At 41.1% G+C, this 72,089-nt stretch overlaps 2 non-coding genes across 2 annotated transcripts; one reads left to right on the top strand and one right to left on the bottom strand.

Moving 5' to 3' along the window:
• The first annotated feature begins 6,161 nt into the window (after positions 1-6,161).
• Positions 6,162-6,269, top strand: LOC130953179 (small nucleolar RNA R71). Its single transcript, XR_009075351.1, has one exon. It is a non-coding gene; the product is annotated as a small nucleolar RNA R71 (small nucleolar RNA).
• A 33,986-nt stretch (positions 6,270-40,255) lies between these two features.
• Positions 40,256-40,363, bottom strand: LOC130952636 (small nucleolar RNA R71). Its single transcript, XR_009074813.1, has one exon. It is a non-coding gene; the product is annotated as a small nucleolar RNA R71 (small nucleolar RNA).
• Between the last annotated feature and the right edge of the window lie 31,726 nt (positions 40,364-72,089).

Genomic DNA, 72,089 nt, shown 5'->3' with positions numbered 1-72,089 from the left:
TTGTACCTTGTATGATGAGTCGTTTCATGATTTCAAGAACTACTATTTCAAGGTCCGGGCTGCTGGAGATGTCCGACCTTTCTTTCTAGATGAGAGTGGGGAGCCTTCTTTTCCTCTTTGTTGGCAGGAGAATGTAGTGTCGGTTAAGTATACTTTTGAGAGTCTAGATGAGGTGGAGCAGGCTTTTGTGGGTGTGGTGAGCAGTTTATGGGGTCGGGCACCTCACTTGGATACGAAGAAAATGTTGGGAGATCCAAGCCTTCTCCGTTCCGAGTTAGGTAGTTCCCGACCTCTTTGAGATTTCATCTTAGTATTTTGGCTTCGTTTTGGAGGTTTTTCTGTTGTGATAATCCCTTTCTTTTGTTTCTGCAGAGATGTCTTCTCAGGCTGATTCCATGAAGTTCCTTCGTCGGTCGAAGAAGTCTGCGGCTGCTCGGAATATCGAGGCTGAGGCTTCTGCCCGATCTTCTCCGCAGAAGACTACCGTGGGTGTTCAGACTCGGTCGAAGACCATTCCGACTCCTCAGTTCCGAGCTGTAACTCAGGATCCTCCGACCTCCGGACCCGGTCACCTTTCCCCGTCTTCGACCTCGGGTCCTCCCCCCAAGAAACAGAAGACCTCTCAAGAGCTTGCCGGTTTTAATGATAAGGATTTTGACGCTCTTGGTTGGATTGAGCAGCACATTCTCCCCCAGACCTTTATTTCTACTGATGATGCGTCTATGGAGCATCACTTTCAGTATATGGCGCGGAGCTGTGTTCGGATGGCTAGTCTTCATGCCGCTATTGCTCGGGAGTTCAAGAAAGCTCCCCTTGGGGCGACCAGCTCCCGACTTGAGAAGGCACGGTCCGAGCTTGATAAGATTAGTCAACTGAAGGCTGCCAGGATTACTGAGCTGGAGGCCTTGGTGCACGAAATTGTGATCACTACAATTTCGCACAACTAACCAGCAAGTGCACTGGGTCGTCCAAGTAATACCTTACGTGAGTAAGGGTCGATCCCACGGAGATTGGTGGTATGAAGCAAGCTATGGTCATCTTGTAAATCTCAGTCAGGCAGACTCAAATGGGTATAGTGATAAACGAAAATACATAAAGATAAAGATAGAGATACTTATGTATATCATTGGTGTAAGAGCTTCAGACAAGTGTATGAAGATGCCTTCCCTTCCGTCTCTCTGCTTTCCTACTGCCTTCATCCAATCCTTCTTACTCCTTTCCATGGCAAGCTCGTGTAGGGTTTCACTGTTGTCAGCAGCTACCTCCCATCCGCGCAGTGAAAGCTAATGCACACACTCTGTCACAGTGCTGCCAATCACCGGTTTGGTTCCCTCCCCTACCGGAATAGAATAACTCTTTTGCGTCTGTCACTAACGCCCAGTAGGTTACAGGTTTGAAGCACGTCACAGTCATTCAATCATTGAATCCTACTCAGAATACCACAGACAAGGTTTAGACCTTCCGGATTCTCTTGAATGCCGCCATCAGGTCCTGCCTATACCACGAAGATTCCGATTAAAGAATCCAAGAGATATTCACTAAGCCTCAGATGCTTGTAGAACAAGAATGGTTGTCAGCCACCTTGTTCATGGGTGAGAATGGTGATGGGCGTCAATCATCACCTTCATCATGTTGAAGAACAAGTGATATCTTGGTAAAAGAACAAGCGGAATTGAATGGAAGAACAATAGTAATTGCATTAATACTCGAGGTACAGCAGAGCTCCACACCCTTAATCTATGGTGTGTAGAAACTCCACCGTTGAAAATACATAAGAACAGAGTCTAGGCATGGCCGAATGGCCAGCCTCCCAAAAGAGGGTTCAATCATAAAAACATGATCAAAAGATCAAAAACAATCCAAAGATGAAAATACAATAGTAAAAGGTTCTACTTATAGAAAACTAGTAGCCTAAGGTGTACAAAGATGAGTAAATGACATAAAAATCCACTTCCGGGCCCACTTGGTGTGTGCTTGGGCTGAGCAATGAAGTAATTTTCGTGTAGAGACTCTTCTTGGCGTTTAACTCCCGTTTTAGTGCTAGTTTGGGCGTTTAACTCCCATTCTTATGCCAGTTTGGGCGTTTAACGCTGGGAATTCTGAGGGTGACTTTGAACGCCGGTTTGGGCCATCAAATCTTGGGCAAAGTATGGACTATTATATATTGCTGGAAAGCCCAGGATGTCTACTTTCCAACGCCGTTGAGAGCGCGCCAATTGGGCTTCTGTAGCTCCAGCAAATCCACTTCGAGTGCAGGGAGGTCAGAATCCAACAGCATCTGCAGTCCTTTTAAGTCTCTGAATCAGATTTTTGCTCAGGTCCCTCAATTTCAACCAGAAAATACCTGAAATCACAGAAAACACACAAAACTCATAGTAAAGTCCAGAAAAGTGAATTTTAATTAAAAACTAATAAAAATATAATAAAAACTAACTAAAAGATACTAAAAACATACTAAAAACAATGCCAAAAAGCGTACAAATTATCCGCTCATCACAACACCAAACTTAAATTGTTGCTTGTCCTCAAGCAACTGAAAATCAAATAAGATAAAAAGAAGAGAATATACTATAGACTCCAAACTATCAATGAAACATAGCTCCAAATTAGATGAGCGGGACTAGTAGCTTTTTGCCTCCAAACAGTTTTGGCATCTCACTTTATCCTCTGAAATTCAGAATGATTGGCTTCTTTAGGAACTCCGAATCCAGATAGTGTTATTGATTCTCCTAGTTAAGTATGATGATTCTTGAACACAGCTACTTATTGAGTCTTGGCCGTGGCCCAAAGCACTCTGTCTTCCAGTATTACCACCGGATACATACATGCCACAGACACATAATTGGGTGAACCTTTTCAGATTGTGACTCAGCTTTGCTAGAGTCCCCAATTAGAGGTGTCCAGGGTTCTTAAGCACACTCTTATTGCCTTGGATCACAACTTTATTTCTTTCTTTTTCTTCTTTTTTCTTTCTTTTTCTTTTTCGTGTTTTTTTTTTTTTTGTATTCACTGCTTTTTCTTGCTTCAAGAATCATTTTTATGATTTTTCAGATCCTCAGTAACATGTCTCCTTTTTCATCATTCTTTCAAGAGCCAACAATTTTAACATTCATGAACAACAAATTCAAAAGACATATGCACTGTTCAAGCATACATTCAGAAAACAAAAAGTATTGTCACCACATCAAACTAATTAAGCTAGTTTTAAAGATGAATTTGAAATCCTGTACTTCTTGTTCTTTTGTGATAAAAACAGTTTTCATTTAAGAAAGGTGATGGATTCATATTGATAGCTTTAAGGCATAGACACTAAGACACTAATGATCATAAGACACAAACATAGATAAACATAAAGCATAATTTTCGAAAAACAGAAAAGCAAAGAACAAGGAGATTAAAGAACGGGTCCACCTTAGTGATGGCGGCTTGTTCTTCCTCTTGAAGATCCTATGGAGTGCTTGAGCTCCTCAATGTCTCTTCCTTGTCTTTGTTGCTCATCTCTCATGATTCTTTGATCTTCTCTAATTTCATGGAGGAGGATGGCATGTTCTTGGTGCTCCACCCTTAGTTGTCCCATGTTGGAACTCAATTCTCCTAGGGAGGTGTTTAGTTGCTCCCAATAGTCTTGTAGAGGAAAGTGCATCCCTTGAGGTATCTCAGGGATCTCATGATGAGAGGGGTCTCTTGTTTTCTCCATCTTCTTCTTAGTGATGGGCTTGAGGTCATGCCTTCTCAGTTGAACCGGCTTTGGATGCCATAAATGGTTATGGAAAAACAAAAAGCAATGCTTTTACCACACCAAACTTAAAAGGTTTGCTCGTCCTCGAGCAAAAGAAGAGGGAAGAGAGTAGAAGAAGAAAAATGGAGGAGAGGGAGATGGCTTTGTGTTCGGCCATGTATGGGGAGAAGTGGTGGTTTATGAAGGATGGATGTGAGTGGTGAAGAGAAAGAGATGTTGAGGTGATTGGTGAATGGGTGAAGAAGAAGAGAGAGTGGTAGGGTTGTTTGGGGATCCTGTGGGGTCCACAGATCTTGTGGTGTCAAGGAAAAGTCATCCCTGCATCAATTGGCATCAAAAATCACGTTTTGACCCATTTCTGGCGTTAAACGCCGGGCTGATGCCCATTCCTGGCGTTTAACGCCAGGTTCTAGCCCTTTTCTGGCGTTTAACGCCAGTCTGGTGCCCCTTTCTGGCGTTAAACGCCCAGAATGGTGCCAGACTGGGCGTTAAACGCCCAACTGCTAGGCTTACTGGCGTTTAAACGCCAGCAGCTTCTTCCTCCAGGGTGTGCTGTTTTTCTTCCTGTTTTTCATTCTGTTTTTGCTTTTTCAATGGATTTTGTGACTTCTCATGATCATCAACCTACAAAATAAAGTAAAATAACAAAAGAAAATAATTAATTATAAAACATTGGGTTGCCTCCCAACAAGCGCTTCTTTACTGTCATTAGCTTGACAGAGGACTCCCATGGAGCCTCAGAAATACTCAGAACCGTGTTGGACCCTCCCAACACCAAACTTAGAGTTTGAATGTGAGGGTTCAACACCAAACTTAGAGTTTGGTTGTGGCCTCCCAACACCAAACTTAGAGTTTGACTGTGGGGCTCTGTTTGGCTCTGTTTTGAGAGAAGCTCTTCATGCTTCCTCTCCATGATGATAGAGGGATATCCTTGGGCCTTAAACACCAAGGATTCTTCATTCACTTGAATGATCAACTCTCCTTTATCAACATCAATCACAGTCTTTGCTGTGGCTAGGAAGGGTCTGCCAAGGATGATGGATTCATCCATGCACTTCCCAGTCTCTAGGACTATGAAATCAGTAGGAATGTAATGGTCTTCAACCTTAACCAGAACATCCTCTACAAGTCCATAGGCTTGTTTTCTTGAATTGTCTGCCATCTCTAGTGAGATTTTTGCAGCTTGCACCTCAAAGATCCCTAATTTCTCCATTACAGAGAGGGGCATGAGGTTCAAACTTGACCCTAAGTCACACAAGGCCTTCTTGAAGGTCATGGTGCCTATGGTACAAGGTATAGAAAACTTCCCAGGATCCTGCCTCTTTTGAGGCAATTGTTGCCTAGACAAGTTATCCAGTTCTTTGGTGAGCAAAGGGGGTTCATCCTCCCAAGTCTCATTTCCAAATAACTTGTCATTTAGCTTCATGATTGCTCCAAGGTATTTAGCAACTTGCTCCTCAGTGACATACTCATCCTCTTCAGAGGAAGAATACTCATCAGAGCTCATGAAAGGCAGTAGTAAGTCCAAGGGAATCTCTATGGTCTCAGTATGAGCCTCAGATTCCCAAGGTTCCTCATTAGGGAACTCATTGGAGGCCAGTGGACGTCCAGTGAGGCCTTCCTCAGTGGCGTTCACTGCCTCTTCTTCCTCCCAGAATTCGGCCATATTTATGGCTTTGCACTCTCCTTTTGGATTTTCTTCAGTGTTACTTGGGAGAGTGCTTGGGGGAAGTTCAGTAATTTTCTTGCTCAGCTGACCCACTTGTCCTTCCAAATTCCTAATGGAGGATCTAGTTTCAGTCATGAAACTTTGAGTGGTCTTTATTAGATCAGAGACCATTGTTGCTAAGTCAGAAGTACTCTGCTTAGAACTCTCTGTCTGTTGCTGAGAAGATGATGGAAAAGGCTTGCTATTGCTAAACCTGTTTCTTCCACCATTATTATTGAAACCTTGTTGAGGTCTCTCTTGATTCTTCCATGAGAGATTTGGGTGATTTCTCCATGAAGAATTATAGGTGTTTCCATAGGGTTCTCCTAGGTAATTCACCTCTTCCATGGAAGGGTTCTCAAGATCATAAGCTTCTTCCTCAGATGAAGCATCCTTAGTACTGTTTGGTGCATTTTGCATTCCAGACAGACTTTGAGAAATTAAATTGACTTGTTGAGTCAATATCTTGTTCTGAGCCAATATGGCATTCAGAGTGTCAATCTCAAGAACTCCTTTCTTCTGACTAGTCCCATTGTTCACAGGATTCCTTTCAGAAGTGTACATGAATTGGTTATTTGCAACCATTTCAATCAATTCTTGAGCTTCTGCAGGCGTCTTCTTCAGATGAAGAGATCCTCCAGCAGAGCTATCCAAGGACATCTTAGATAGTTCAGAGAGACCATCATAGAAAATACCTATGATGCTCCATTCAGAAAGCATGTCTGAGGGACATCTTCTGATTAATTGTTTGTATCTTTCCCAAGCTTCATAGAGGGATTCTCCATCCTTCTGTCTGAAGGTTTGGACTTCCACTCTAAGCTTACTCCATCTTTGTGGTGGAAAGAACTTTGCCAAGAAGGCACTGACTAGCTTTTCCCAAGAGTCCAGGCTTTCTTTAGGTTGAGAATCCAACCATATTCTAGCTCTGTCTCTTACAGCAAAAGGGAATAGCATCAGTCTGTAGACCTCAGGGTTAACCCCATTAGTCTTGACTGTGTCACAGATTTGCAAGAATTCAGCTAAGAACTGATGAGGATCTTCCATTGGAAGTCCATGGAACTTGCAATTCTGTTGCATTAGAGAAACTAATTGAGGCTTAAGCTCAAAGTTGTTTGCTCCAATGGCAGGGATAGAGATGCTTCTCCCATAAAAATCAGGAGTAGGTGCAGTAAAGTCACCCAGCACCTTCCTTGCATTGTTTGCATTATTGTTGTTTTCGGCTGCCATGTCTTCTTCTTCTTTGAAGAATTCGGTCAGGTCCTCTAAAGAGAGTTGTGCTTTGGCTTCTCTTAGCTTTCTCTTTAAGGTCTTCTCGGGTTCAGGGTCAGCTTCAACAAAAATGCTTTTGTCTCTGCTCCTGCTCATATGAAAGAGAAGAGAACAAGAAAATATGGAATCCTCTATGTCACAGTATAGAGATTCCTTGAAGTGTCAGAGGAAGAAAAATGGAAGACAGAGGTAAAAAATTCGAACTTATCAAAGAAGATGAAGTTCGAATTTTGCATTAAGGGATAGTGTTAGTCCAAAAATAGAAGGATGTGAGAAGGAGGAAAGTAATTTTCGAAAATTAAGTAAAAGATTTTGAAAACATTTTGAAAAACACTTAATTGATTTTCGAAAATAAGAGTGGAAAAGAAATCAAGTGATTTTTGAAAAAGATTTTGAAATTAGAAGTTAAAAAGATTTGATTGAAAACTATTTTGAAAAAGATGTGATTAAAAAGATTTGATTGAAAAGTTATGGTTTTAAAAAGATGTGATTGAGAAGATATGATTTGAAAACAATTTTTAAAAGATATGATTTGAAAACAATTTGAAAAGATATGATTTTAAAAATTAATGACTTGCCTAACAAGAAAAGATATGATTCAAACATAAAACCTTCCTAAACAGAAAAGGCAAAAAATGTTCAATCAAATCATTAATTGTTAGTAAGTATCTTTGAAAAAGGAAATAAATTGATTTTGAAAACATTTGATTGAAAAGATATGATTTGAAAAAGATTTGATTTTGAAAAACTTTGAAAACTTGAAAAAAATTGATTTTGAAAACAAAATCTTCCCCCTTTGCCATCCTGGCGTTAAACGCCCAGAATGGTGCACATTCTGGCGTTTAACGCCCAAAACTATACCCTTTGGGCGTTAAACGCCCAGCCAGCACCCTGGCTGGCGTTTAAACGCCAGTCTGTCTTCTTCACTGGGCATTTTTGAATGCCCAGCTTTTTCTGTGTGATTCCTCTGCAGTATGTTCTGAATCTTCAATTCTCTGTATTATTGACTTGAAAAGACACAAATTAAAAATATTTTTGGATTTTTAATAATAAGGAATAATTAAAATGCAACTAAAATCAAATGCATGCAAGACACCAAACTTAGCAGTTTGTATACTACTGACACTAACAAGATGATAATGCACATGAGAAACAACAAAACACTCAAGTCAATAGAATTCAAAGATCAAAACAAGGAAATCATCAAGAACAACTTGAAGATTAATGAAGACACATGCATAAATTCAAAAAAAAAATGCAAGAAAAACATAAACATGCAATTGACACCAAACTTAGAATGAGACTCTATACTCAAACAAGAAATATTTTTGGATTTTATGATTTTGTAAATTTTTTTTTTTTGGTTTTTTCGAAAATTAGGTGAAAAGGAAAATAAAGGTATCAAAATTCTTAATGAGAATTCCAGGAATCATGCAATGTTAGTCTAAAGCTTTAGTCTAAAGGAATTAGACATAGCTAGCTAAGCTTCAGCAAGACATTGCATTCAAGAGCTAAATTGATGATGATCAATCAGCTTTGGTGATGATAAGAACATCACCTTGAAACACTAGAATTCATTCTTAAGAACTCTGAAGAAAAATAATACCTAATCTAAGCAACAAGATGAACCGTCAGTTGTCCATACACAAGAACAATCCCCGGCAACGGCGCCAAAAACTTGGTGCACGAAATTGTGATCACTACAATTTCGCACAACTAACCAGCAAGTGCACTGGGTCGTCCAAGTAATACCTTACGTGAGTAAGGGTCGATCCCACGGAGATTGGTGGTATGAAGCAAGCTATGGTCATCTTGTAAATCTCAGTCAGGCAGACTCAAATGGGTATAGTGATAAACGAAAATACATAAAGATAAAGATAGAGATACTTATGTATATCATTGGTGTAAGAGCTTCAGACAAGTGTATGAAGATGCCTTCCCTTCCGTCTCTCTGCTTTCCTACTGCCTTCATCCAATCCTTCTTACTCCTTTCCATGGCAAGCTCGTGTAGGGTTTCACTGTTGTCAGCAGCTACCTCCCATCCGCGCAGTGAAAGCTAATGCACACACTCTGTCACAGTGCTGCCAATCACCGGTTTGGTTCCCTCCCCTACCGGAATAGAATAACTCTTTTGCGTCTGTCACTAACGCCCAGTAGGTTACAGGTTTGAAGCACGTCACAGTCATTCAATCATTGAATCCTACTCAGAATACCACAGACAAGGTTTAGACCTTCCGGATTCTCTTGAATGCCGCCATCAGGTCCTGCCTATACCACGAAGATTCCGATTAAAGAATCCAAGAGATATTCACTAAGCCTCAGATGCTTGTAGAACAAGAATGGTTGTCAGCCACCTTGTTCATGGGTGAGAATGGTGATGGGCGTCAATCATCACCTTCATCATGTTGAAGAACAAGTGATATCTTGGTAAAAGAACAAGCGGAATTGAATGGAAGAACAATAGTAATTGCATTAATACTCGAGGTACAGCAGAGCTCCACACCCTTAATCTATGGTGTGTAGAAACTCCACCGTTGAAAATACATAAGAACAGAGTCTAGGCATGGCCGAATGGCCAGCCTCCCAAAAGAGGGTTCAATCATAAAAACATGATCAAAAGATCAAAAACAATCCAAAGATGAAAATACAATAGTAAAAGGTTCTACTTATAGAAAACTAGTAGCCTAAGGTGTACAAAGATGAGTAAATGACATAAAAATCCACTTCCGGGCCCACTTGGTGTGTGCTTGGGCTGAGCAATGAAGTAATTTTCGTGTAGAGACTCTTCTTGGCGTTTAACTCCCGTTTTAGTGCTAGTTTGGGCGTTTAACTCCCATTCTTATGCCAGTTTGGGCGTTTAACGCTGGGAATTCTGAGGGTGACTTTGAACGCCGGTTTGGGCCATCAAATCTTGGGCAAAGTATAGACTATTATATATTGCTGGAAAGCCCAGGATGTCTACTTTCCAACGCCGTTGAGAGCGTGCCAATTGGGCTTCTGTAGCTCCAGAAAATCCACTTCGAGTGCAGGGAGGTCAGAATCCAACAGCATCTGCAGTCCTTTTAAGTCTCTGAATCAGATTTTTGCTCAGGTCCCTCAATTTCAGCCAGAAAATACCTGAAATCACAGAAAAACACACAAACTCATAGTAAAGTCCAGAAAAGTGAATTTTAATTAAAAACTAATAAAAATATAATAAAAACTAACTAAAAGATACTAAAAACATACTAAAAACAATGCCAAAAAGAGTACAAATTATCCGCTCATCAGGCCTCTTTGGAGGAAGAGAAAACTAGGGCCACCGCGGCTGTGGCGGCGGCGAAGACATCTGAGGAGATGGCGAGGGTGGCGACGGAGAACTATACTAAGCTGTATGCCGAGCTTGTGGAGACGAAGGAGAAGTTGCAGTCTGCTCGGGATGATTTTTACGAGCTGGAAGATAATGTGGCCAAGGGTATGGATGCTATGTTTGTGAATTTGAGGGATCAGGTCCGGGTTCTTGCTCCCGACCTGGATCTGAGCTTATTCAGTACGAAAAACATTGTTGTGGAGGGAAAGATTGTTCCTGCTCCTGCCGAGGATGAGGTTCCGGTGTCCGAGCACAAGGCTCCGGTGTCCGACCCCGAGGTTCCGGTTGTGAACCCGACTTCACCTTTGGCTGAGGATAGATCTGGTGTGGAGGTTTCAAGCCGGGATGATGGTGCTGTCGATGCAGTCCCGATTTCGATGTTCCCTCCGCAGCCTTCTGTTGATGCGGAGACCGGAAAGAACCTTGATCCTCTGTGATCTTTTTTAGTGGTTTGCCCGGCCTGTGGGCTTTTTGTTGGCTGGCTTTTGTGAACACTTTTGGACACCTTTTGCTTTTATTTAGCCACTTGTGGTGACTTTATTATGCGGTGTTTGTGTTTTGACCTTTGGTTTCTGCCTTCGTGCTTTTTAGTTGTTTCTCGGATAACAACTTTTTAGCTAGCGTTTTGACTTTATGTTTCCGCTTTCGTGCTTTTTAGTTGTTTTTCGGATAACAACTTTTTAGCTAGCGTTTTGACTTTATGTTTCCGCTTTCGTGCTTTTTAGTTGTTTTTCGGATAACAACTTTTTAGCTAGCGTTTTGACTTTATGTTTCCGCTTTCGTGCTTTTTAGTTGTTTTTCGGATAACAACTTTTTAGCTAGCGTTTTGAAACTTCTTTCGATTTCGTTCTTTTCGCTTGTACTTTTTAGTTGCTTTTTGTAAAGCAACTTTTTAGTAAGCGTTTTTCGAAATCCTGGTTCTTGCCGTTTTAAGGCTTCTTTCTTGGGCCGAGCTTTTTCTCGGACATCGGGTGCTCGAGTACCTCCTTTTTGTTAGGTCCGACTTTGTCGTTGGTCGGTTCTTTTGAGTTATTTCCGTAATCTCTTTTATTTGGCTTTTTGAGCCATTTTAGAGTTACTTTATAACTTTTCCCTTTGTTGGGTCCGACTTCGTCGTTTGGTCGGCCTTTTTAAGTTATTTTTGTAACCTCTTTTTTTTTTTGGCTTTTCGAGCCATTTCAGAGTTACTTTATAACTTCTCACATTAATTTGAACCTCGTCGCTTTATCTTTGCCGACCTTGTATGGTCTCTTGGCAAATGATTTTTTGCGTTTTGCCGAGCATAAATTAATGCGCCTTGGTGGGGTACTTTCTAGGATTTGCTTCATCATGAGGAAGAGAAAATAGAGAAATTTGATTAGTATTAAAAAAGAAAGAATATTTACAAAATGTTTACCCTTTAGGTCGGGTATCCTACTTAACCGGGTGTCTCATTAAAAAACCCTTGTAGGGAAAAAGAGTACACCTCGGGTTAAGTCTTTCTAGCTGTAGTACCGTCTTAGATTACAGGCGTGCCAGGTTCTGGGCAGCTCATTGCCTTCTAGGTCGGATATTTTGTAGTAGCCTGTCCCTAAGACTTCTGTTACCTTGTAGGGCCCTTTCCAATTTGCGGCTAGCTTTCCTTCTCCCGACTTTTGTGTTCCGATGTCATTTCGGATTAGAATTAGGTCGTGAATGGAGAAGCTTCGCTTTATTACCTTTTGATTGTATCTGAGGGCCGTTCGCCGTTTTAAGGCTTCTTCTCGGATTCGGGCTCTTTCTCGGACCTCGGGGAGGAGGTCGAGTTCTTCCTTTTGTGCCTGTGGGTTGCCTCTTTCGTTGTAGAAGATGACTCTGGGCGACCCTTCATCTATTTCGATAGGAATCATTGCCTCCATCCCGTAAGCTAGCCGGAATGGGGATTCTCCCGTTGTAGAGTGCGGGGTTGTCCGATATGCCCATAGTACCTGGGGGAGTTCGTCGGCCCACGCCCCTTTGGCCTCTTGGAGTCTTCGCTTTAACCCGGCCAAGATGACTTTATTTGCAGCCTCTGCTTGTCCATTGGCTTGTGGGTGCTCGACCGATGTGAATTGCTGTTTGATTTTTAGATCGGCCACCAAGTTCTGAAAACTTGTGTCCGTGAACTGTGTTCCATTGTCTGTTGTGATGGAGTAGGGGACTCCGAACCTCGTGACGATGTTTTTGTATAGGAATTTACGGCTTTTCTGAGCCGTAATAGTGGCTAAGGGTTCGGCTTCGATCCACTTTGTGAAGTAGTCGACCCCTACTATGAGGTATTTGACTTGCCCCGGTCCTTGTGGAAACGGGCCGAGTAGGTCGAGTCCCCATTTTGCGAAGGGCCATGGCGCAGTGATGCTGATAAGGTCTTCGGGCGGTGCCTTGTGAAAATTGGCGTGTTTTTGGCAGGGGGGGCATATCTTCACAAACTCTATTGCGTCTCTTTGCAAGGTCGGCCAGTAGAACCCGGCCCTGACTACTTTCTTGGATAGTGCCCGAGCTCCGAGATGGTTCCCACACATGCCTTCGTGGACTTCTTCGAGGACGCCCTTTGTTTCTGAGGTCGGAACGCACCTAAGGAGGGGGTTTGAGAATCCTCTTCTGTATAATACGTCATGAATTAGCGTATAATTCTGGGCGTCCTTTGTAAGCCTTTTAGCTTCTTTTCTTTCTATGGGGAGAGTTCCTGACTTCAGGTAGTTGAGTATGGGGGTCATCCATCCTTGCTGTTGGTTGGATATATTTAACGTTTCTTCCTCTCTTAGCACGGAGGGAGATTGTAGGGTTTCTTGGAGAAGACTTCTGTTGTTACCTCCGGGCTTGGTGCTAGCAAGCTTCGAGAGGGCGTCTGCCCGGGCATTTTGTTCCCGAGGTATGTGCTGGATTTGTATTTCCGGGAAGTGTCGTAATTGCGCCTGTGTTTGGTCCAGGTATTTTTTCATAGTAGGGTCTTTGGCCTGGTAACTTCCATTTACTTGTGATGTGACGACCTGGGAGTCGCTGAAGATCGTGATTTTCTGGGCTCCGACCTCTTCGGCTAGCTTTAGTCCCGCTAGTAGGGCCTCGTATTCGGCTTGGTTGTTTGAAGCCTGGAACTCGAATTTTAAGGATAGCTCTATCCGTGTTCCTTGGTCGCTTTCGAGTATAACACCGGCTCCGCTTCCTGTTTTGTTTGAGGACCCGTCGACATACAGATTCCACGAGAGTGGGGTTCCCGGGGTTTCAGTATATTCTGCGATGAAGTCGGCTAGATATTGAGATTTTATGGCGGTCCGGGCTTCATAGTGGAGGTCGAACTCGGACAGTTCCACCGCCCATTGTAGGATTCGTCCTGCCATGTCTGTTTTTTGTAGGATGTGTCTCATGGGTTGGTTCGTCCGGACTTTGATGGTGTGGGCTTGAAAGTAGGGACGGAGCCTCCGAGCCGTGAATACTAGGGCGTAGGCGAATTTCTCTATTTTCTGATAGTTTAATTCGGCCCCTTGTAGTGCCTTGCTTACGAAGTATATGGGGTGTTGTCCTTGGTCATTTTCTCGTATTAATGCTGAAGCAACTGCCCGATGTCCGACCGAGAGGTATAATACGAGCTCTTCCCCTTTTAGAGGTCGGGTTAGGATTGGTGGCTGCCCGAGGAATTCCTTGAATTCTTGGAAGGCTTTTTCGCACTCCGGGGTCCATGAGAAGGGTTTCCCTTTCTTTAGGAGTGAGTAGAGAGGTAGTGATTTTATCGCTGATCCTGCCAAGAATCTTGATAGGGCGGCTAGCCTTCCATTTAGTTGTTGTACTTCTTTGACACACGTTGGGGTCTTCATTTTGAGTATCGCTTGGCATTTGTCCGGGTTTGCTTCGATGCCTCTTTGAGTCAGCATGAAGCCTAAGAACTTTCCGGCTTCTGCGACGAAGGTGCACTTGGTCGGGTTAAGTCTCATGTTGTGTTTCCTGAGGGTGCCGAAGACACTTGTGAGGTCGGGAACTAAGTTCCTGTCTTCTTGTGTCTTTACCAGCATATCGTCGACGTACACTTCTAGCTGTAGCCCGATGTGCTCTGAGAATACTTTGTTCATTAGCCTCTGGTAGGTTGCCCCGGCGTTCTTCAGCCCGAAGGGCATTACTACGTAGCAGTAGTTTGCCCTTGGGGTTATGAACGAGGTCTTTTCTTGGTCGGGTCCGTACATCGGGATTTGATTGTACCCTGAGTATGCATCCATGAAGGAGAGATATCTGTAGCCTGAGGCTGCGTCGACTAAGGCGTCGATGTTTGGTAGTGGATATGGGTCTTTGGGGCAGGCTTTGTTGAGATCCGTGTAATCGACGCACATCCTCCATTTTCCGTTGGGCTTTTTTACCAGGACCACGTTTGCGAGCCATAGGGGATATTTTACTTCCCTAATGAATCCTGCATCTAGCAGTGCTTGTACCTGTTCTTCTATTGCTTGCATGCGCTCGGGTCCGAGCTTCCGGCGTCTCTGTTGGACGGGCCTGGATCCAGGGTATACTGATAGCTTATGGCACATCAGGTCGGGACTTATGCCTGGCATGTCGGAGGCCTTCCAGGCGAAGAGGTCGAAATTCTCCCTTAAGAGGGTTATGAGTTCCTCCTTTAGGCCTGCTTCGAGGTTTGCTCCAATGTTTGTTACTTTTTCAGGTGTGTTCCCGATTTGGATCCTTTCGGTTTCTCCCTCTGGTTGTGGCCGAAGGTCTTCTCGGGTTTGAACTCGCCCGAGTTCTATTGTGTTGACCTCTTTCCCTTTTAGGCTTAGACTTTCGTTGTAGCATCGCCGTGCTAATTTTTGGTCGCCTTTTAGGGTGGCGATTCCCTTTGCGGTAGGGAACTTTATACAGAGGTGTGGGGTTGAGACCACAGCTGCCAGTCTATTTAGGGTTGGTCGCCCGATGAGGGCATTGTATGCTGAGGTAACGTCGACTATAATGTAGTCGATGCTTAACGTTTTAGATTGCTCGCCTCTTCCGAAGGTAGTGTGTAGCGAGATGTATCCTAAGGGGTGGATCGGGGTGTCCCCTAGCCCAAATAGGTCGGAGGGATAGGCCTTTAGCTCTTTTTCTTCAAGTCCGAGCTTGTCGAAGGCCGCTTTGAACAGGATATCTGCTGAGCTTCCTTGGTCAATCAGGGTTCGATGTAAGTTGGCGTTTGCTAGGATAATGGTGATCACCATAGGATCGTCGTGGCCGGGTATTATCCCCTGAGCATCTTCTTGGGTAAATGAGATGGTTGGCAACTCGGGCAGGGGATTGTCTTCTCGGACATGATAGATCTCTTTGAGGTGTCTTTTTCGCGAGGATCTGGATGTTCCTCCGCCTGCAAAACCTCCATTTATCATGTGTATGTGCCTTTCAAGGGTTCGCAGGGTCTGTTCGGCCCGATCCTCGTTATCTCCCCTCCTTCTCTTTTTGGTCTCTTCTCCTTTTTCCGCTATGTATCTGTCGAGTTTTCCTTCTCTGGCTAGCTTTTCTATAACATTCTTCAGGTCGTGGCAGTCATTAGTAGAATGACCGTAGAGCTTGTGGTATTCACAGTATTCGGACCGATCTCTCCCCGCTCTCTTGTGTTTTAAAGGTCGGGGCGGTGGGATTTTTTCGGTGTGGCATACTTCTCTGTAGACGTCTACCAGGGAAACTCGGAGGGGAGTGTAGCTATGGTACTTCCGTGGTTTGTCCGAGTTGGACTCTTCTTTCTTTTTCTGTTCCCGATCTCGGTCTCCGGGTGGGTAGGTTGATTCCTTCCTAGAAGAGTCTCTTAGCTGGGAGGTTTCCTCCATGTTGATATATTTTTCTGCCCGCTCTTGCACCTCGTATAAGGAGGTCGGGTACCGTTTGGATAGGGATTGGCTAAATGGTCCTTCTTTTAGGCCGTTTGCTAGTCCCATGATGGCTGCTTCAGTGGGCAAGTGTTGTATGTCCAGGCAGGCTTTGTTGAATCGCTCCATGTATTCTCGGAGAGTTTCTTGGTTACCCTGTTTGATCCCGAGTAGACTGGGGGCGTGTTTTGCCTTGTCCTTTTGAATAGAGAACCTTGTTAGGAATTTTTTGGTTAGGTCCTCGAAGCTGGAGATTGATCCTGGTGGCAGGTTGTCGAACCACTTCATGGCCGACTTGGTGAGAGTGGTGGGGAAGGCTTTGCACCGAATTGCGTCGAAGGCGTCGACCAGGTACATTCTGCTTCGGAAGTTGCTGAGGTGGTGACTTGGGTCGGTGGTGCCGTCATAGAGATCCATATCAGGTGGTTTGAAGTTTCGCGGTACCTTCTCCTTCATGATCTCTTGCGTGAAAGGATCATGGTTGTTTTCAGGGGTGGTGCTGCGTTCCGTCCGGTCTTTCAACTCAGCCTCTATCTTCCGCAGCTTTTCTTCTAACTCTCTGCGCTTGCGAGCTTCTCTTCTCAAATCTTGTTCAGTTTCTTTCTGCTTTTTTATGTCCTCTTCGAGTTGTTTCAGTCGGTTTTGCTGTGCCCGTACTGCTTCTAGAATTTCTGAGCTCTCTTCTTTTTCGGGATTTTGTGGATTTTTGTTTGGAAGTGATGTCTTTGGGCGATTCTGTTTGTTTCCTCCTGGAGTGCGTGGTGATAGAGGGCTGTCCGGTCGTTCTCCGGTGTCAATTTCCTCTTCTTGTTCTGATGTAGCGTGGTTATTGTTGGGAGGGTCGTCCGCCATGGTAAAGGGATGACTTCCAGGGTCCCCGGCAACGGCGCCAATGTTCCGAGGGTTACCTGAAACGTGTAGCTCGGTCGTCTGGCAAGACCCGAGGTAGGGGTTCCGTGACCCGAGCTTGGTGTGTTGAGCGGCTGGGGGTTGTACCTGCAATGACACTCCGATGCTTAAGTTAGCATGGGTCCAAGCAGATATTGAGTAGAATTAGAGTATGAGTTATACCTGGGTGCTCCAGTGTATTTATAGTGGTTGGTCGTGATCTTCCCTGGATAAGATATTCTTATCTTATCTTATCTTTTGGGAGTCTTATCTCTATCTTTTGTGGAACCGCCTTTCCTAGGCCTTTTTCGGCCTTTAGGTTCTGGGCTTCGTTCCTTTTGATGGGCCTTCTTCTTTATTGGTCCGAGGTCCGACCTCAGGCGTGGGCCTTTGGGACGAGGTCGGACTTTTTGCGAACTTCCCGAGTTTGGAGAGCTCGGTCAGGGTATGAACAATATTCATATTTTAATTATTTCTATTTCTTTAAACTATAAAAATTTAATTTTTTAATTTTTTTAAATAATAATTAATTTGTTGATTAAGTATTCAGTAATTTCACAGGTTTTACATCCTACCCCTAATAAAAATTTTTGCCCTCGAAAATATCGTCTACCACACGAGTACATGAGAGAAATCCTCCTTTTTAACTCAACGTATAATAGTCCTAAGATCTTCTCCATCTTCGCGCTTTCGTTACCACACTCTGGTTCATTTATCTCTAGGAATTTGATCATTTTCCCCACGCCAACCAAAATCTCCTTAAGCTTTACAATGGTCTAACGACAATATCTCACGTGGATCTCTTAAGTTGCTTCTAAGTTGATCACTTTAAACCCAAATTCGTCACTTCCATCTTAAGTATGAATAAACGTAATGTCTCAACATTCAATAACATAATTAAAATCAAGTTAGCAGTTTCACGATTACCTCCACCTCATTGTGACCGACCAGCATCCTGAGTCTCTCTTTGTGGACAATTCCAGGACATATGCCCCGAAATGCCGTAAATATAGCATAAGCCCAAACTAAAACGACATGGCCCATTTGGGTGATAGCTATAACTCGAATCATCTGAAGTAGCCACTCTATATTTTCCTCTACTATTTCCTTAGTGATCCTCATTCGTCCCGAAGTTATTCCATCCTAGGAAAAATTGTTGTGCATATCCACTTCTCGTAAATTCTTGGCATCTTGGTGTGAAGTTGTGATTGTGTTCTCTTCAGTGAAATTCCTGGCTATCTTTCCTTGCCATAGCAGCCTTTTTTGCACATTCCTCTACAATCCTACTCTTATTTACCAAGTCTGAGAAGACTTTGATCTTCGCTCTGGAGTCCTCCTTCCTATTTGACACATTTTCACTCCTCAAAGTCTCCTAGAGCTCCCTGACAAATCTTGGAGAATCAACACAATTTCTCAAACTTGTTTGTGTATTTGGCTATAGACATTTTACCCTACTTCAGTTGCAACAATTCAAGCACTTTAGCTGTCTTGACCGAATTGGGAAAGGTCTTTTTCTAAAACTTAATTTCAAATGTGCCCCATGGTATCGTCGCATCATCTCGCTACAGAAGACGACGGGTTTCCTGCCAATAATACTGAGCTTCACCTACTAATTGATAAGTGGCGAATTCAAATTGCTTATCTTTAGGCACCTACTGTGCTTGCAAGGCTCTTTCCATAGCCTGAAACCAATTATCTACCTCTGTGGGGTTCATTATCCCTCTAAAGATGGGCAGGTTTACCTTCAGAAAGGTCGTTAAGGTTATTAGCATGTTTCCTCCGTTACCGCCATTTCCATTACCAGCTTGATTCCCTAACGCTACAACCGTGGCCTGCATGGCAGCGCCATGTTTTCTAAGGCAGTCATGAAATGGGAGGGATTATTCTCAGTTCATTTTGGGTCCCTCACTACTAGCCCTACTTCTCCCTCAGTCGCATCTGCGTCCACGAGTCGACATCTGGTCCCGGTTCATACCAAATAAGTGATATCAAGGTGATCAGTTTCAATATCTCAAGTCTAGTGTTTTAAAGTCTCGAATACACGCTTACGAATATTCATGCCATATATATAAGTTAGATATCCTAATTAGCACGTACAGACACCCAAAGTATGCTTAGAAGCATAGTCAGTCTGTCCCTCAGGCTCTACAAGAACGAACTGCTCTGATACCATAATGTGACACCCTACCACATAGAGCTTTATGCTTAAGTTTGTAAAACAGGGGTGGTGAGGTATTACGACCTCTAAAATAAAATATATACGTAGATATAATTGAAAGAATTTGTAACTAGGAGCCTTGAAGAAAAGTTTAACCAAAAATCATAAAAAGAAAAGCGCATCATACTCGAGAAACATAACACTCGGTCAATAGAAAATAATAAGACGTGAAAATATACAGAATAGAGTACCAAAGTAACAAAATATCAAACTCCTGACTCGACCTACGGAGCTAAGGCCGGCCAAAGAATATTTACATACATACATATATATATATATATATATATATATATATATATATATATATATATATATATATACATCCCACAACACAACTGACACCTGTTTCTCCAAAGTATTCTCTAAGAGGTACGATATCTAAAATACCTAAAAGAGAGTCTAAATACATATATAACATAGCCTTAAACAAAAGTAGAATCCCCAAAAGAACCCACTCCGCTTGCTCAGGGAATAATATATAAGGTTCTGGGAAAGCCAAAGGCGATCCTAGAACTCCGACACTTGTATTCAAAACTTAAAACTAAAATTGAAAACCATAAGCAAGGTAAGTTATCTAAGGCTCTTAAATTCTAACTTAATCTTAACTTGATCCTTTACTTTTCCCTTTCCTCAAATGCTTCAAAACTCTGGTGGAACTGCCCTCATCACTTCTCTGCCAGACAAAGGGCCTCTTAGTTGCACAGGCAAGGAAAACACAAATAGGTTGCAGTTATAGCAGGTAAAGCATATAGCAAGTAGACATAGTGATTCAAATAGGCGAACTCGGTTAATACAAACTTAAACAAAACAAAAAAATACATATGATGAATGCCTGTCCTAGGGCCGATGAGTCTCATCGATTAATTATAAAGCAAAATTTGACATGTTCGGTCACTAACCTTAGACAAAACACCAAACACAGATCAAGTGGGATAATGCCACAACCCTTGTGTCTTACCCACGTACTCGGAGCAAGGGGACAACTTCACCCTTATCTCCTACCCAGGCGGTGTTATAGTTTGCAACCCGGAGCAAGCAGTGATAGAACTCAACCCTTGTATCTTACCCATAGTCTCGAACTCTTATCTGAAGCAAGTGAATAACACCACTGCATCTTACCCGAAGGCACATTCAAAAATTCATTCTCATTATCATTACAGTTCATTCATATTCATTCAATTTCATAATCAAACTCCGTTCTCATCATTCTTCTTCCTCATCTCTTTTCTGGAGCAAGTGGACAACGCTACTGCCTCTTACCCAGGGTCACATATATCTTATCCAAGTACAAATCATCATTACTTCCATCATCCTCATCAATCTTCTCTCATTCACTGTTATTGTTCATGCATCGGTTCGAGCTATAAAGGACTGGGTTGGCCGACCTCTTAAAAGGTTGGCCCATCACCGACCTCTTAGAAGGTTGGCCTATTACCGACCTCTTGGAAGGTTGGCCCATGACCGACCTCTTCTCAAAGAGCTCGGCCAAATCGCTATAAGAGGCCTAAGCAGGCCCAAACGAAGGGACACAGCCCAAACCTAAAGGCCGCCAAGTCCTAGAAAGATAAAGGCAGTTTCCCTTAAAGATAAGATGACTTCACTCAAAGATAAGATAAGATAACTATCTTGTTTCCAAAAAGATCATTATTCCACACAATTATAAATACATTGGAGCACCTAGGTATAACTGATAAACCATTATTTTATGGTTTATAATGTGTTTGATTGAGTGGTTTTATCAAGCTTTTCACCCACTTATTCATATGATTAGCATGTATTTACAATTCCTTCCCAAATTGTTCTATGATTGAAAACTTGCTTCCTAAAGACCTTTTAGTTGTATATTTTTATTTTCCTTCGTACCATTTGATGCCATGATCTGTGTGTTAAGTGTTTTAGGCTTCATAGGGCAAGGATGGCGTAAGGAATGAAGAGGAAGCGTGCAAAAATGGAAGGAACACAAGAAATTGAGGAGATGACCAGCAAAAAGTCACGCGGTCGCATGGCTTACGCGACCGCGTGAAATGGAAGAAATCAGAGGGACGCGTTAGCGTGCCTGACGCGACCACACGGAATAGAAGCTGCACGAACGACGCGAATGCGTGGACGACGAGCATGCATGGTACGAAAAACGCTGAGTGACGCGATCACGTGAACGACGCGGCCGCGTGTCGTGCACGATCTGCAGAATTACAAAAGTTGCTGGCAGAGATTCTGGGCCGCATTTTAACCCAGTTTTCGGCTCAGAAACACAGATTAAAGTCAGGGAACATGCAGAGAATCAAATCATCACTTCAGATCAGACTCATAATTCACTTTTCATAATTTAGATGTAGTTTTTAGAGAGAGAGGGGTTCTCTCCTCTCTCTTAGGATTAGGACTAGGATTTTTATTAGGATTAGGAATATTTCTTCTTCATCTCAGGTTCAATGTTCTTTTTAGTTATTTTTCTCTTTTATTTGTTTATGAACTTTTCATGTTAGGATTTTCTTAAATAATATAATTTGAGGTATTTCAGACTCATGATTGCTTTTCCTTATTTATAATTTAGATTATTTACTATTGGCTTTGGTTGATTAATTGGTAACTCTTGAGTTTTCAAACTCATCGTGATTGATAATTAATATCTTTGCTGATTTATTTAGATTCCTATAACTCTAGTCTTTCCTCAGGAGTTGACTAGGACTTTAGGCATTAAATTAATTTGTCCACTTAACTGACCTTCATAGTTAGAGGTTGACTTAGTGGTAGTAGAAATATAATTCTCATCACCATTGATAAGGATAACTAGGATAGGACTTCTAATTTTCATACCTTGCCAAGAGTTTTATTAGTTATTAATTTATTAATTCTTGCAATTTATTTCTCTTGTTCAAAACCTTTTCAAAACCCAAAAATATTGTTTTGCATAACCAATAATAATTCATACTTCCCTACAATTCCTTGAGAAGACGACCCAAGGTTTGAATACTTCGGTTTATAAATTTTATTGGGTTTGTTACTTGTGACAACCAAACGTTTGTAAGAAAGGTTGATTGCTTGGTTTAGAAACTATACTTGCAACAAGAATTTATTATAACTTCTAAACCATCGATCTCCAGTTCTTTCAAAATGGCGTCGTTACCGGGGAATTGCAAACGTGTGCCTTATTATTGGTTATTGTAAATATTTTTCAAAAAAAAATTTCAGATTTTTATTTTAAAATTTTATCTTATCTTATCTTATTTCAAAATCAAATTTCAAATTTAAAATCTTTTTAAAAAAAATCATATTTTTTTCAAAATCTTATCTTATCCTTTTTCAAAAAATCATATCTTTTTCAAAATATTTCCTTTTTGTTAGTTTTTATTTTTATTTTCTCCTACTACTATGAACTCTCACCCCTTTGGCTTTGAGTCTGGTTACAATTATGTTGTAGGAAGAGGAGATTACAATAAAAACATTCATCAAGGTTGGAACAATCAAAGATGGGAGGAGCCACAAGGATCTGATCAACCCTCATGGCAACAACCACCTCCAATGGACTATCAACAACCATTATGTGATGCATATCAAGGCAATGGCTATGGTGAACACTTTTTTTATTATCAACAACCACCACCATATGCCTATGAACCCCCTCCTTATGACTTTGGATCACCATACGCGCAAGCCCCTTTCCACCATACACCTCCATATGACCCTAACCCCTATCCACCATACCAACAACCGTATGAGGCACATGAACCATATATAGAACCACCCCCATTCCAACACAATTACTCTTATGAACCACTACCTCAATATACACCATCTCCTTATCATTATCAAGCTGAACCCTCCTATCTATCCCAAACCTCCATGGAGAACACACTTACCTCTCTCAGGGGTCTCACCTCTGAACTCCAAAATCTTATATCCTGCATAGACCAATTTTCTACCACAAATACTCAACCCTCAAGCTCCAGTGCACTTCCATATCAACCACAGCATGATCTCTCCATCCCATCACCACCATCCATGGAAGAGCCCCCACATCCATCAATCCAAGAGCAACATGATCCCAATGATACTATCGACATGGAACAAGAGAGAAGGGATCATCCTCGCGAATCCATACTTCATAAGGAGCTAGAGGAGGCACTAAAGGTGAAGGTAGAAGAGACCTTTGCAGATAAAGGAGCAGTTGAAGGGAGTTGTCATAGGAAAGAAACCATCGTGAAGGAGTACGATTTTATACTTAATTACCTGGATCAAGCGATAAATCGATTACCTTTTCGACGTTCAGACATTCAAGGAACCCCTATGGCTTCATATGGAGAATCTACTGAAGAACGTGGCAGGAAGGAGAAGTTAGACACTCCGGTAGACAGTGAGCAGCACGATTTGATATTGGAACAATTGGAAGAAGCTACGCCTGTCATTGAAGAGGAAGCAGTGGTTGAAGACTTAGGAGATACGGAACCTCCATGGGAAAGTCAAGTTATAGAGTCTCCTTCAAAGACATTTGAAACTGATGTTGAGGAGGGTGTACAACCTCCAAGGCATCTCATGATTGAGGACTTTGAAAGGGATGATCAAGAGATGGATTCGATCATTGATGAATTCTTATCAACATTTGTATCCCCTCCCATTGGACTTGACGTGGAGATGAAAGAAGAGGAAGCACAACCTCCCATGCCCTTGGTGAACAATGAAGAAGAGATTGAATTGGAAGATATCCACCAAGAGGAGGAGGTTGATATTGAAGAAGATTGCAAAGAGGTGGAAGTTGTCAAAGAAGAGCACAAGGGAGTGGAGCTTGCAAGATCATTAGAAACACCTCTCCAGAAGCCATTACCATCCAACACAACATTCAAGTGGGTAAAATTCTTATCCTTGACCTTTACTTTCCCATTTGAATATGAGCTTCTAGAGACGGATGGTCAACTTAGAGCTTTTTGTGGCATTAAAAGCAAGAGGAAGATGGTTAGTGGTAAGAGTTGTCCTGCAAGGTTCAACATGGTTGTGTGCTCAAAATTTAAACGCAAAGGTTGGTGTAAAGCTCAACTGAATGGGTCTACGAAGTTGTTTGGCCACTTTAGTGAGAATTCAGATTACCTGCCACCCGGTTGGAATACTAATGATCAACAAGAAGACGGGTGCAAAAGCAAAGTTTGGGACCCTGAAATTCAATCTAGAAATCAATACTCTTGGGGCCTTGTCACTTGCTTTAGCTTGCTTGAAGGCTTTCTGCACGTAGTTTGGGATCCCGGAGGCTGTGGGAATTCCAAACACTAATGGAGATTCTTGGATGAATACAAGCACAAACCACCATAACAAGGAGCTCACCAGAATGTCTAACTTAAGGACTTTAACTAAAAGTGCTAGGTGGGAGACAACCCACCATGGTATGACCATCCCTTTTTCAGTTTAAATTTTAGTCTGTTTTTAAGTTTTGATTGAACCTGGAATTTTGCATAACATTCAATGCATTCTACATACTGCATCAAAAAAAAATTTCGCACGCAACGCGGCAACGTCGCTGATCTGTCCGCGTCTAATGTGCATTAGGAAGAAAACAAAATTGAACAGAGAGTCACACGAAAGCGCGGCTGAGGGCGTGCCTTTGGCACAAATTGGTCCACGCGACCGCGTCATGTGGAAAAAATGCCTCTCACGCGTCCGCGTCACCCATGTGAACGCGTGCCTCAAAATCGACGTAAAAAGTGTGTATGGCTGAAAGTTAAGCTAGAATTGGGCTGGACTCGTGCTAGAAGCACAAGCCCTGCCATGCGTACGCGTGCCCCACGCGTCCGCGTGCCCCACGCATCCGCGCCTTTTTCAAATTTAGGCCATCCACGCGATCGCATCACCCAAAGATTTGGCAATATGAATTTCAAACAGAGAGTTGCGCGACCGCGAGGCTACCCTCGCGCTAATGGCACAAATCGATCTATGCGACCACGTGGATGACGCGTCCACATCATTTCATAGAAGCGCTATCCGTGCGAATGCGTCACTCACGCATCCGCGTCACAAGCGGCGCATAGCTTATCCAAATCAGCCAAATATCTTATCTTTTTCTTCCCCATATCTTATCTAAATCTTTTCTTTCCCTCTTATTTCTTTCTTCCTCATTTCTTACTTTATTTTTCTTTTCCATTGGTGTTATAATTCTCTTCTTCAACTATTGCATCTTTTCTAGATTTATTCTAGTGCTTCATGACTTGTTTCATTCTGATTGGGTATTATTCTTAAGTCAATACTAATTTTTATAATACTGATATTCTTTTTGCATTGATATGCACTTACACTTTCTTGCATTACCCACACTCTCTTCCCCATTATTGCAACTTTGGCACTATTGATATGCCATTTGCTTTCACTATTTTCTCACTTGCATGTTGTAGCTACCATGTAATTGAGACCTTTATTATTTGGCATTAACACCCATATTTTATTTATGTTCTTATCTTTATTTTTGGGTTACTTTCCTTCCTTTTTCTCTTCTTTCAGGATGGCCACCACGAAGAGAGGGAAAAAGCTTCTTAATGGGGAGACAGGCAAGTCAATCTGCACAATCTATAGAGAGAGGTATCAGTTGGAGTAGCCCGTCCACTTGTACATCTTAGCATGCACCGAGGACGGTGCAACCTTTAAGTGTGGGGAGGTCGATACCGATCTCCATGGGTTAGTTATTCTCTTCTCAACACCAATGTCTTATTTTCTTTGTTTGTTCATTGTTGCATTTGCATATTTGATTGCATGTTTGTTTGATTTTATGCATTTAGTCACTACTTCGTTGAAGTAATATTTTCTTTTTTAAGAAATTTTTATAGTATTTCAGTAATTTAAATTGAAAAATTTGTGTCAAACTTGTTTGGAAGTTGTATTTGGAACATGGTTTTTTGAGCCAAAGAACACACAACCTGTGAGATTTTGAGCTTAATTGCATGGTTACATTATTTAACCATAATATTTTATTCTTGTGTGTTTTCTTCTCTATGATTGTAATCTTTTTTTTTGTTCCAATCTATATGTCCATTGTTTAGTATATTTACATGCTTGCATATGATTGAGGCTATTATTTGTATTTTTGCTCACTTATCCCAAATAAACTTACCTTTATGTCACCCTTGTTAGCCACTTTGAGCCTCTTAATCCCCTTCTGTTCTATAACCACATTACTAGCCTTAAACAGAAAAAAAAAATCCCAAGTTGAATCCTTGGTTAGCTTAAGATAGATATTGTGTATAATTTAAGTGTGGAAAATTTTATGGGAACATGGGATGATAGAAAAAAAGTAGGAAATTAAATTGAATAAGTTATTTGAAAATTTGGGAAGCATGCTCATGTGAAATCAAAATAATTAAATTGCCATGTGCATTGATAATTAAAAAAATTAATTAAGTAATTAAATGAGGGGATACAAAAAAAAAACAAAAAAAAATATTACCCTAAATGCAAAACAAAAAGAATCAATGCACATGGGACAAAATTCAAAAATAAAGTTTGATACATGAGTATGTAATACAAAAGTAAAAAAATATTTTTGGGTAGCTAGGTAAAGAATTTTAAATTATATGAAGTATGCATATGTTAGGTGAGATCTTAGACTAATCAAGGATTCACTTTGTTAGCTCACTTAGCCTTATATATACATCATCACCCTTGCCTTGGCCACATTACAACTTTGAAAAGACCTCACGATGTTTGCATTGGTATACTAAATATTTGTTATTGGTTAGATGAAGAACAAAGTTTAGAAAGCATGATTAGAGAAGAGTAGAGTGATCACCCTATACACTAGAGAGACTAAAGTGATATACACTACCAGTGATGGTTCAATGCTTGATTCTATGTTCCCTGCTTTCATAAGCTATCTTCCTACAAGTTTACTTACTTTTTATTGTATAATTTGAATTAGTGGAATTTGGTTTATGTTTGTCTTGGAGAACTTATTTATTTTTAACCAAGTAGGTAGAATCATTTTAGCATATAGTTGCATTTCACATTCATAGGTTGCATTGCATGAGTCTTGCTTTTTCCTACTCATTTATTTTATCTCCTTGAGCTTAGCATGAGGACATGGTAATGTTTAAGTGTGGGGAGGTTGATAAACCATTATTTTATGGTTTATATTGTGTTTGACTGAGTGGTTTTATCAAGCTTTTCACCCACTTATTCATATGATTAGCATGTATTTACAATTCCTTCCCAAATTGTTCTATGATTGAAAACTTGCTTCCTAAAGACCTTTTAGTTGTATATTTTTATTTTCCTTCATACCATTCGATGTCGTGATCTGTGTGTTAAGTGTTTTAGGCTTCATAGGACAAGGATGGCGTAAGGAACGAAGAGGAAGCGTCTAAAATGGAAGGAACACAAGGAATTAAGGAGATGACCAGCGAGAAGTCACGCGGTCGCATGGCTCACGCGACCGCGCAAAATGGAAGAAATCAGAGTGGCGCGTTTACGTGCCTGACGCGACCGCACGGACTGGAAGCTGCACGAACAGCGCGAATGCATGGACGACGCGAACGCGTGGTACGAAAAACACTGAGTGACGCGATCGCGTGGAGGACATGCCCGCGTGACGTGCGCGATCTACAGAATTACAAAAGTCGCTGGCAGAGATTCTAGGCCGCATTTCAACCCAGTTTTCGGCCCATAAACACAGATTAAAGTCAGGGAACATGCAGAGACTCAAATCATCACTTCAGATCAGACTCATAATTCACTTTTCATAATTTTGATGTAGTTTTTAGAGAGAGAGGTTCTCTCCTCTCTCTCTTAGGATTAGGACTAGGATTTTTATTAGAAATAGGAATATTTTTTCTTCATCTCAGGTTCAATGTTCTTTTTAGTTATTTTTCTCTTTTATTTGTTTATGAACTTTTCATGTTAGGATTTTCTTAAATAATATAATTTGAGGTATTTCAGACTCATGATTGCTTTTCCTTATTTATAATTTAGATTATTTACTATTGGCTTTGGTTGATTAATTGGTAACTCTTGAGTTGCCAAACTCATCGTGATTGATAATTAATATCTTTGCTGATTGATTTAGATTCCTATAACTCTAGTCTTTCCTCAGGAGTTGACTAGGACTTTAGGTATTAAATTAATTTGTCCACTTAACTGACCTTCATAGTTAGAGGTTGACTTAGTGGTAGCAGAAATATAATTCTCATTACCATTGATAAGGATAACTAGGATAGAACTTCCAGTTTTCATACCTTACCAAGAGTTTTATTAGTTATTAATTTATTAATTCTTGCAATTTATTTCTCTTGTTCAAATCTTTTCAAAACCCAAAAACACTGTTTTGCATAACCAATAATAATTCATACTTCTCTGGAATTCCTTGAGAAGACGACCGGAGGTTTAAATACTTTGGTTTATAAATTTTATTGGGTTTGTTACTTGTGACAACCAAATGTTTGTAAGAAAGGTTGATTGCTTGGTTTAGAAACTATACCTGCAACGAGAATTTATTATAACTTCTAAACCATCGATCTCCAGTTCTTTCAATAACTCATACTCTGATTCTACTAAAAACCTGCTTAATACAATTGCTAACTTAAGCATCGGAGTCCCTTGCAGGTACCCCCACCCTCCGGTGACGAAGGATCAGAATAACCACCAAGTCCAACAAGTCGGACACAACCGCGCCGACCAGTACAGAAGATCTCGTCCGAGATCGACCTACAGTTTCAGGTAACCCTCAGAACATTGGCGCCATTTTCGGGGACCTGGAAGTTATCCCATCATCATGGCCGACAATCTTGACAACGACCACAACTCAGATCTAGAGAACAGGACACTGCATAAGAACGCGGACACCCCACCAAAAGATACATCACAACCAAATAAAGAAAAGAATTCACCAAGCACAAAAATTATGGAGGCATTTCAAGCTCAACTGGATCGCCTCAAACAGCTCGAAAAAGAGGCAGAGCATCAACGAGAAGCCGAGAAGGTCCTTCGGAGAGAAACTAGGCGACGCCGAGAGTTAGAGGACAAGCTCCCAAATCTCGAAGCCGACCTCAAAACAAAAACCATCCAGCCTGATCCCGAAGACAGTTCCCACAAAAATCAAGATTTATTCACCAAAGATATCATGAAAGCTAAAGTCCCAAAGGACTTCAAAGCTCTCGACATGACCCCGTATGATGGCACATCGGATCCAAGCTATCACCTCAGCAAATTCAGAAGCAGAATGTATCTCACTGACGCCTCAAATGCCATTCGATGCAAAGCCTTCCCGATTACCCTAACAAAGACAGCAATAAAGTGGTTTGATAGTTTGCCTCCAAGATCTATCACAAGTTTTGACGACCTTGCTAAAAAGTTCCTCACCAGGTTCTCCATCCAGAAGGATAAAGCCAAACACGCTCCAAGCTTTCTAGGGATCAAGCAAGGAGATTGCGAAAGTCTTTGTAACTACATAGAGAGGTTCAACAAAGCATGCATGGACATACAAAGCCTACCAACGGAAGCGGCCATCATGGGACTCATCAATGGCCTTAGAGAAGGACCTTTCAGCCACTCAATATCCAAGAAGTACCCAACATCTCTAATCGAGGTTCAAGAAAGGGCGGAAAAATATATCAAGATGGAGGAAAACTCCCGATTGGGCGACAGCTCAAAAACCGGATTCTCCTAACCCACCTGTTCTGAGGGTTACCTGAAACTGTAGGTCGATCTCGGACAATATCTTCTGTACAGATTGGAGATGACGGATCCGGCTTGTGCGTGGCGGCCGGAGCTGTCGTGTCCGACTTGTTGGACTGGCAATGCTGCTGATCCTTTGTCACCGGAGGGTGGTGGTACCTGCAAGGGACTCCGATGCTTAAGTTAGCAATGATATTAAGCATGTTTTATGTAGAATCAGAGTATGAGTGTTCCGAAGGTAACCTGAAACTGTAGGTCGATCTCGGAAAAGATCTTCTGTACTGGTCGGAGCTGTTGTGTCCGACTTGTTAGACTTGATGGTGGTGCTGATCCTTCGTCTCCGGAGGGTGGGGGTACCTGCAAGGGACTCCGATGCTTAAGTTAGCAAGGGTATTAAACAGGTATTGAGTGGAATCAGAGTATGAGTTATACTTGGGTGCTCCAGCGTATTTATAATGGTGTGAAGTGACCCTTTTAGATAAGATAAGTTAGTTATCTTATCTTATCTTTTATCTTATCTTTGAGCGAGGTCATCTTATCTTCAAGGAAACCGTCCTTATCTCTATAGGCTTGGACTGCCTTAGGATTTGGGTCGTCTTCCTCTGTTGGGCCCTTTTTGGGCTCTTCCTGGTGATTTGGCCGAGCTCTTTGAGAAGAGGTCGGATAGTCTGACCCGAAGAGGTCTGTCGTTTTATCGCCAAACATCCCGGGTCGGACAGCTTGACCAGGGATATGAACAATGCCCCTACTCGAGCTCGGTCTTTGTCCTGGAGGTCGAGTCTCAGTTTTAGGACTTCGAACCTTCTCGGGTGAAGCCGAACTCGGGCATTTTGTCGATTTTATCTTTGTAGAGTTCCTTTTTGAATGCGGAACGTTTCTTCTTTCGTTTCCTCTGAAAGCGCGCGCTTTTGTATTAGCGTCTTAGCCTTGGGAATGCGTGAGGGTTTTAATGCGCTCATTAATTTGGTTTTTAATGCCCCGTTTCTCTTGCTTTTATTTTGAACTTTACACACAGAAATGGTTTTTCCTCTTCTCTGTAACTTAGCTGTAACTTCCCCTTTTCTTTCTCCCTTTCTGTTTTTGTCTGAAATTTGCATTTTTTCGTTTCTCTTGTGATGTCTTTTGGTAATTGATGAGCAGATAATTTATACACTTTTTGGCATTGTTTTTAGTATGTTTTTAGTATGTTTTAGTTAGTTTTTATTTTATTTTTATTAGTTTTTAGTTAAAATTCACTTTTCTGGACTTTACTATGAGTTTGTGTATTTTTCTGTGATTTCAGGTATTTTCTGGCTGAAATTGAGGGATCTGAGCAAAAATCTGATTCAGAGGCTGAAAAGGACTGCAGATGTTGTTGGATTCTGACCTCCCTGCACTCGAAGTGGATTTTATGGAGCTATAGAAGTCCAATTTGCGCGCTCTCAACTGCGTTGGAAAGTAGACATCCTGGGCTTTCCAGCAATGTATAATAGTTTATACTTTGCTCGAGATTTGATGGCCCAAACCGGCGTTCCAAATCAGCTCAAAACTTCCCGGCGTTTAACGCCGGAACTGGCACAAGAATGAGAGTTAAACGCCCAAACTGGCACAAAAGCTGGTGTTTAACTCCAAGAAAATTCTCTACACATGAAAGCTTCAATGCTCAGCCCAAGCACACACCAAGTGGGCCCAGAAGTGGATTTTTATGTCATTACTCATTTTTGTAAACCCTAGGCTACTAGTTCTCTACAAATAGGACCTTTTGCTATTGTATTTTCATCTTTGGATCTTTGATCATCTTTAGATCTTTGAATCTTTTGATCACATTTTGGGGGCTGGCCTCACGGTCATGCCTAGACCTTGTTCTTATGTATTTTCAACGGTGGAGTTTCTACACACCATAGATTAAGGTGTGGAGCTCTGCTGTATCTCGAGTATTAATGCAATTACAATTGTTCTTCTATTCAATTCGGCTTATTCTTGTTCTAAGATATCACTTGTTCTTCAACTTGATGAATGTGATGATCCGTGACACTCATCGTCATTCTCACCTATGAACGCGTGCCTGACAAACACCTCCGTTCTACCTTCAATTGAGTGGATATCTCTTGGATCCCTTAATCGAAATCTTCGTGGTATAAGCTAGAATTGATGGCGGCATTCAAGAGAATCCGGAAGGTCTAAACCTTGTCTGTGGTATTCTGAGTAGGATTCAAGGATTGAATGACTGTGACGAGCTTCAAACTCCTGAAGGCTGGGCGTTAGTGACAGACGCAAAAGAATCAATGGATTCTATTCCAACCTGATTGAGAACCGACAGATGATTAGCCGTGCTGTGACAGAGTGCGTTGAACATTTTCACTGAGAGGACGGGACTGTAGCCACTGACAACGGTGATGCCCAACATACATCTTGCCATGGAAAGGAGTAAGAAGGATTGGATGAAGATAGTAAGAAAGCAGAGAGACGGAAGGGACAAAGCATCTCCATACGCTTATCTGAAATTATCACCAATGAATTACATAAGTATCTCTATCTTTATTTTATGCTTTATTCATAAATCATCCATAACCATTTGAATCTGCCTGACTGAGATTTACAAGGTGACCATAGCTTGCTTCATACCAACAATCTCTGTGGGATCGACCCTTACTCGCGTAAGGATTATTACTTGGACGACCCAGTGCACTTGCTGGTTAGTTGTGCGAAGTTGTGTTAAAGAGTTAAGATTGAAATTGAGCGTACCATGTTGATGGCGCCATTGATGATCACAATTTTGTGCACCAAGTTTTTGGCACCGTTGCCAGGGATTGTTTGAGTTTGGACAACTGACGTTTCGTCTTGTTGCTTAGATTAGGTATTCTTCAGAGTTCTTAAGAATGAATTCTAGTGTTTCAAGGTGATGTTCTTATCATCACCAAAGCTGATTGATTCTCATTAATTTAGCTCTTGAATGTAATGTCCTGCTGAAGCTTGGCTAGCCATGTCTAATTTCTTTAGACTGAAGCTTTAGACTAACATTGCATGATTCCTGAAATTCTCATTAAGAATTTTGATATCCTTATTTTCTTTTTCACTCAATTTTCGAAAAAACCAAAAAAAAATTACAAAATCATAAAAACCAAAAATATTTTATGTTTCTTGTTGAGTTTAGTGTCTCATTTTAAGTTTGGTGTCAATTACATGTTTCTGTTCTTCTTGCATTTTGTTTAACGCCAGGATGGCACAAGAGGGAAGATTTTGTTTTTAATTCAAATTTTTTTTTCAAGTTTTCAAAATTTTTCAAAATCAAATCTTTTTCAAATCATATCTTTTCAATCAAATCTTTTTCAAAATCAATTTCTTTCCATTTTCAAAAATACTTGCTAACAATTAATGATTTGATTCAACAGTTCAAGTATGTTGCCTTTTCTGTTGAGAAAGGTTTAATGTCTGAATCATATCTTTCTTGTTAGGCAGGTCATTAATTTTTAAAATCAAATCTTTTTAAATTGTTTTTCAAATCATATCTTTTCAATCATATCTTCTTAATCACATCTTTTTCAAAATAGTTTTCAATCATATCTTTTTGATTTCTAATTTCAAAATCTTTTTCAAAAATCACTTTATTTCTTTTCCACTCTTAGTTTTCGAAAATCAATTAGTATTTTTCAAAATGTTTTTAAAATCTTTTTAATTTATTTTGGAAAAATTTCTTCCCCTCTTCTCACATCCTTCTATTTATGGACTAACACTCCTCCTCAATGCAAAATTCGAACTCTATCTCTCTTGATAAGTTTCGAATTCTTCTACCTCTTCCTTCTATTTTTCTTTTCCTCTGACACCTCAAGGAATCTCTATACCGTGACATAGAGGATTCCATATTTTCTTGTTCTCTTCTCTTTCATATGAGCAGGAGCAAAGACAAAAGCATTCTTGTTGAGGCTGACCCTGAACCTGAAAGGACCTTGAAGCGAAAGCTAAGAGAAGCAAAAGCACAACTCTCTGTAGAGGACCTAACAGAAATCTTCAAAGAAGAAGAACCCATGGTAGCCGAAAACAACAACAATGCCAACAATGCAAGGAAGGTGCTGGGTGACTTTACTGCACCTACTCCCGACTTCTATGGGAGAAGCATCTCTATCCCTGCCATTGGAGGAAACAACTTTGAGCTTAAGCCTCAATTAGTTTCTCTAATGCAACAGAATTGCAAGTTCCATGGACTTCCATTGGAAGATCCTCATCAGTTTTTAGCTGAATTCTTGCAAATCTGTGACACTGTCAAGACTAATGGGGTTGACCCTGAGGCCTACAGACTTATGCTATTCCCTTTTGCTGTAAGAGACAGAGCTAGGATATGGTTGGACTCACAACCTAAAGAAAGCCTAAACTCTTAAGAAAAGCTAGTCAATGCTTTCTTGGCAAAGTTCTTTCCACCTCGAAAATTGAGAAAGCTTAGAGTGGAAGCCCAAACCTTTAGACAGAAGAAAGGTGAATCCCTCTATGAAGCTTGGGAAAGATACAAACAATTGATCAGAAAGTGTCCTTCTGACATGTTTTCTGAATGGAGCATCATATGTATCTTCTATGATGGTTTGTCTGAACTGTCCAAGATGTCATTGGACAGCTCTGCTGGAGGATCTCTTTATCTGAAGAAGATGCCTGAAGAAGCTCAAGAACTCATTGAAATGGTTGCAAATAACCAATTCATGTACACTTCTGAAAGGAATCCTGTAAACAATGGGACGAATCAAAAGAAAGGAGTTCTTGAGATTGATACTCTGAATGCCATATTGGCTCAGAACAAAATGTTGACTCAGAAAGTCAATATGATTTCTCAAAGTCTGTCTGGAATGCAAGCTACACCAGGCAGTACTAAGGATGCTTCATCTGAAGAAGAAGCTTATGATCCTGAGAACCCTTCAATGGAAGAGGTGAATTACATGGGAAAATCCTATGGAAACACCTATAATCCTTCATGGAGAAATCATCCAAATCTCTCATGGAAGGATCAACAGAGACCTCAACAAAGTTTCAACAACAATAATGGTGGAAGAAACAGGTTTAGAAATGGCAAGCCTTTTCCATCATCTTCTCAGCAACAGATAGAGAATTCTAAGCAGAGCCACTCTGACTTAGCAACCATGGTCTCTGATCTAATCAAAACCACTCAAAGTTTCATTATTGAAACAAGGTCCTCCATTAGGAATTTGGAGGCACAAGTGGGACAGCTGAGCAAGAAAATTACTGAACTCCCTCCTAGTACTCTTCCAAGCAATACATAAGAGAATCCAAAAGGAGAATGCAAGGCCATTAACATGACCCACATGGCTGAACTTGGAGAGGAGGAAGAGGCAGTGATAGCCACTGAGGAAGACCTCAATGGACGTCCACTGGTCTCCAATGGGTTCCCTAATGAGGAACCATGGGAATCTGAGGCTCACACTGAGACCATAGAGATTCTATTGGGTTTACTTCTGCCATTCATGAGCTCTGATGAGTATTCTTCCTCTGAAGAGGACGAATATGTCACTAAAGAGCAAGATGCTAAGTACCTTGGAGCAATCATGAAGCTAAATGACAAGTTATTTGGTAATGAGACTTGGGAGGATGAACCCCCTTTGCTCACCAAAGAACTGGATGACTTGACCAGGCAGAGATTACCTCAAAAGAGACAGGATCCTGGGAAGTTTTCAATACCTTGTACCATAGGCACCATGACCTTTAAGAAGGCTCTGTGTGACTTAGGGTCAAGTATAAACCTCATGCCTCTCTCTGTAATGGAGAAGCTAGGGATCTTTGAGGTATAAGCTGCAAGAATCTCACTAGAGATGGCAGACAATTCAAGAAAACAAGCTTATGGACTTGTAGAGGATGTTCTGGTAAAGGTTGAAGACCATTACATCCCTACTGATTTCATAGTCCTAGAGACTGGGAAGTGCATGGATGAATCCATGATCCTTGGCAGACCCTTCCTAGCCACAGCAAAGGCTATGATTGATGTTGACAGAGGTGAACTGATCATTCAAATGAATGAAGAAACCTTTGTGTTTAAGGCTCAAGGATATCCCTCTGTAGCAATGGAGAGGAAGCATGAAGAGCTTCTTTCAAAACAGAGTCAAACAGAGCCCCCACAGTCAAACTCTAAGTTTGGTGTTGGGAGGCCACAACCAACTTCTAAGTTTGGTGTTGAACCCCCACATTCAAACTCTAAGTTTGGTGTTGGGAGGTTCCAACATTGCTCTGAGTATCTGTGAGGTTCCATGAGAGCCCACTGTCAAGCTACTGACATTAAAGAAGCGCTTGTTGGAAGGCAACCCAATGTTATATTTATCTATTTTCCTTTGTTATTTTATGTTTTCTGTAGGTTGATGATCATGGGAAGTCACAAAATCAATTGAAAAAGCAAAAACAGAATGAAAAACAGAAAGAAAAATAGCACACCCTGGAGGAAAACCTTGCTGGCGTTTAAACGCCAGTAAGGGCAGCAAATGGGCGTTTAACGCCCAGTCTGGCACCATTCTGGGCGTTTAACGCCAGAAAGGGGCACTAGACTGGCGTTAAACGCCAGGAAAGGGCAAGAAGCTGGCGTTAAACGCCAGAAATGGGCACCAGCCCGGCGTTTAACGCCAGAATTGGCATAAAGAGCATTTTTGCTCGTCACTTGGTGCAGGGATGAATTTTCCTTGACACCTCAGGATCTGTGGACCCCACAGGATCCCCACCTACCCCACCACTCTCTCTCTTCTTCACCCATTCACCAATCACCTCAACACCTCTTCCCCAAAAAACCCCTCACATATTAAATCCCACTATTCTCTTCACCACTTACATCCATCCTTCATAAAACCCCACCTACCTCACCATTCAAATTCAAACCATTTTCCCTCCCAAACCCACCCTTACATGACCGCACCATACCCCTCTCTCCACTCCTATATAAACCCATCTTCACTCCTTCATTTTCACACAACCTAAACACTACTTCTCCCCCTTGGAAAGTAGACATCCTGGGCTTTCCAGCAATATATGATAGTCCATACTTAGCCCAAGATTTGATGGCCCAAACCGGCGTTCAAAGTCACCTCAAGAAATCCCAGCGTTAAACGCTGGAACTGGCACCCAAATGGGAGTTAAACGCCCAAACTGGCACCAAAGCTGGCGTTTAACTCCAAGGAGAGTCTCTACACGAAATTTCTTCATTGCTCAGCCCAAGCACACACCAAGTGGGCCCGGAAGTGGATTTTTATGTCATTTACTCATCTATGTACTAGTTTTCTATAAGTAGGACCTTTTACTATTAGATCTAGACATCTTGGTAGCTATCTTCTATTTTTATGCTATCTTAGATCATTGGGAGGCTGGCCATTCGGCCATGCCTAGACCTTGTTCTTATGTATTTTCAACGGTGGAGTTTCTACACACCATAGATTAAGGTGTGGAGCTCTGCTGTACCTCGAGTATTAATGCAATTACTATTGTTCTTCCATTCAATTCCGCTTGTTCTTTTACCAAGATATCACTTGTTCTTCAACATGATGAAGGTGATGATTGACGCCCATCACCATTCTCACCCATGAACAAGGTGACTGACAACCATTCTTGTTCTACAAGCATCTGAGGCTTAGTGAATATCTCTTGGATTTTTGATTGCACGATGCATGGTTGATCGCCTGACAACCGAGTGCTCGCCTGACAAACGAGCCAGCCATTCCGTAAGATCAGAGTCTTCGTGGTATAGGCAAGAACTGATGGCAGCATTCAAGAGAATCCGGAAGGTCTAACCTTGTCTGTGGTATTCTGAGTAGGATTCAATGATTGAATGACTGTGACGTGCTTCAAACCTGTAACCTACTGGGCGTTAGTGACAGACGCAAAAGAGTTATTCTATTCCGGTAGGGGAGGGAACCAAACCGGTGATTGGCAGCACTGTGACAGAGTGTGTGCATTAGCTTTCACTGCGCGGATGGGAGGTAGCTGCTGACAACAGTGAGACCCTACACGAGTTTGCCATGGAAAGGAGTAAGAAGGATTGGATGAAGGCTGTAGGAAAGCAGAGAGACGGAAGGGAAGGCATCTTCATACACTTGTCTGAAGCTCTTACACCAATGATATACATAAGTATCACTATCTTTATCTTCTATGTTATTTTCGTTCATCATCATATATATTTGAGTTTGCCTGACTAAGATTTACAAGATGACCATAGCTTGCTTCAATACTAACAATCTCCGTGGGATCGACCCTTACTCACGTAAGGTTTATTACTTGGACGACCCAGTGCACTTGCTGGTTAGTTGTGCGAAGTTGTGTAATGCCATGGTATTGAGCCACCAAGTTCTTGGAGCCATTACCGGGGATTATTTGAGTTGTGAAAAAGTATTGTTCACAATTTCGCGCACCAAGTTTTTGGCACCGTTGCCGGGGATTGTTCAAGTTTTAAGCAAGCTTTTGGTAACATCAGTGCCAAGATCCGGCAACAACATCAAGTTTTGGTGTTATTGCCCGGGATTGTTTAGGCTGGACAACTGACGGTTCATCTTGTTGCTTAGATTAGGTATTATTTTTTTCGAAATTCTTGAAGATGAATTCTAGAGTTTCATGATGATTTGTTGAAATCTGGCTGGCTGAGAAGCCATGTCTAATCTGATTGGACCGAGGTTTCAACTTATCACCACAAGAGCTTGTTGATTCTCATCAATTTTGCCCTTGGAGCAGTGATCTGCTAAGATTTGGCTGACCTTTGGTCATGTCTAGTGTTTTGGACCGAAGCTTTCTTTGAAAGCTTGGCTGGCTGTGAAGCCATGTCTAATTCCTGGACCGGAGTCTTAGACAAGCATTGCACTGATTCCTGGAATTCTCATTAAGAATTTTGATGTTTTCACTTAATTTTCGAAAAACACAAAAAAAAAAAATTACAAAATCATAAAAAGACCAAAAATATTTGATGTTTCTTGCTTAAGTTTAGTGTCTCATCCTAAGTTTGGTGTCAAATGCATGTTTTTGTTATAATTTTCGAATCCATGCATATATTTCTTTGTTCTGATCTTTGAATTCTTTTGACTTGAGTGTTTATGTGTCTCATATAGTGTCAGTAGTATACAAACTGCTAAGTTTGGTGTCTTGCATGCATTGTTATTTGATTCTTGTTGCATTTTGATTATTAAAAATCCAAAAATATTTTTAATTTGTGTCTTTTCAAGTCAATGATACAAAGAATTGAAGATTCAGAACATACTGCAGAGGAATTATACAGAAAAAGCTGAGCATTCAAAAATGCCCAGTGAAGAAGGCAGACTGGCGTTTAAACGCCAGCCAGGGTACCTGGTTGGGCGTTTAACGCCCAAAAAGGTAGCATTTTGGGCGTTAAACACCAGAATGTATACCATTCTGGGCGTTTAACGCCAGGATGGTGCTAGGGGAAGATTTTGTTTTCAAAATCAATTTTTTTTCAAGTTTTCAAAGTTTTTCAAAATCAAATCTTTTTCAAATCATATCTTTTCAATCAAATGTTTTCAAAATCAATTTCTTTCCTTTTTAAAAGATACTTACTAACAATTAATGATTTGATTGAACATCTCAAAAATTGTTGCCTTTTCTGTTGAGAAAGGTTTAAAAGTTTCAAATCATATCTTTTCTTGTTAGGCAAGTCATTAATTTTTAAAATCATATCTTTTCAAATTGTTTTCAAATCATATCTTTTTAAAATGTTTTCAAATCATATATTCTCAATCACATCTTTTTAAACCCATAACTTTTCAATTAAATCTTTTTAACCACATCTCTTTCAAAATAGTTTTCAATCAAATCTTTTTAATTTCTAAATTCAAAATCTTTTTCAAAAATCACTTGATTTCTTTTTCACTTTTAATTTTCGAAAATTATCAATTAAATTTTCAAAATGTTTTCAAAATCTTCTAAATGAATTTTCGAAAATTCTCTTCCCTCCTTCCCACATCCTTCTATTTATGGAGTATCACTCCTTCTAAATGCACAATTCGAACCTTATCTCATTAAAGTTCGAATTCTTCTTCTCCTTCTTCTTTCTATTTCTCTTTTCCTCTGACATTTCAAGGAATCTCTATACTGTGACATAGAGGATTCCACACTTTCTTGTTCTCTTCTCTTTCATATGAGCAGGAGCAGAGACAAAGGCATTCTTGTTGAGGCTGATCCTGAACCTGAAAGGACCTTGAAGAGAAAGCTAAGAGAAGCCAAAACACAACTCTCTTTAGAGGACCTGACCGAATTCTTCAAGGAAGAAGAAGATATGGCAGCCGAAAACAACAATAATGCAAACAATGCAAGGAAGGTGCTTGGTGACTTTACTGCACCTACTCCTGATTTCTATGGGAGAAGCATCTCTATCCCTGCCATTGGAGCAAACAACTTTGAGCTTAAGCCTCAATTAGTTTCTCTAATGCAACAGAATTGCAAGTTCCATGGACTTCCAATGGAAGATCCTCATCAGTTCTTAGCTGAATTCTTGCAAATCTGTGACACAGTCAAGACTAATGGGGTTAACCCTGAGGTCTATAGACTGATGCTATTCCCTTTTGCTGTAAGAGACAGAGCTAGAATATGGTTGGATTCTCAACCTAAAGAAAGCCTGGACTCTTGGGAAAAGCTAGTCAATGCCTTCTTGGCAAAGTTCTTTCCACCACAAAGATGGAGTAAGCTTAGAGTGGAAGTCCAAACCTTCAGACAGAAGGATGGAGAATCCCTCTATGAAGCTTGGGAAAGATACAAACAGTTAATCAGAAAATGTCCCTCAGACATGCTTTCTGAATGGAGCATCATAGGTATTTTCTATGATGGTCTCTCTGAACTATCCAAGATGTCCTTGGATAGCTCTGCTGGAGGATCTCTTCATCTAAAGAAGACGCCTGCAGAAGCTCAAGAACTGATTGAAATGGTTGCAAATAACCAATTCATGTACACTTCTGAAAGAAATCCTGTAAACAATGGGACTAGTCAGAAGAAAGGAGTTCTTGAGATTGACACTCTGAATGCCATATTGGCTCAGAATAAAATATTGACTCAACAAGTCAATTTGATTTCTCAAAGTCTGTCTGGAATGCAAAATGCACCAAACAGTACTAAGGATGCTTTATCTGAGGAAGAAGCTTATGATCCTGAGAACCCTTCCATGGAAGAGGTGAATTACCTAGGAGAACCCTATGGAAACACCTATAATTCTTCATGGAGCAATCACCCAAATCTCTCATGGAAGAATCAAGAGAGACCTCAACAAGGTTTCAATAATAATGGTGGAAGAAACAGGTTTAACAATAGTAAACCTTTTCCATCATCTTCTCAGCAACAGACAGAGAGCTCTAAGCAGAATACCTCTGACTTAGCAACCATGGTCTCTGATCTAATCAAAACCACTCAAAGTTTCATGACTGAAACTAGATCCTCCATTAGGAATTTGGAAGGACAAGTGGGTCAGCTGAGCAAGAAAATTACTAAACTTCCCCCAAGCACTCTCCCAAGTAACACTGAAGAAAATCCAAAAGGAGAGTGCAAAGCCATAAATATGGCCGAATTCTGGGAGGAAGAAGAGGCAGTGGACGCCACTGAGGAAGGCCTCACTGGACGTCCACTGGCCTCCAAAGAGTTCCCCAATGAGGAACCTTGGGAATCTGAGGCTCAAACTGAGACCATAGAGATTCCCTTGGAATTACTACTGCCTTTCATGAGCTCTGATGAGTATTCTTCCTCTGAAGAGGATGAGTATGTCATTGAGGAGCAAGTTGCTAAATACCTTGGAGCAATCATGAAGCTAAATGACAGGTTATTTGGAAATGAGACTTGGAAGGATGAACCCCCTTTGCTCACCAAGGAACTGGATAACTTGTCTAGGCAACAATTGCCTCAAAAGAGGCAGGATCCTGGGAAGTTTTCTATACCTTGTACCATAGGCACCATGACCTTCAAGAAGGCCTTGTGTGACTTGGGGTCAAGTGTAAACCTCATGCCCCTCTCTGTAATGGAGAAATTAGGGATCTTTGAGGTGCAAGCTGCAAAAATCTCACTAGAGATGGCAGACAACTCAAGAAAACAAGCCTATGGACTTGTAGAGGATGTTCTGGTTAAGGTTGAAGACCATTACATTCCTACTGATTTCATAGTCCTAGAGACTGGGAAGTGCATGGATGAATCCATCATCCTTGGCAGACCCTTCCTAGCCACAGCAAGGGCTGTGATTGATGTTGATAGAGGAGAATTGATCATTCAAGTGAATGAAGAATCCTTGGTGTTTAAGGCCCAAGGATATCCCTCTGTCATCATGGAGAAGAAGCATGAAGAGCTTCTCTCAAAACAGAGCCAAACAGAGCCCCCACAGTCAAACTCTAAGTTTGGTGTTGGGAGGCCACAACCAAACTCTAAGTTTGGTGTTGAACCCCCACATTCAAACTCTAAGTTTGGTGTTGGGAGGTTCCAACACGGTTCTGAGCATCTCTGAGGCTCCATGAGAGTCCTCTGTCAAGCTAATGACAGTAAAGAAGCGCTTGTTGGGAGGCAACCCAATGTTTTATAATTAATTATTTTCTTTTGTTATATTATCTTTTTTGTAGGTTGATGATCATAAGAAGTCACAAAAACAATGAAAAAAGCAAAAACAAAATGAAAAACAGGAAGAAAAATAGCACACCCTGGAGAAGAGGAAACTGGCGTTCAGACGCCAGTAATGCTAGTTGTTGGGCGTTTAACGCCCAGTCTGGCACCCTTCTGGGCGTTTAACGCCAGAAAGGGGCACCAGACTGGCGTTAAACGCCAGTAAAGGGCAACAACCTGGCGTTAAACGCCAGGAATGGGCACCAGCCCGGCATTTAACGCCAGAAAAGGCTCAAAACGTGGATTTTGATGCCATTTGGTGCAAGGATGCCTTTTCCTTGACACTACAGGATCTGTGGACCCCACAGGACCCTACCATCACTCTCTCTCTTCTTCCCCCATTCACCAATCACCTCAACACCTCTTCCCCAAAAACCCCGCACCTATCAAATCCCATCTTTCTCTTCACCACTCACATCCATCCTTCATAAAACCCCACCAACCTCACCCTTCAAATTCAAACCACTTTCCCTCCCAAACCCACCCTCAAATGGCCGAACCTTCATCCCCCTCTTTCCTATATAAACCCCTCTTCAACCCTTCATTTTCACACAACCTAAACAACCTTTCTTACCCTCCTTGGCCGAATACACCACCATCTCCCTTTTCTTCATTTCTTCTTCTTCTACTCTCTTCTTTCTTCTTTTGCTCGAGGACGAGCAAACATTTTAAGTTTGGTGTGGTAAAAGCGTTGCTTTTTCATAACCATTTATGGCATCCAAGGCCGGAGAAACCTCTAAAAAGAGGAAAGGGAAGGCAAAGGCTTCCACCTCCGAGTCATGGGAGATGGATAGATTCCTCTCAAGGGTGCATCAAGACCACTTCTATGAAGTTGTGGCCTTGAAGAAGGTGATCCCCGAAGTCCCCTTTTCACTCAAAAAGGGTGAATATCCGGAGATCCGCCATGAGATCCGAAGAAGAGGTTGGGAAGTACTTACCAACCCCATTCAACAAGTCGGAATCTTGATGGTTCAAGAGTTCTATGCCAATGCATGGATCACCAAGAACCATGACCAAAGTGTGAACCCGAATCCAAAGAATTATCTCACTATGGTTCGGGAGAAATACTTGGATTTTAGTCCGGAAAGTGTGAGGGTGGCGTTCAACTTGCCTATGATGCAAGGAGATGAGCATCCTTACACTAGAAGGGTCAACTTTGATCAAAGGTTGGACCAAGTCCTCACAGTCATATGTGAAGAGGGCGCACAATGGAAGCAAGATTCAAGAGGAAAGCCGGTCCAACTGAGAAGGCATGACCTCAAACCCGTGGCTAGAGGATGGTTAGAGTTCATACAACGCTCAATCATTCCCACTAGCAACCGGTCCGAAGTTACCATAGACCGGGCTATCATGATCCATAGCATCATGGTTGGAGAAGAAATAGAGGTTCATGAGGTTATAGCCCAAGAACTCTATAAAGTGGCGGACAAGACCTCCACTTTGGCAAGGTTAGCCTTCCTCACCTCATTTGTCACCTCTGTTATTCAGTGGGAGTTGACATAGAGGGAGACATCACCATTGATGAGGACAAACCCATCACTAAGAAAAGGATGGAGTACACAAGAGATCCCACTCATCATGAGATCCCTGAGATTCCTCAAGGGATGAATTTTCCTCCACAAGACTATTGGGGGCAACTAAACACCTCCCTAGGAGAGTTGAGTTCCAATATGGGACAACTAAGGGTGGAGCACCAAGAACACTCCATTCTCCTCCATGAAATTAGAGAAGAACAAAGAATCATGAGAGAGGAGCAACAAAGGCAAGGAAGAGACATTGAGGAGCTCAAGCACTCCATAGGACCTTCAAAAGCAAGGAAGAGCCGCCATCACTGAGGTGGACCCGTTCCTTGATCTCCTTGTCCTTTATTCTTCTGTTTTTCGATTTTTATGCTTTATGTTATCCATGCTTGTGTCTTATGATCATTAGTGTCTTAGTGTCTATGCCTTAAAGTTATGAATGTCCTATGAATCCATCACCTTTCTTGAATAAAAATGTGCTTAATTGAAAAAGGAAGAATTGCATGAATTTTGAATTTTATAATAGTTTAATTATTTTGATGTGGTGGCAATATTTTTGTTCTCTGAATGTATGCTTAAACAGTGCATATGTATCTTGAATTTGTGGTTCATGAATGTTGGCTCTTGAAAGAATGATGAAAAAGGAGACATGTTATTGAGGATCTGAAAAATCAATAAAATGATTCTTGAAGCAAGAAAAAGCATTGCTATTCAAAAAAAAAAAAGAAAAAAGAAAACGAAAAAAAAATAATAATAATAAGAGTTGTGATCCAAGGCAAATAAGAGTGTGCTTAAGAACCCTGGACACCTCTAATTGGGGACTTTAGCAAAGCTAAGTCACAATCTGAAAAGGTTCACCCAATTATGTGTCTGTGGCATGTATGTATCCGGTGGTAATACTGGAAAGACAGAGTGCTTTGGGCCACAGCCAAGACTCAATAAATAGCTATGTTCAAGAATCATCATACTTTACTAGGAGAATCATTAACACTATATGGATTCTGAGTTCCTAAAGAAGCCAACCATTCTGAATTTCAAAGGATAGATTGAGATGCCAAAACTGTTCAGAGGCAAAAAGTTAAAAGCCCCGCTCATCTAATTAATACTGATCTTCACAGATGTTTTTGGAATTCATTGCATATTCTCTTCTTTTTATCTTATTTGATTTTTAGTTGCTTGGGGACAAGCAACAATTTAAGTTTGGTGTTGTGATGAGCGGATAATTTGTATACTTTTTGGCATTGTTTTTAGTATGTTTTTGATATGATCTAGTTAGTTTTTAGTATATTTTTATTAGTTTTTAATTAATATTCACTTTTCTGGGCTTTACTATGAGTTTGTGTGTTTTTCTGTGATTTCAGGTATTTTCTGGCTGAAATTGAGGGACCTGAGCAAAAATCTAATCCAGAGACTCAAAAGGACTGCAGATGCTGTTGGATTCTGACCTCCCTGCACTCAAAGCGGATTTTCTGGAGCTACAGAAGCCCAATTGGAAAGTAGACATCCTGGGCTTTCCAGCAATATATGATAGTCCATACTTAGCCCAAGATTTGATGGCCCAAACCGGCGTTCAAAGTCACCTCAAGAAATCCCAGCGTTAAACGCTGGAACTGGCACCCAAATGGGAGTTAAACGCCCAAACTGGCACCAAAGCTGGCGTTTAACTCCAAGGAGAGTCTCTACACGAAATTTCTTCATTGCTCAGCCCAAGCACACACCAAGTGGGCCCGGAAGTGGATTTTTATGTCATTTACTCATCTATGTACTAGTTTTCTATAAGTAGGACCTTTTACTATTAGATCTAGACATCTTGGTAGCTATCTTCTATTTTTATGCTATCTTAGATCATTGGGAGGCTGGCCATTCGGCCATGCCTAGACCTTGTTCTTATGTATTTTCAACGGTGGAGTTTCTACACACCATAGATTAAGGTGTGGAGCTCTGCTGTACCTCGAGTATTAATGCAATTACTATTGTTCTTCCATTCAATTCCGCTTGTTCTTTTACCAAGATATCACTTGTTCTTCAACATGATGAAGGTGATGATTGACGCCCATCACCATTCTCACCCATGAACAAGGTGACTGACACCATTCTTGTTCTACAAGCATCTGAGGCTTAGTGAATATCTCTTGGATTTCTGATTGCACGATGCATGGTTGATCGCCTGACAACCGAGTGCTCGCCTGACAAACGAGCCAGCCATTCCGTGAGATCAGAGTCTTCGTGGTATAGGCAAGAACTGATGGCAGCATTCAAGAGAATCCGGAAGGTCTAACCTTGTCTGTGGTATTCTGAGTAGGATTCAATGATTGAATGACTGTGACGTGCTTCAAACCTGTAACCTACTGGGCGTTAGTGACAGACGCAAAAGAGTTATTCTATTCCGTAGGGGAGGGAACCAAACCGGTGATTGGCAGCACTGTGACAGAGTGTGTGCATTAGCTTTCACTGCGCGGATGGGAGGTAGCTGCTGACAACAGTGAGACCCTACACGAGTTTGCCATGGAAAGGAGTAAGAAGGATTGGATGAAGGCTGTAGGAAAGCAGAGAGACGGAAGGGAAGGCATCTTCATACACTTGTCTGAAGCTCTTACACCAATGATATACATAAGTATCACTATCTTTATCTTCTATGTTATTTTCGTTCATCATCATATATATTTGAGTTTGCCTGACTAAGATTTACAAGATGACCATAGCTTGCTTCAATACTAACAATCTCCGTGGGATCGACCCTTACTCACGTAAGGTTTATTACTTGGACGACCCAGTGCACTTGCTGGTTAGTTGTGCGAAGTTGTGTAATGCCATGGTATTGAGCCACCAAGTTCTTGGAGCCATTACCGGGGATTATTTGAGTTGTGAAAAAGTATTGTTCACAATTTCGCGCACCACCCTCCATCCCCTCTATTTCTTCTTCTTCTACTCTCTTCTTTCTTCTTTTGCTCGAGGACGAGCAAACCTTCTAAGTTTGGTGTGGTAAAAGCATTACTTTTTGTTTTTCCATAACCATTTTATGGCACCTAAGGCCGGAGAAACCTCTAGAAAGAGGAGAGGGAAGGCAAAAGCTTCCACCTCCGAGTCATAGGAGATGGAGAGATTTATCTCAAGGGTGCATCAAGACCACTTCTATGAAGTTGTGGCCATGAAAAAGGTGATCCCTGAGGTCCCTTTCAAACTCAAAAAGAGTGAATATCCGGAGATCCGACATGAGATTCAAAGAAGAGGTTGGGAAGTTCTTACCAACCCCATTCAACAAGTCAGAATCTTAATGGTTCAAGAGTTCTATGCCAATGCATGGATCACCAAGAACCATGATCAAAGTGTGAACCCGGACCCAAAGAATTGGCTTACAATGGTTCGGGGAAAATACTTAGATTTTAGTCTGGAAAATGTAAGGTTGGCATTCAACTTGCCCATGATGCAAGGAGATGAACACCCTTACACTAGAAAGGTCAACTTTGATCAAAGGTTGGACCAAGTCCTCATAGACATTTGTGAATAGGGCGCTCAATGGAAGAGAGATTCAAGAGGGAAGCCGGTTCAACTGAGAAGGCATGACCTCAAGCCCATGGCTAGGGGATGGTTGGAGTTTATCCAACGCTCAATCATTCCCACTAGCAACCGGTCCGAAGTTACTATAGACCGGGCCATCATGATTCATAGCATCACGATTGGAGAGGAAGTAGAAGTTCATGAGGTTATAGCCCAAGAACTTTATAAGGTGGCGGACAAGTCCTCTACCTTGGCAAGATTAGCCTTTCCTCATCTCATTTATCACATCTGTTATTCAGTTGGAATTGACATAGAGGGAGACATCCTTATTGATGAGGACAATCCCATCACTAAGAAAAAGATGGAGCAAACAAGAGATCCCACTCATCATGAAATCCCTGAGATGCCTCAAGGGATGCACTTTCCTCCTCAAAACTATTGGGAGCAAATCAGCACCTCCCTAGGAGAATTGAGTTCCAACATGGGACAACTAAGGGTGGAGCACCAAGAACATTCCATCCTTCTCCATGAAATTAGAGAAGATCAAAGAATCATGAGGGAGGAGCAACAAAGGCAAGGAAGAGACATTGAGGAGCTCAAGCACTCCATAAGATCTTCAAGAGGAAGAACAAGCTGCCATCACTAAGGTGGACCCGTTCTTTAATTTCTTGTTCTTTATTTTCCTGTTTTTCGAATTTTCATGCTTATGTTTATCTATGTTTGTGTCTTATGATCATTAGTGTCTTAGTGTCTATGCCTTAAAGTTATGAATGTCCTATCCATCACCTTTCTTGAATGAAAAATGTTCTTAATTGAAAAAGAGAAGAATTGCATGAATTTTAAATTTTATAACAGATTAATTAGTTTGATGTGGTGGCAATACTTTTGGTTTCTGAATGTATGCTTGAACAGTGCATATGGCTTTTGAATTTGTTGTTCATGAATGTTGGCTCTTGAAAGAATGATGAAAAAAGGAGACATGTTACTGAGGATCTGAAAAATCATAAAAAAGATTCTTGAAGCAAGAAAATGCAGTGAATACAAAAAAAAAGAGAAAAACGAAAATAAAAAAGAGAAAATGAAAAAGAAAAAAATAATAAAGTCGTGATCCAAGGCAAAAAGAGTGTGCTTAAGAACCCTGGACACCTCTAATTGGAGACTCTAGCAAAGCTGAGTCACAATCTGAAAAGGTTCACCCAGTTATGTGTCTGTGGCATGTATGTATCCGGTGGTAATACTGGAAGACAGAGTGCTTTGGGCCACGGCCAAGACTCATAAAGTAGTTGTGTTCAAGAATCATCAAACTTAACTAGGAGAATCAATAACATTATCTGGATTCTGAGTTCCTATAGAAGCCAATCATTCTGAATTTCAAAGGATAAAGTGAGATGTCAAAACTGTTCAGAAGCAAAAAGCTAAAAGCCCCGCTCATATAATTAATACTGATCTTGATAGATGTTTTTGGAATTCATTGCATATTTTCTTCTTTTTATCTTATTTGATTTTTAGTTGCTTGGGGACAAGCAACAATTTATGTTTGGTGTTGTGATGAGCAGATAATTTATACGCTTTTTGGCATTGTTTTTAGTATGTTTTTAGTATGTTTTAATTAGTTTTTATTTTATTTTTATTAGTTTTTAGTTAAAATTCACTTTTCTGGACTTTACTATGAGTTTTTGTGTTTTTCTGTGATTTCAGGTATTTTCTGGCTGAAATTGAGGGATCTGAGCAAAAATCTGATTCAGAGGCTGAAAAGGACTGCAGATGCTGTTGGATTCTGACCTCCCTGCACTCGAAGTGGATTTTATGGAGCTAAAGAAGATTAATTGGCTCGCTCTCAACTGTGTTAGAAAGTAGACATCCTGGGCTTTCCAGCAATGTAAAATAGTCCATACTTTTCCCGAGATTTGATGGCCCAAACTGGCGTTCCAAATCAGCTCAAAACTGCCCGGCGTTTAACGCCGGAACTGGCACAAGAATGGGAGTTAAACGCCCAAACTGGCACAAAAGCTGGCGTTTAACTCCAAGAAAAGTCTCTACACATGAAAGCTTCAATGCTCAGCCCAAGCACACACCAAGTGGGCCCAGAAGTGGATTTTTATGTCATTTACTCATTTCTGTAAACCCTAGGCTACTAGTTCTCTACAAATAGGACCTTTTGCTATTGTATTTTCATCTTTGGATCTTTGATCATCTTTAGATCTTTGAATCTTTTGATCACATTTTGGGGGCTGGCCTCACGGCCATGCCTAGACCTTGTTCTTATGTATTTTCAACGGTGGAGTTTCTACACACCATAGATTAAGGTGTGGAGCTCTGCTGTACCTCGAGTATTAATGCAATTACTATTGTTCTTCTATTCAATTTGGCTTATTCTTGTTCTAAGATATCACTTGTTCTTCAACTTGATGAATGTGATGATCCGTGACACTCATCATCATTCTCACCTATGAACGCGTGCCTGACAACCACCTCCGTTCTACCTTCGATTGAGTGGATATCTCTTGGATCCCTTAATCGGAATCTTCGTGGTATAAGCTAGAATTGATGGCGACATTCAAGAGAATCTGGAAGGTCTAAACCTTGTCTGTGGTATTCTGAGTAGGATTCAAGGATTGAATGACTGTGACGAGCTTCAAACTCCTGAAGGCTGGGCGTTAGTGAAAGACGCAAAAGAATCAATGGATTCTTTTCCAACCTGATTGAGAACCGACAGATGATTAGCCGTGCTGTGACAGAGCGCGTTGAACATTTTCACTGAGAGGACCGGACTGTAGCCACTGACAACGGTGATGCCCAACATACAGCTTACCATGGAAAGGAGTAAGAAGGATTGGATGAAGACAGTAGGAAAGCAGATAGACGGAAGGGATAAAGCATCTCCATATGCTTATCTGAAATTCTCACCAATGAATTACATAAGTATTGATGACAAGTCATCATATACCCATTTTTCAAATGCATAACTTCTTTAAATCAAACAACCACCATGAAATTAATGTTAACTCATGAGGTTTAAGCTAATTTTAATTGAATTTTAATTGATTTATAAGCCTTGTGAATTTAGTGATACTTGGAGTGGTTGTTTTGGTTTCTTGTAGGTGAAGAAAAGAAAAAAAGGAAAAGCGTGGCCTAAGGAAATGTGACCCAAGGAGAAGGAAGCGTGGTCAAAGGAAGGAAAAGTGTGCCGCATGCAATGGGGGGAGGCAAGCATTGCCCTCCACAAGGGCACACTGCCCTCTAGGAGGGCAACATAAGGGAACAAGGCATAAAAGGCAACTCTGCCCTGCCCACTACAAGGGCAGAGCACAAATCTGTGCCTTGGAATCAAGAAGAAGAAAATGTTGCCCTGCCCTCCACAAGGGCAGTATCGGGCTCACAAGGGGAGAAAATCAAAGGAAAATGTCTCCAAATGCTTGCCACAAGAGTTGAACACGGGACCATGAGGAAGCAAGGAACTAAGTGCCATCACCGTGCCAAGAAAGCCAAGGAAATTAAGTAGCGTGTGTTTCTGCTAGGATTCGAATGCGGGACTTCATTTTGGAAACACTGCCCTGCCCTCCGCGAGGGCAGGGCAGCATTCTGTGTGTGGCGCACCAAGAAACGGGTCTGACGCACCAAGGAGTGAATCTGGCAGCACCAGCACGCACCACAGCACGATCCTGGCAGCACTAGCGCGCACCAACTTTTCCTGCCCTGCCCTCCGCGCGGGCAGGGCAGCATTCTGCGCACCAATCTTCCGCGCCAAGCCGCACCATACACGCACCAAGCACCATTTTCTGCCCTGCCCTCCACAAGGGCAGGGCAGCCTCCTGGAAGCTATTATTTTGGGCCGAAAATTCAATTAAAATTCTCATTTAATTCATTTCTTCACCAAATCAAAAGCCCATCCAAATCCCAATATCCAAGAATAGAAAGTGTATAAATAGGAGTTAGTTTGATGTAATTAGGACTTTTACTTTGAACTTTTTAGCTTTGCTTTTGAATTTTGCACTTTCTTTGAGCTTTTAGCTTATGCACTTTCCTTGAGAAACTTGACCGAGAGTTCAGAGAATTGGGGAGGAGAATTGATCTCTCTTCTTCCTCATTCTTGCCTGAGCACTTTTAATTTCCCTGTTTTGAGTTTTGGGTGTGAAGAGTTGAGGAAATTCTGTCTCAACCTCCATTCAAAATCTCTTTAATCCCTTTCTGCACAATTAAATTCAATTTCAATTTCCTTTACTGCTTCTTCTTCTATTTCTTGTTAATTGCTTTGAGCACTTGGATCTAGGAAGGTAATTGAGATCTAGGCTCTGCTACCTAGTCTCTTGAGCCCTGAGATCCCAATTTGCTTTTGGTTCTTCTGTGAACCTTGCTGCAATTTAATTTCATTTTCTGTTTGAATCCTCATTGTTTCCAAATCAATTTCTGTTCTATTGATTATTGCAACTCAATTTCTCTTGTTTAAATTCTGCAATCCCTGTCCTCAAATCCCTTTTACTTTCAAGCAATTTATATTCCTTGCAATTTAAGTTACTGCAATTTACATTTCTTGCACTTTAAGTTTCAGTCATTTACTTTCTTGTTCTTTAAGATTCTGCAAGTTTACTTTCCTGCTCTTTAATTTACTGCAATTTTCCCTTCCCCCTTTACATTCCAAGCAATTTAGCTTCTGTTAAACACAAATCACCCAACCAATACTTGATTCGCTTGACTAAACCAACCACTAAACTAAAATTGCTTAATCCTTCAATCCCTGTGGGATCGACCTCACTCATGTGAGTTATTATTACTTGATGCGACCCGGTACACTTGCCGGTGAGTTTTGTGTCGGATCGTTTTCCGCACATCAAGTTTTTGGCACCGTTGCCGGGGATTGAAATAGATTGACAATGATTAAGTGAAGTGGAGGTCTAGATTAAGCACTTTTTCTTTTCTGTTTCTCTAACACACTAACTGTTTGAATTTTTGCTTAAACTAACTAAAACCTCATTCTAGCAATAGATTGAAGTTTTATTGATTTTCTGGATCTGTGTGTTTATTGTTGTGTTTTTGTATGTCAGGTACAGGAAGATCTACCCCTGTCCTCTCTGAAATTGACCAAAGAACTCTTCGAAGAATAAGAAGAGCTGAAAGAGGAAAGAACGTTATTGGAGAGGAAGAATCTGAGGAGGAATTCCAAGAAATGGAAGGAGATCCCTCAAATCACAATTAACCAGAAGGAGGAGCCAATAATAATCAACATCAAAGAAGAGTACTGGCTTCCTATACATTTGCAAATGCTAGACACTGTGGGAGTAGCATTCTTCCCTCCAATGTCAATGCAAACAACTTTGAATTAAAGCCACAACTCATCACTTTGGTTCAAAACAACTGTTCTTTTGGAGGAGGACCATTGGAGGATCCAAATCAACACTTATCCACCTTCTTGAGGATTTGTGACACTGTTAAAACCAATGGTGTGCCTCCTGACAGTTACAAGTTGTTGCTCTTCCCATTTTCTCTCAGAGACAAAGCCACTCAATGGCTAGAAACGTTCCCAAAGGAAAGCATCAACACTTGGGATGACTTGGTGAGCAAGTTCCTTGCCAAATTTTATCCCCCTCAAAGAATCATAAGATTGAAGACTGAGGTGCAGACATTCACTCAAATGGAGGCTGAGAATTTATATGAAGCATGGGAAAGATATAAAGCTCTATTGAGAAAGTGTCCACCAGAGATGTTTACTGAATGGGATAAGTTGCAAAACTTCTATGAAGGACTTACTCTAAAGGCTCAAGAAGCACTTGATCACTCAGCTGGAGGCTCATTACAACTCATGAAAACCACAGAAGAAGCTCAAAACCTCATTGATATGGTGGTCAACAACCAATATTTCTTTGCTCATCAAAGACAACGCCAACCATCACAGAGAAGAGGAGTAATGGAGTTAGAAGGAGTGGATTCAATTCTAGCTCAGAACAAGATGATGCAGCAGCAAATTCAACAACAGTTTGAGCAAATGGCCAAAAGAATTGATGGCCTGCAAGTGGCAGCAGTGAGCACCACAAGCCAACCGCCAACCACATGGGTGAAAAGTGAAGAAACTCAAGAGGAGCAACAGCAAGAGCAAGTCCAATACATGCACAACCAAAATCCTGGAACAAATGAAGTCTATGGTGATACCTACAATCCATCTTGGAAGAACCATCCCAACCTCAGATGGGGAGACAACCACAATCAAAACCAACAATCATGGCAAAGAAACTCTCAAGTCAGAATAATTGGAAAAACACAAACCACAACCCCCAGCCAAACACTAACCAAAACACATACAGAAAACCACAAAACAACTACCCCAATTCTAACCATCACCTACCAATAACCACCCAACTAACCAAAGCACTTACCATCATCCATCAACATCCCAAAACCAACCAATCTCACAAGACTCCCAAAGGATCACTAACCTAGAGTTGCTCATGGAGAAAATGATGAAGAACCAAGAATTGACAACAAAGAACCAAGAAGCTTCCATGAAGAACCTAGAGAGGCAGATTGGACAAATCTCCAAACAGATTTCTGTTGAAAAACCATCAAGCTCACTACCAAGTGACACCATTCCCAACCCAAAGGAAGAATGCAAGGTCGTGCAACTAAGAAGTGGAAAGAGGTTAGTGGATGGTAACCAAGGAGCAACCAAGAAACTTGTGGAGAATGACAATGAGCCAACAAAGAATGATGAATCCATCAACAAGGACATGGCAACCAAGAATGTCCCAGGAGAACTCACAGAAGAAAACAAACAACCACAAAGTCTGAAAAAGGGAAAGCAAATCATGGAAGAATCAATTCCAAGACAACTTCAAGGGGAGAAAAACTTGACACCCCCAATACCTTACCCACAAAGATTCCACAAAGAAACAAAGGATCAGCACTTCCACAAATTTCTTGAGACCTTTAAGAAGCTGGAAATCAACATACCTTTGGCTGAGGCATTAGAGCAAATGCCTCTGTATGCCAAGTTTCTAAAGGAGCTCATCAACAAGAAGAGAAGTTGGAATGAGAAGGAGACTGTAATGCTTAGTGAGGAATGCAGTGCACTCATCAAAAAGGGACTCCCTCCCAAGCTTGAAGATCCTGGAGGTGTCTTCCTGCCCTACACTATTGGAAACCTATTCATCAACAAGGGGATGTGTGACTTAGGAGCAAGCATAAATCTAATCCCATCTTCTTTAGTGAAAAAGCTTGGCATAGAGGAGGTGAAACCAATACAAATATCCTTGGAGTTGGTGGATCAATCGGTAGTATATCCTAAAGGGCTGATTGAGAACCTTTTAGTTAAGGTTGACAAGCTCATCTATCCGGCAGATTTTGTGATCTTGGATTCTTCAGAAAATGGAAATGACTCCATAATACTTGGTCGACCATTTTTGGCCACTGCTAGAGCCATTGTGGATATAGAACAGGGAGAGCTAACTCTCAGAATGCATGAGGAGAGCATCACCTTGAAAGTCTTTCCAGAATTACAAAGGAATGAAGAACCAAGCAAGACAAGTGGTGACCTCCTTCCAAAGCAAGCAACCGACAAAACAATAGTCCAAGAGAGGGAGTTTGTACAAGGAGAAAAAGGAATTCAAAAAGAAGCTGGGATGATAAACAAAAAGGAAGGTATAACAACTCAAGTCACTGTCAAAGGAAGCATATCAACAAGGAGGAAAAAGAAGAAAAACAAGAAAAAGGCCTACAAGGGGTGGAAGAATAAGAAAATCCCAACTGAAGGATTTGCCAAAGGTGATGAGGTGCAACTAGTGTATCAACAGCTGGGAACACAAGATTATTACACTGTCAACCAAGTACTCTCTCTTGAGCATATTGAAATTGAGCATCAAGGCACACAGAGAAAGCTTACAGTGAGAGGTGACAAGTTGAGACATCACCAACATCAACCGCCCTAAAGGGGAGTCCAATGTCAAGCTAGTGACAATAAAAGAGCGCTTGTTGGGAGGCAACCCAACCTGAGGTAGTTTTCTTTTCATAGCTTTTTCAATAAAAATGTTGAATAATTGGTATGCATTGCAAAGAGCTAAGTTTGGTGTTTCACACCAAAATAATTTAAGTGAGAATGAAGGATTCTAAGTTTGGTGTTCCACCAAAAAGCCCACTTGAAAGCATATTCTCACTTCCTGCACAATGCTAGCCCCAAGCAATCAAACAAATTATTCAACTACTTAACTGTTTTCTATTTTTTTTTTTACTTCATACTCTTTAGCAAGGATACAGGGTTTCAAATATGGTTAACTTGTTGCATCTGAGACAGTGGTAAACAATTAAGTTTGGTGTTCACACACCAAAACAAATCCAAGAGCCGCACTCAATTTATGCATACTAACCATACACTTAAGGGCTTGAGAAGCAAGCAACTTTGAGAATTATGCAGGACATAAGTCAACAATTGAAGATATTGTGCATCCTAACTCAAAGAAAACACAACAGAAGGAAGAATCAAAGGTCTGCAACTTCAAAGGTTGTATCTAAACTTAATCCTTACTGCTGTGAATTGTTTTGAACATGGAAACCATTATATATCTTGCTAAAGTGTGTATCTAGTTGCAAGTGAACTTGTTTGTTAAAAATGCAAAATCTGCATAATGCTTGTTATCCATCACTTAGCTTTAATTTTGTTTCGTTCTCCCATATGCTTGAATAAAAGAGATTTGGTTTGAATTGAAAAGTAAAATATCCAATGTTGCATAAGTAGAATGGAAGTTAATGGTGGTATCTGTGTTTGATTAAATGCATAACTCATGAAATAATTGCTGCATAATATCATTCTCATTCAAGTGTGAGTTAGCTTGCTGTTATAAAGACCCTTATCAATAAACCCTTGAGAACAAAAACAGAAAGAAAAGGAATAAGAAAAAGCCAAAATGGCAAGAAAAGCAAAAAAATAAAGGTTGGACACCAATAGCTTGGACCCTAGGACACATGCCTGTGGTGTTCATGTACTAAGATATGCTTGGATGAGTAAATTCTAAGGGGTATTTTAAAACCCGGTCACTTAGATCAACTGATTTGGGATGGCCAATTGAAAGTCCACAATAAAGAGCAACTTAGATACAGAACATTTAGTTATCCAAAGAGATGCTGGGCATCAATGATCCTAGGAAGAATTAGTGAGCCATGTGTCTGTGGTGGAGAGATGTTGAGTAAAAGAAAGAAACAAATAAAGCCAAAGGCTATTACTGCAACATTTGACACCAAAACCTCCAAAAGAATAAGCTTGTTAAGCAATATGAGAAAGAAAAGTTAGCAAGGGAGTGAGTAAAGAGTAAGTCTTATAACAGCAAGTTTAGCAAACCTTTGATGAAAAATGTGTATTATGTAACAGCAAACAATAACTTGAGTTATCATTGTCTGCATAAAGACCCCATAGATCAAGTTCTGCTATATGCCTAATAAGGATATGTGTTCTTTTCTTATTCATTTCAATCTCTCTTAGTTTTGATGCTTGCTTGGGGACAAGCAAGATTTAAGTTTGGTGTTGTGATGACAAGTCATCATATACCCATTTTTCAAGCTAATTTCACTTGTTTTGTTAGCATTTATGCACTTTCTTGCATCCTAAGTAAGTGATTTGGATTGAAAATGCATAACTTCTTTAAATCAAACAACCATCATGAAATTAATGTTAACTCATGAGGTTTAAGCTAATTTTAATTGAATTTTAATTGATTTATAAGCCTTGTGAATTTAGTGATACTTGGAGTGGTTGTTTTGGTTTATTGTAGGTGAAGAAAAGAAAAAAAAGGAAAAGCGTGGCCGAAGGAAATGTGACCCAAGGAGAAGGAAGTGTGGTCAAAGAAAGGAAAAGTGTGCCGCATGCAATGGGGGGAGGCAAGCATTGCCCTCCACAAGGGCACACTGCCCTCTAGGAGGGCAACATAAGGGAACAAGGCATAAAAGGCAACTCTGCCCTGCCCACTACAAGGGCAGAGCACAAATCTGTGCCTTGGAATCAAGAAGAAGAAAATGTTGCCCTGCCCTCCACAAGGGCAGTATCGGGGTCACAAGGGGAGAAAATCAAAGGAAAATGTCTCCAAATGCTTGCCACAAGAGTTGAACACGGGACCATGAGGAAGCAAGGAACTAAGTGCCATCACCGTGCCAAGAAAGCCAAGGAAATTAAGTAGCGTGTGTTTCTGCTAGGATTCGAACGCGGGACTTCATTTTGGAAACACTGCCCTGCCCTCCGCGAGGGCAGGGCAGCATTCTGTGTGTGGCGCACCAAGAAACGGGTCTGGCGCACCAAGGAGTGAATCTGGCAGCACCAGCGCGCACCACAGCACGATCCCGGCAGCACTAGCGCGCACCAACTTTTCCTGCCCTGCCCTCCGCACGGGCAGGGCAGCATTCTGCGCACCAATCTTCCGCGCCAAGCCGCACCATACACGCACCAAGCACCATTTTCTGCCCTGCCCTCCACAAGGGCAGGGCAGCCTCCTGGAAGCTATTATTTTGGGCCGAAAATTCAATTAAAATTCCCATTTAATTCATTTCTTCACCAAATCAAAAGCCCATCCAAATCCCAATATCCAAGAATAGAAAGTGTATAAATAGGAGTTAGTTTGATGTAATTAGGACTTTTACTTTGAACTTTTTAGCTTTGCTTTTGAATTTTGCACTTTCTTTGAGCTTTTAGCTTTTGCACTTTCCTTGAGAAACTTGACCGAGAGTTCAGAGAATTGGGGAGGAGAATTGATCTCTCTTCTTCCTCATTCTTGCCTGAGCACTTTTAATTTCCCTGTTTTGAGTTTTGGGTGTGAAGAGTTGAGGAAATTCTGTCTCAACCTCCATTCAAAATCTCTTTAATCCCTTTCTGCACAATTAAATTCAATTTCAATTTCCTTTACTGCTTCTTCTTCTATTTCTTGTTAATTGCTTTGAGCACTTGGATCTAGGAAGGTAATTGAGATCTAGGCTCTGCTACCTAGTCTCTTGAACCCTGAGATCCCAATTTGCTTTTGGTTCTTCTGTGAACCTTGCTGCAATTTAATTTCATTTTCTGTTTGAATCCTCATTGTTTCCAAATCAATTTCTGTTCTATTGATTATTGTAACTCAATTTCTCTTGTTTAAATTCTGCAATCCCTGTCCTCAAATCCCTTTTACTTTCAAGCAATTTATATTCCTTGCAATTTAAGTTACTGCAATTTACATTTCTTGCACTTTAAGTTTCAGTCATTTACTTTCTTGTTCTTTAAGATTCTGCAAGTTTACTTTCCTGCTCTTTAATTTACTGCAATTTTCCCTTCCCCCTTTACATTCCAAGTAATTTAGCTTCTGTTAAACACAAATCACCCAACCAATACTTGATTCGCTTGACTAAACCAACCACTAAACTAAAATTGCTTAATCCTTCAATCCCTGTGGGATCGACCTCACTCATGTGAGTTATTATTACTTGATGCGACCCGGTACACTTGCCGGTGAGTTTTGTGTCGGATCGTTTTCCGCACATCAAGTTTTTGGCGCCGTTGCCGGGGATTGAAATAGATTGACAATGATTAAGTGAAGTGGAGGTCTAGATTAAGCACTTTTTCTTTTCTGTTTCTCTAACACACTAACTGTTTGAATTTTTGCTTAAACTAACTAAAACCTCATTCTAGCAATAGATTGAAGTTTTATTGATTTTCTGGATCTGTGTGTTTATTGTTGTGTTTTTGTATGTCAGGTACAGGAAGATCTACCCCTGTCCTCTCTGAAATTGACCAAAGAACTCTTCGAAGAATAAGAAGAGCTGAAAGAGGAAAGAACGTTATTGGAGAGGAAGAATCTGAGGAGGAATTCCAAGAAATGGAAGGAGATCCCTCAAATCCCAATCAACCAGAAGGAGGAGCCAATAATAATCAACATCAAAGAAGAGTACTGGCTTCCTATACATTTGCAAATGCTAGACACTGTGGGAGTAGCATTCTTCCCTCCAATGTCAATGCAAACAACTTTGAATTAAAGCCACAACTCATCACTTTGGTTCAAAACAACTGTTCTTTTGGAGGAGGACCATTGGAGGATCCAAATCAACACTTATCCACCTTCTTGAGGATTTGTGACACTGTTAAAACCAATGGTATGCCTCCTGACAGTTACAAGTTGTTGCTCTTCCCATTTTCTCTCAGAGACAAAGCCACTCAATGGCTAGAAACGTTCCCAAAGGAAAGCATCAACACTTGGGATGACTTGGTGAGCAAGTTCCTTGCCAAATTTTATCCCCCTCAAAGAATCATAAGATTGAAGACTGAGGTGCAGACATTCACTCAAATGGAGGCTGAGAATTTATATGAAGCATGGGAAAGATATAAAGCTCTATTGAGAAAGTGTCCACCAGAGATGTTTACTGAATGGGATAAGTTGCAAAACTTCTATGAAGGACTTACTCTAAAGGCTCAAGAAGCACTTGATCACTCAGCTGGAGGCTCATTACAACTCATGAAAACCACAGAAGAAGCTCAAAACCTCATTGATATGGTGGCCAACAACCAATATTTCTTTGCTCATCAAAGACAACGCCAACCATCACAGAGAAGAGGAGTAATGGAGTTAGAAGGAGTGGATTCAATTCTAGCTCAGAACAAGATGATGCAATTTATATTCCTTGCAATTTAAGTTACTGCAATTTACATTTCTTGCACTTTAAGTTTCAGTCATTTACTTTCTTGTTCTTTAAGATTCTGCAAGTTTACTTTCCTGCTCTTTAATTTACTGCAATTTTCCCTTTCCCATTTACATTCCAAGCAATTTAGCTTTTGTTAAACACAAATCACCCAACCAATACTTGATTCGCTTGACTAAACCAACCACTAAACTAAAATTGCTTAATCCTTCAATCTCTGTGGGATCGACCTCACTCATGTGAGTTATTATTACTTTATGCGACCCGGTACACTTGCCGGTGAGTTTTGTGTCGGATCGTTTTCCGCACATCAAGTATCTCTATCTTTATTTTATGCTTTATTCATAAATCATCCATAACCATTTGAATCTGCCTGACTGAGATTTACAAGGTGACCATAGCTTGCTTCATACCAACAATCTCCGTGGGATCGACCCTTACTCGCGTAAGGTTTATTACTTGGACGACCCAGTGCACTTGCTGGTTAGTTGTGCGAAGTTGTGATAAAGAGTTGAGATTGTAATTGAGCGTACCATGTTGATGGCGCCATTGATGATCACAATTTCGTGCACCAATAATTGTTGTTGCTTTCGCTTCGAGGAACGTCTTTCGTCACTTCGTCTTTCAGCCTTTTCAAGCTTTTCTCCTTTTTCCAGGTTGGTTCTGCTTTCTGCTCCCTTATTTCTTTCGTTGCTTTACCTTCAATTTTTGATAAAGCTTTGATTTTTAATACACGCTGGAAAGTTTGATCCTTTTTCGTATCACTGTGTGCCTGCTTATTTATTTTTTCGGGGGTTTTTTCTTGCTTTTGAGATGGTCCCTCTGTATTCTAGGGTTCATACTACTTGTTTTTCTTCTTTTGCGAACTTCATGAACCTGCTTATTTTCCTGGAAGTTTGCTCCTTTGATATTTTTCATCATGCTAACAGCTTTCTTTGCTGATGAATCCCGTAAAAGAATTTTTTGATTTTCTTCATGCTGTTTTGCTTTTTGTTTGTTGATAAGCTAAGACTGTGAATTTGGAAGGTAGCTGTTCATACCCCGGATCAAGCTGTCCGACCCGGGATGTTCTACAGGCAAAGCAACCGACCTCTTCAGGTCAGGACAACCCGACCACTTTCCAAAGAGCTCGGCCAAGTCACCAAAAAAGCCCAAAGAAGGGCCCAAATAGAGGGACATGCCCCAAATCCTAAGGCAACCCAAGCCTACAGAGAGAAGGGCGGTTCCCATGAAGATAAGCTGACCTCACCTAGAAGGTAAGATAAGATAAGATAACTAACTTATCTTATCTAAAAGGTCACGCCTCATCACTATAAATACACTGGAGCACCTAGGTATAACTCATATTCTGATTCTACTCAATACCTGCTTAAGACCCTTGCTAACTTAAGCATCGGAGTCCCTTGCAGGTACCCCCCCTCCGGGAACGTAGGATCAACGCCATCACCAAGTCGGACACAACAGCACCGACCAGCACAGAAGATCTCGTTCGAGATCGACCCATAGTTTTAGGTAATCCACGGAACAGTAGCTATCTTGGTGGCCTTCTGGTGGTAATGACTTTCTTTTTTCTTTTTGGGATGTTGCTTTCTGAGAAAGGGTTTCTCTTTGTCCTTGCTGCGAGTTTTTGTTGGTACGTTAGCCTTGTAGGTTTTCCTGAATCTTTGTTCCCTGATTGCCTCCAAAGGATGCCCCTGGACCTTTTTGGTGTGGGTCCTGGGGTTTCCTTTTGCTGCTTGTACTGTGTGGGACTATGCTGGCTGAGTTGTTTTGATTTCGTCTGAGATGTTTTTAGTAATCCAATCTCCTTTTCTTGTTTGTAGGACTAGTTGGCTATGTCTTCTCCCAAAAATATTGTAGAGACGTTCTCTAAGGTTCCTGAGGGTTTGTCCGATTGGTTGGACTCCCTTGTTTTGATGTGTGTTTCTGTGGTCAATGCTGAATTCTGTGTGGAGTTTAGGAAACATCACCGTCTCTGTAAGAGTAAAGATCAAAAGAGGAATTATGAGTTGTTGGCACCTGACTCCGAGGAGAGGGTCTGCTTCCCTGTTCTGACCCAGGGGGAGCGCCTTTTCTTTTATGCTTACAACTATTTCTTCAGCCAGTTGGACATCACTTTTTCCTTTACTTCGTTGGAGACCGACTTGTTGTGGTCGTGTAATGTAGCTTTGTCCCAGCTTCATCCAAACTCCTGGGGCTTTATTAAGATTTTTCAACTTCTTTGTCAAGAATTGAATGTTACCCCTTCTCAAACTCTTTTCCTTTATTTGTTTTTTTTAACTAAGCCCAGGATTTCTTCAAAAAATAATGCCTCGTGGGTTTCTTTTAGATCTGCACAAGGACATAAGATTTTTACTATGTATGACGAGTCCTTTAGGGACTTCAAGAATTATTTTTTCAAGGTTCGAGCTGTTGAGGGAGCTCGTCCCTTTTTTCTGGAAGCGAATGGTGAGCCATCCTTCCCTTTGCATTGGCAGCAGAATGTAGTAGTATCCCGATATACATGGGAAATGCTTGACGAGATCGGACAGGCCTTTGTGACAGTTTTGGTGGATCTTTGGGGGGAACTTCCTCATCTGGATACCAAAAAATCTTTGGGAGACCCCTCCCTCGTCCGAGATGCATTGGGTATTACTTGATATATACTATTTCTTGTTTTTGCTTTTCTCCTTTTTCCTAGTCTTTAAAACTGTTGTTTTTCATTTTTCAGAGATGGCCAAGAATAATGATGCAATGAAGGCCTTCAAAAAGGCGAGAAAAGCTACTGCAGCTCAAAACACATCGGCCCGGGTGGATGGGGAAGGGTCCTCTCAGGTCCCATTGGAGCCATCTATGCCGAGTTCTCCTGGCCCAAGGAGAATGATCCCTACTCCTCGGGTTCGTTTAGTGGATCCTCCACAGTCTTCCACTGCTGCTGAGGTTTTTTCTTCAGACATCCCTCCTTCCAAAAGACCTCGAACCGTTGAACCTTTCAATCTGGATGCCCCTGATTTTGACCCTATTGGCTTTGTCGACCAGCAGATTACTCCTTATGGTGCCCTCTCCATGGATGATGTTTCTCTCCTTCATCACTTAGATTTTATAACTCGAAGCAGCGTTAAGATGGCTCATATAAGAGCCGTCCTGTATCGAACTGCTCAAAATCTTCCTCTACATGCTACCAAAGCCTTTATGGAGGAAGCTAAGTGAGAGTTCGATCGGATGAAGGGTCTGAAGGAGGAGCTCAAAGTGAAGGTGACTAAACTGGAGAAGGAGCTGGAAGGGGAGAAGGCCAGCTCTCTTGCCTTGGCGGCTTCTGTGTAGTTGGCTGAGGATACAGCATTGAAGCACAAAGACAGCTATATCACGACATACCGAGAAGTGATGCGTCTCAAGGGTGGTTAGAGTCGGCCCGGGTTGATTATTCTGAGCTCCAGGGTCACCTTGTAGGCAGCATAACTACTGCTTATGAGAACCTGAAGGAGCAGTTTTGGGTTCTTGCCCCGGAGGTCGACCTTACTTTATTTAGTTTGGATAATGTTGTGAATGATGGCAAGATCGTCCCTGATGATCCTGATGATGATGATGTTGAGCCTCCCTCTGAGCCTGTTACCAAAGCTTCTATTGTGTCGACTTCTTCAGCTCCCGCTCGTCCCGAATTAGATCCTGATTGCCAAATATTGAATTGGGATGACGGGACAGTGGACGCAGTGCCTCTCCAGACTCGCCCTCCTTTACCCCCTGCTGATGCTGCCGAGAAGCCTTCGGGTGTTTAACTGATTTCTGTAATTACTTGTGTAGATAGCCGGGCTTGTAGGCTTTTGAACTCTTTATTTTGCTGACTTTTGACACTTTTTTAGTTGCTGGTTTAGCAACTATATTTTGATAAACAAAGTAGTTTCCAGGCTTTGTGGGCTGAACTTGGTGGCCTCTGAAGCTGGCTATTATTATAACTTTGTGTTTTTATATCATGTCTGTCTGCGCTTGTCTTGGTATCCTCGTAGGCTTTGGGAATGTTGGAACTTTGTCTGACATGATCGGCTTGATTCCTTTGCCTGATGCTGTTTTTAGCAATTCATTTTATTTGAACTTTGTTCAGGTCTTCATTAGGAATTATAATGCTGAGGTTGCCGATTTCTTCAGGTCGGTTTTTGTCCGAGTTATTGTTTGTAACCCTCTTTTTTGGACCTCATTTAGGTCTCTGTCAGGGGTAGCTTTATGTTTTGCGTCGACTTTATCATGTCGGGTCTTCCTAAGTTATTTTGTAATCCTCTTTCTTGGACCTTGTTCAGATCTCTTTCAAGGATTATTTTTATAACTTGTATACTTTGGGCCAACTTTGTCATGTCGGGCCCTGTTGAGTTACTTGGTAATCCTCTTTCTTGGACCTTGTTCAGGTCTTTTTCAGAGATTATCTTTGTAGCTTTATATTTTGAGCCGACTTTGTCATGTCGGGCCTTGTCGAGTTACTTGGTAATCCTCTTTCTTGGACCTTGTTCAGGTCTCTTTCAGGGATTATCTTTGTAACTTGTTCGTGGGAGTCCGACTTCATCATGTCGGGCTCTTCTAAGTTATTTTGTAATCCTCTTTCTTGGACCTTGTTCAGATTTCTTTCAGGGATTACTTTTATAACTTTGGTTATTGTGGCTGGTCCGACTTCTTTGTGCCGGCCAGTCTTTAAGTTATTTTATAGCAATTCATTTTATTAGGACCTCGTCAGGTCCTTTCTATGGATCACTTTCTATAACTTCTTGCATTATTCTATTTTCACCTTTGCCGATTTTGTAGAGATTAGGTTTTAACCCTCGTTTGGTTGACCTTTTAATGAATTTGGTTTTTATCTTTGGTCTTTATCGTGATCGCGCAGTGAATTTGATTTTCACTTTCTGTCGATCTGTAGCTTTATAATCGGACAATGAATGTTTCAAAGTAATGCGGCTTGAGCATTTGTAGAAGATCTAAACAGATTTTATTAAAAGAAAATGTAAATATATACATGCGGTGGGTTAATTCCTTAAGTTGGGTGATTTGTAGGTCTTGGCTTGGCGCCCCATTAAAAAACCTTTTCAAGAAAAAGAGTGTGCCTTGTCCCAAAGTCCTTATCATTGCTAACTATAGTACCTTCTTAGGTTGCAGGCGTGCCGTGACCTAGGAAGCTCTTGCCTGTCGAGTTCGGAAAGCCTGTAATAGCCCTTTCCCAACACTTCTATGACTCAGTAGGGTCCTTTCTAGTTTGCTACCAGCTTTCCTTCTCCAGGTCGAGTTGTTCCAATGTCGTTTCGAATTAGAATGAGGTCGTCCTCAACAAAGGTCCGCTGTATTACCTTTTGATTGTATTTGGAAGCCATTCGTCGTTTTAATGCATCTTCCCTTATCCGAGCTCTTTCATGGACTGGTTGGTCCGAATTTTAATGGTGTAGGCCTGGAAGTATGGGCGAAGTCGTCGGGATGTTAGTATGAGAGCGTAAGCGAACTTTTCTATTTTTTGGTAATTAAGCTCGGATCCTTGTAATGCTTTGCTGATGAAGTATACGTGCTGTTGCCCGCTGTCGTCTTCTCGGACTAATGCTGAGGCTACCGCCCGGCTTCCGACCATGAGGTACACTATGAGTGGCTCTCCTTCCCGTGGTCGAGTTAGTATAGGTGGCTGTCCTAAGAATCTTTTGAAATCTTGGAAGGCTTGCTCACACTCTGCTGTCCATTCAAACTCCTTTCCCTTCCTTAGAGTGGCGTAGAAAGGGAGAGATCTTATTGCCGATCCGGCCAGGAATCTGGACAAGGCTGCCAACCTCCCGTTGAGTTATTGTACCTCTTTGACAAAAGTCGGACTTATCATGTCGAGTATGGCCCGGCATTTATCCGGGTTTGCTTCGATTCCTCTCTGTGTGATCATTAAACCCAAAAATTTACCGGCTTCTACTGCAAAGGTGCATTTTGTGTGATTAAGTCACATACCATGCCGTCTTATAGTGTCGAATACTTGGGTCAAGTCAGATAATAACATCTCTTTGTTTCGTGTCTTTACTAGCATGTCGCCCACGTAGGCTTCCATGATTTTTCCGATCTGATCCGAAAAAACTTTATTCATTAATCTTTGATAAGTAGCTCCCGCATTTTTAAGACCGAAGGGCATGACAATGTAGCAGTAGTTTGCCTTTAGTGTTAAGAACGAGGTTTTTTCTTGGTCGGGTGGGTACATTGGGATTTGGTTGTATCCCGAGTATGTGTCCATGAAGGAGAGGTATTTATATCCGGAGGAGGCATCGACCAGTGCGTCGATGCTTGGGAGTGGATAAGGATCTTTTGGGCAGGCTATGTTGATATCGGTGTAGTCAATGCACATTCGCCACTTCCCGTTTGATTTTTTCACCAAGACGACGTTAGCAAGCCATAGTGGGTATTTGACTTCTCTTATGAAACCTGCCTCCAGTAGAGCTTGTACCTGCTCTTCCACAGCTTGAGAGCGTTCTGGTGCCATCTTTCAATGCCTCTGTTGCACCGGCCGAGATCCTGGGTAGACTGCTAGCTTGTGGCACATTAACTTGGGATCTATGCCTGGCATGTCTGCGGCCTTCCACGCAAAGAGGTCGACGTTATCTCGTAGAAACTGTATGAGTGACTCTTTTATGTCTCCTTTTAGGAGTGTTCCGATATTGGTCGTTTGGTCCGGGGTATCCCCAATCTGGATTTTCTCTATTTCGCCTTCAGGTTGTGGCCGGAGTTCTTCCCGCCTCTGAATTCCACCGAGTTCAATTGTGTGGAATTCTCCTCCTCTATTTCATGACATGTTTGTCTACATCTGTCTGGTACCTTTTTAGGTTTTTTGGGAGTGTTGGAGCTTTTATTGTCCGACTTCTTTGGATTGCCTTTGTATTTTCATACTTGTGGCTTGATTCTCTTTGAGGTTGTGGATGTTTGGGTCCAACTTGTATGTCGACTTCCTTGCTTTGGTCATAAGTTATTTTTAGTAATCCATTTTGTGTGGACCTTTGTTAGGTCTCTATTAGGAGTTACTTTTTATAACTTGTTTGTAAGAGGTTGACTTCGTCATGTCGGTCCCTTCTAAGTTATTTTTAGTAATCCTCTTTTTTGGACCTTTGTCAGGTCTCTTTCAGGGATTACTTTTTATAACTTTTTTATTTTCGGGCCGACCTCTTTGCGTCGGTCCCTTCTAAGTTATTTTTAGTAATCCTCTTTTTTGGACCTTTGTCAGGTCTCTTTTAGGGATTACTTTTTATAACTTTTTTATTCTGGGGTCGACCTCTTTGCGTCGGTCCCTTCTAAGTTATTTTTAGTAATCCTCTTTTTTGGACCTTTGTCAGGTCTCTTTCAGGATTACTTTTTATAACTTTTTGGTTTTGGGGCCGACCTCTTTGCATTGGTCCTTTCTAAGTTATTTTTAGTAATCCTCACCTCGTCAGGTCCTTTCTATGGATCACTTTCGATAACTTCTTACATTATTCTGTTTTGTTGCTTTTTTATCTTTGCTGATTTTGTTAAAGCCAGGTTTGATCCTTGTTTGGTTGACCTTTTGATGAATTCGGTTTTCATCTATTCTGGTCCTTTTCATGATCGAGCAGTGAATTTGATTTTCACTTTCTCCTGACCTTGTAGCTTTATAATCGGGCGATGAATTTTAGTGTTTCAGATTAATGCGTCTTGAGTATTTGTAGAGAATCTAAAACTTTATTCAAAGAGAATTCAAATATATACAAGTGGGTGTTTCTAAGTCGGGCAATTTGTAGATCTTGGTTTGGCACCTCATTAAAAAACCTTTTCAGGAAAAAGAGTGCGCCTTATCCTAAGATCTTTATTACCACTAACTGTAGTACCTTCTTAAGTTGCAGGCGTGCCATGACCTTGAGAGCTCTCGCCCTTCAAGTTCGGACAGTCTGTAGTAGCCCTTTCCAAGTACCTCTACAACTCGGTAGGGTCCTTTCTAGTTTGCCGCCAGCTTTCCTTCTCTAGGTCGAGTTGTTCCGATATTATTTCGGATTAGGATAAGGTCGTTCTCAGCAAATCCTCGCGGTACTACTTTTTGATTGTATCTTGAAGCCATTCGACATTTTAATGCCTCTTCCCTGATCCGAGCTTTTTCTCAAATTTCTGGAAGTAGGTCGAGTTCTTCCCTTTGAAGTTGGGAATTGGCCTCTTCACTATAATGGATCACTCAGGGCGACCCTTCTTCGACCTCTATTGGGATCATGGCCTCCATCTCGTAAGCTAGTCTGAAAGAGGATTTCTTTGTGGTGGAATGTGGCGTTGTTCGATATGCCCATAGGACTTGTGGGAGCTCTTCGGCCCAGGCTCCCTTGGCATCCTGTAATCTTCGTTTTAGCCCGGCCAATATGACAATGTTGGCAACTTCTGCTTGTCCATTGACCTGAGGGTGTTCTACGGACGTGAATTGGTCTTTTATGTTCAAATCGGCCACCAATTTTTTGAAGCCCGTATCTGTGAATTGAGTACCGTTGTCTGTAGTAATGGAGTATGGAAACCCAAACCTTGTGACAATGTTTCGATATAGGAATTTTCGGCTTCTTTGAGCGGAGGCGTTAGCTAGGGGTTCTGCCTCAATCCATTTTGTAAAATAGTCTACCACTACGATGAGAAATTTGACTTGTCCGGATCCTTAAGGGAAAGGGCCGAGAAGGTCGAGTCCCCATTTTGCGAATGGCCAAGGTGAGGTTACGCTGATAAGCTCCTCTGGTGGGGCGATGTGAAAGTTGGCATGTTTCTGGCATGGTGGACATGTCTTTACAAATTCTGTTGCTTTTTTTTGTAGAGTCGGCCAGTAGAATCCGGCCCGGAGTACCTTTTAGGTGAGAGCCTGTGCTCCGAGGTGGTTGCCACAGATGCCGCTGTGTACTTCTTCTAAAACTTCCTTTGTGTTGGAAGTCAGCACACATTTTAACAATGGTATTGAGATCGCTCTTTTGTATAGAGTATTGTTTATGATAGTGTAGTATTGTGCCTCCCGTTTCAACCTCTTTGCCTCCTTTTCATCTGTGGGGAGCGTTTCTGTTTTCAGGTAGTTAATTATGGGGGTCATCCATCCTTAATTCTGACCTGTGATGGCTAGGATTTTTTCTTCTTCCGAGATTGACGAGTGATAAACCACTATTTTATGGTTTATATTGTGCTAAATTGAGTGGTTTTCATCAGCTTTTCACCCTCTTATTCATATGAACTGCATGATATTACAATTCCTTCCCAAATTTATTCTATGATTGAAAACTTGCTTCCTTAAGATCTTTTAATTGTATATTTTTATTATCCTTTATACCATTCGATGCCGTGATCCGTGTGTTAAGTATTTCAGGCTTCATAGTGCAGAAATGGCTTAGAGAATGGAGAGGAAGCTTGCAAAAATGGAAGGAACACAAGAAATTAAGGAGATGACCAGCGAGAAGCAACGCGGATGCATGGCTCACGCGACCGCGCAATAGAGGAAATCACAGTGATGTGCTCGCGTGCTGGACGCGTACGCGTGGATTGGAGTTTGCGCAAATGATGCGAGCGCGTGCCTAACGCGCACGCGTGGAGAGGAAAATCACTGAATGACGCGTACGCATGACCAACGCGTACGCGTGACATGCACGATCTGCAGAAATTACAGAATACGCTGAACACGATTTTGGGCCGCATTTTGACCCAGATTTCGGCCCAGAAACACAGATTAAAGTCAGGGAACATGCAGAGACTCAATATGTCAATTCATACACAAACATTCAAATTAATAATTTTAGGTTTAGATTTAGTTTTTAGAGAGAGGCTCTCTCCTCTCTCTTAGGAATTAGAATTAGGATTTAGGATTTCTATTATGTTCAGACTACTTCTCTTCATCACAGGTTCAATGTTCCTTTTATTTTCCCAATTTGACTTATGAACTTTTCCATGTTGGATTTGATTTCTTTTATTAATATTTGAGGTAATTCAGACATATGACTTTTATTTAGTTTCTTATATTCTTGGTTCTAGTTGATTAATAGGTGACCCTTGAGTTATCAAACTCATCGTGATTGATAATTGTTATCTTTGCTGATTGATTTAGATTCCTATAACTCTAGTCTTTCCTTAGGAGTTGATTAGGACATTAGGTGTTAAATTTATTTATCCACTTGACTTACCTTCATAGTGAGAGGTTGACTTAGTGGGAGGAAAAACATAATTCTCATCACCATTGATAAGGATAACTAGGATATGACTTCTAATTTTCATACTTTGCCAAGAGTTTTTCTTTGCTAATTGATTTAATTCCCTGCAATCTATTTCTCTTATTCAAACCTTTCAAAACCCAAAAATATTGTTTTTCATAACCAATAATAAATCATACTTCCCTGCAATTCCTTGAGAAGACGACCCGAGGTTTGAATACTTCAGTTATAAATTTCATTAAGTTTTGTTACTTGTGACAACCAAACGTTTGTACGAAAGGATTTTCTGTTGGTTTAGAAGCTATACTTACAACGCGATTATATTTGTGATTTATTTTAACGGCAGGAAATCCGATCGTCAAATTGGCGCCGTTGCCGGGGGAATTGCAGACGTGTGCCTTATTATTGGTTATTATAAATATTTTTTCAAAAAAAAATTCAGATTTTTATTTTAAAATTTTTATCTTATCTTATCTTATTTTTCAAAATTCAAATCTTTTTTAAAAAAATTATATCTTTTTCAAAATCTTAACTTATCCTTTTTCAAAAATCATATCTTTTTCAAAATCTTATCTTTTCTTTTTCAAAATCTTATCTTATCCTTTTTCAAAAATCATATCTTTTTCAAAATATTTTTTTTTGTTAGTTTTTGTTTTTATTTTCGCCTACTACTATGAACTCTCACCCCTTTGGCTTTGAGTCTGGTTACAATTATGTTGCAGGAAGAGGAGATTACAATGAGAACATGCATCAAGGTTGGAACAATCAAAGATGGGAGGAACCACAAGGATTTAATCAACCCTCATGGCAACAACCACCTCCGATGGACTATCAACAACCATTCTGTGATGCATATCAAGGCAATGGCTATGGTGAGCACTCTTTTGATTATCAACAACCACCACCATATGCCTATGAACCCCCTCCTCAACATAACCTTAGACCACTATACTCACAAGCCCCTTTCCACCATTCACCTCCATATGACCCTAATCCTTAACCACCATACCAACCACCATATGAACCATTGATGAGCGGATAATTTGTATGCTTTTTGGCATTGTTTTTAGTATGTTTTTAGTATCTTTTAGTTAGTTTTTAGTATATTTCTATTAGTTTTTAATTAAAATTCACTTTTCTGGACTTTACTATGAGTTTGTGTGTTTTTCTGTGATTTCAGGTATTTTCTGACTGAAATTGAGGGTCCTGAGCAAAAATCTGATCCAGAGACTGAAAAGGACTGCAAATGCTGTTGGATTCTGACCTCCCTGCACTCGAAGTGGATTTTCTGGAGCTACAGAAGCCCAATTGGCGCGCTCTCAACGGCATTGGAAAGTAGACATCCAGGGCTTTCCAGCAATATTTAATAGTCCATACTTTGTCCAAGATTTGATGGCCCAAACCCGCGTAGCAATCCGGCCTCAGAAATTCCAGCGTTAAACGCCGGAACTGGAATAAAAGTTGGAGTTAAACGCCCAAACTGGCATGAGAACTGGCGTTTAACTCCAGAAAAGGTCTCTACACGAATTTCCTTCATTGCTCAGCCCAAGCACACACCAAGTGGGCCAGGAAGTGGATTTTTCTGTCATTTACTCATTTCTGTAAACCTTAGGATACTAGTTTACTACTTATAGGACCTTTTACATTGTAATCAGTACGAGATGAACTCATAACATTTTGTACACGTTTCTTTCCACAGTATGAGCCTCTAAACCCCATGGTTGGGGGTGAGGAGCTCTGCTGTGTCTTGATGGATTAATGCAATTACTACTGTTTCTTATTCAATCATGCTTGCTTCCATTCTAAGATAACACTTGTTCTTAATCCGGATGAAGGTGATGATCCGTGACAATCATCATCATTCTCAACTATGAACACGTGCCTGACAACCACCTCTGTTCTATCTTAGATTGAGTAGTTATCTCTTGGGTTCTTTAATCGGAATCTTCGTGGTATAGGCAGGACCTGATGGCAGCATTCAAGAGAATCCGGAAGGTCTAAACCTTGTCTGTGGTATTCTGAGTAGGATTCAATGATTGAATGACTGTGATGTGCTTCAAACCTGTAACCTACTGGGCGTTAGTGACAGACGCAAAAGAGTGAT

This window comes from Arachis stenosperma, chromosome 9 (assembly GCF_014773155.1).
Source record: "Arachis stenosperma cultivar V10309 chromosome 9, arast.V10309.gnm1.PFL2, whole genome shotgun sequence".
In the NCBI taxonomy this organism is placed as follows: Eukaryota; Viridiplantae; Streptophyta; class Magnoliopsida; order Fabales; family Fabaceae; genus Arachis; species Arachis stenosperma.
Note: the sequence above shows the minus strand (reverse complement) of the source record. Positions and strands in the feature narration are given on the sequence as shown.